Raw genomic sequence first — 72089 nt, forward strand, 5'->3', positions numbered from 1 at the left:
GATCAGATGTAACAAAACATGTTTGAGCTGACACTCTATTACTGTACACCTTACAATCTATCAGTCAGCTTCCTCAACTCATATATAGGCATTGGAGCTCATTACAACTCCACTGGTGAATGTAGTCTGGGGTGTAATGGCAGCCATGCATATCAAAATGTACACATGCAACACTTTTAAAGTTCCACTTAACATACCTGGATGTCAGTGGAATGATTGATTGATGAGCTCTGTCCTAGAGTCAGCTGCTCTTTCTTCCGCTGGCTCATAATCACTTGCCATATCAGCTTTACCAGCCACTGGTCCTGCTGCCTCACCCTCATCTTCTATCAATGGTATCTGATGTCTCAGGACTAGACTGTGGAGTATGCAGCAGGCAATGATTATTTGGCATACCCTGTGAGGCGAGTAGAGAAGGGTACCTCCAGATAGGTCCAGGCACCTGAATCTTGACTTCAGAAGCCCAAATGTTTGCTCAATTACACCACTTGTCTTCCCGTGGGCTTCACTGAAACAGAGTTCCCGTGGCATGGCTGGGTACCTCTCTGGTGTCAACAGCCAAGGAAGATTTGGACAGCCAGAGTCACCTGTGAACACAATGGTAGAAGAAAACATAAATGGATTCAGCGACTGCCTATGATGTGATGACAGGTGAAATAACACTGAAACAGTCAATACAATGCATACTTACCAAGCAGCCAGGCCCTCATGCCATCAGATGTGGGACACTGATGTTCCTCATTATGTAGGAATCATGCACTGATCCAGGAAACTTGGCTGTGACTTGTGAGATGTACTGGTCTGCCAGACACACCACCTGTACATTGATTGAGTGGTAGTCCTTCCTGTTCCCATACACAGGTTCATTGACACTGGGAGGGACTAGGGCTACATGGGTGCCATTGATGGCTCCTGCCACATGAGGAATGTGTCCCATCTCATAAAAGTCTGCTTTCACAATTGCAAAATCCGCTCTTTGGGGAAACCTGATGTAGCTGTCCAGGTGCTTCAACAAGGCACACAGTACATCCTTCAGCACCAGACTGAACATACCTGACGTTAAGGTGACAGTATTCTAAAAGAACCCTGTGGCAAGGAAGTGTAGCACAGACAATACTTGAACTATGGAATGTGTGCAATAGGGATTGTGAATCGCTGGCATCAGATCTGGTTCCAACTGTTTACACAGTTCCATGATGGTATGACGATTCAGACAATATGTCTGGATGACATGCCTGTCCTCCATGGTTGCCAGGTCAACAAGTGGACGGCACACTACTGGCTGTCTCACTCTCCTTGTGGCAGGATAACTATGTTGAGAGGAGAGAATGTACAATAAGTAATGCAGTATGCACACATCACCAACACATTTTATATTACCTGACTTAGGTAATTAACAACTTAGAGGTGGCGTAGGACTGCTGACATGTAATATACAGACCATAGATATGCACCTAATCCACCCTCATTGCTGCACATTGGCTTACATGTAGATTGTAATGTACATATGAAACATATGTCATTGTACGTGTGTGCGTGACTTTGCTGACCTGGACTCATTACACATATATTTTGGTATCTACCTTTACCTAGCCGTAGCCTATGTACCTCAGAGTCACTTTACATAGTTCTCAACATGTAGACAGCCTGAACATGTCATTGTGTAAAGATTGTCACAATATGTTGCACAACCATGATGGCCCAACATACAGTTACACTGGAATTAGGGGGAGTAAGTGACTGACTCAGAATATTTAGCATATCCATCAGTTGCATGTGCCCAAAATGGCAGGCGTCTGACCTACTGCAGTGAACAGTTGGAAGTGACTTAAGTCTGCCGGTGGAAGTTGTCATTGCGGTAGGCGGTCGCAACCTCCGTGCAACTTGTCATTGGTTAACATAGCTGCCTTTGGTGGACTGTGGCCAATGGCCATGACTGCCGGCGGTGACAGTCCTGTATGTGGCGGCCGTGACCACCATTTTCTGCAGTTTTGCTCACTTGACTCCTGACACTGTTGCCAGCAAGACCTCCACAATGTGCACTAGTGTGCATTGCCTCTGGGAGCCATCATGCCATGTCCTACAGGTGAGAAGGCCCCTGCCTTTACACAGGAAGAACATGAGATGCTGGTGGAGGAGGTCCTACCCCTGTATGAACAGCTATATGGGGCACCAGAGGAGCAAGTGAGTTCAATGGCCCAGCCATGTGTGATAGATGTTGTGTGTGACTTTTATTTGTTCATGTGAACTGGTGAGGGTGTACATGTACATGCCATATTGTGAAGGCATGTGAGCAGAGAGGATGGGTATGTGTGCCTACATGCACTGACAGATGTATGGTGACCACTCCTTTTGGTATGGTTCCAGTATACATGACTTTCTCCTTTTGTCTGTGTAATCCATGCAGGTAAACGCCCATCAGAAGAAGGGGATCTGGTGTGTCATCGCCAAGCAAGAGCGGACCCTGGGGCCATTGTTGCAACAGGTGGGAGGACCTGAGACACTGGGCGAAGACCGCTGAGGCCCAGCTGTGGATGTCCTCCCAACGAGGGAGGGGGACCTGTCAGACACTGACCCACCCTAATGACCCGCATTTTGGCAGTGGACTACCCTGAGGTGGATGGATGTTTGAGGGCAGCACAGCAGCCACAAGGGTGTAAGTACTGACTGTATCCTTGTACTTGGCACTGGATGAATGGTGTTTGCAGTCACACTGTAGCAGCTGTGACAATGTTGTAGGTGCTACATATATGTAAATTAGTGGGAATACGTACTACCCACATTGCCTGACTGTTAGTTGTAGATCAGGCATACATGGTTTGTGATGTGTAAATTTAGTTTACTGTTAGACCTGGCTTCCTTGGCGGGGTCTCCACTGTCTTTTTTGCCTCTGCTTCCCATGTTTTGACTGTGTGCTGGACTCTGTCTTTGCTGTTTTTGGTACTCTGGGCACTTTACCACTGCTGACCAGTGCTAAAGTGCAAGTGCTCCTGAGTAAAATGTATGTGTGATTGGATTATCCATGATTGCTGTATTTGATTTACTAGTAGGTCCCTAGTAATGTGCACTAAAGGTGCCCAGGGCCTGTAAATCAAATGCTACTAGTGGGCCTGCAGCACTGGTTGTGCCACCCACCTGAGTAGCCCTGTAAACATGGCTCATACCAGCCACTCTAGTGTCTCTGTGTGCAGTTTTAAACTGCCACTTCGAGCTGGCAGTGTACCCACTTGCCAGGCCCAAATCTCCCCCTTTCAGACATGTAAGGCACCCCTAAGATAGGACCTAGGTACCCCCATGGGCAGGGTGCAGTGTATGTTAAAGGTGGGACATGTACTGGTGTGTTTTACGTGTCTTAACAGTGAAATACTGCTAAACACAGATTTACTGTTGCAAGGCCTATCTCTCTCATAGGTTAACAAGTGGGCTGCTTTAAAATGACTTTTAAGTGCAGATTCCCTATGGGAGCAGATAGACATTTAGTGTTTGGTGTCTCTGAACTCATAATTTCAAAATACATCTTTTGGTGAAGTTGGTTTTTAAATTGTCAGTTTGAGAATGCCACTTTTAGAAAGTGGGCATTTTCTTGTTTAAACCATTCTGTGACTCGGCCTGTTTGTGGATTCACTGTCTGAGTCAGTCTGACAGATGGGCTATTTGTGAATCCCCTCTAGACAGGGAGACAAAGGGAGCTGGGGAGTAGCCTGCATATCCCGATGGGCCATCTGAGCTAGAGTAGAGGAATGAGTGGTCACTTACACCTGAATAGGCTGTGCCTGTCCTCTCACAATGCAGTCTCAAACTGTGTGAGTCTGGAGCCTGGCCTGGGCAAGGCAAGATCCTGTGAGCAATAAAGACTTTCCTTTGAAGTTTGCCAACTTCAAAGGCAGAAAGGGGTATGAGTATTGGACCTAAAACCCCACATTTTTAGATTTCTTCAAGGATTCAAGAGCAACCTCTGTCAAGGAGAAGAGCTGAAGAGGTGAGGAGAAGTGATGTCCCTGCATGTGGCTGTGCTTTGTTCTGCTATCCTGGAGTTGCTGCTTCTGCCTGTGAAAAGGTACAAATACTGGACTTTGTTGTGCATTCCTGCTTGAGAAGAATCTCCAAGGGCTTTAGTTGAGCCTGCCTCCGGGTGTTGAAGTCTCAGAGCCAACAAAGACTTCCTCTGCCAGCACCTGGACTCTCTGGTGAGACTCCTGCTCTCCCAAGTGGTGCCCCATCCAGTCCCTGGGTTGCAGTCTGACGAGCAACACCCGCATGCGGCTGCTGATAATGAAGCAAACCCCATGCAGTGCGGTTTTCTGACACCATGCAACCGGATTTTGAAGGCGACATCGCTGGCCATGAAAAATCGACACAAAGCCTGCCCGACCCGAGGTGCCTGTACAGAAATCGACGCATCGCTGTCTTGCGAGGGAGAAAAATGACAGATCGCTGACCCGACCGGAGACAAAACAATGCACGGTCTCATTTGCAAGTAAGGAATCAACGCATCGTTGACTTTTCCGATGCACGCTCGCCTGTGCAGCTTTATTGTTGACGAAAACCAGGTACTTTGCGTAACAACAGCATTTTCAATGTTTTCTATGGAAGACTCTTATTCTTTTGAAACTTCAAATCTTGACTTTTGTATGTTGAATTTTTGTCGTTTTGGTCTTGTTTGATTTAGATAAATAACACCTATTTTTCTAAATTGGTGTGGTGTCCATTTTGTAGTGTTTTCACTGTATTACTGTGTGTGTTGTTATAAATTCCTTATACATTGCTTTTGGGGTTAAGCCTTTCTGCTCATGCCAAGCTAGCAAGAGGGTGAGCAGGGGTTAACCAGGTGAGTTTCTCCTTTACTCTGACTAGAGTGAGGGTCCCTGCTTGCACGGACTGCAAACTGACTGCCAACCAGAGACCCCACTTCTAACATTCACCTCTATCAAGACATATCTATGACTGCATGTGGAGATGCTCAGATGACAATGCCACATGTGTGACTCCACCCAGCCATTTTTATGGATGTAAGCTGCGGTTTCATCCTACCCATAAAGTATGTCCTAGTCCATCCTTCAGCAGATGTGCTTTAGTAGCTCTAAGGTGTCTGAGCACTTACATCTGTCTTGATCACCTGTATTTGCAAGTGGGTACCTGACATATTTTATACAAACAGGTTTTGGTACAGGTTTTGACTCCATGTGAGGCAGGCATCTCAATCACTTCACCGATATGGCCAGTATAGGACAGTACATATGGGTCTGTAGATGTATCCCTCTTGTCCCATCACCTACATACTATGAGGTATGTGAAGGTAGTAAGAGAAGGCTATACTAATTTGGGTGAATGATTTTGGCTATTTGTCTTTATCATGAATTTCCATGGCATTGACATATGGGTAAATCACATTTATCCCAATGGCTTTGTTCTCGAGGTGGTAAGTGGCTAGGCAGAGCTGCCCTGTGACAATATGCAATGCCCATGCTATGTGTGCCAATGTCCTATCAATAACAGTGACACGAATGTCATTATCTGCCTACATCATCTTTCAGTGGTTACTTGGAGGCAGATATAAAAGAGTGGGTCAATCATTGCTACCCTTAGCCTACCTGATGTGGCCAGTTTGGCCAGGAATTGTTATTGAATGACTTCTTTTTTCATGATTTAGGCCCTCATTATGAGATTGTCACCGCCATGCTGACTGCCACCAACATACCGCGGCAGTTTGCCGCCACGCATATTATGACCTACACGTAGAAATCTGCCACTATACAGACACACACACAAGTCCGCCAGCCCAAAGGTCAGTGATAAAATGGCAGTACCAAAACCCACAGCTTTACACCAACAGAAATACGCCCACAGCATTATGACCCACGAATCACCGTGGGGGACATTCAACCGCGGAAAACCATTTGCAGTACATACCGCTGCGCTCAAAATACACACACACATCCAAAACAACACCACATTGGACAATTCAAACTACACACACCTGACACTCATACACACACCACACCCACACACCCACAACACTATAAAACACACACCCATACTACCCACAACCCTTTACGACAAAATAAAATTGACAACTGAGAAAGAGACAATCCAGGAGCACCCACTGAATCAGAGCCACAGAACACCATCACCCATACACCATCCGCGCACCTCACAGCACACACCCCAACACATCACTGACACACCCAAACAAACAACACTCACACTACACCCATGGCACCACAAAGCCACCCCAGATTCTCAGAGGAGGAGGAGGAGAAGGGTCATGGTGGAGGAAATCATCCGGTTAGAGCCACAGCTATTTGGATCACAGGTGCAGCAGACGTCCATTGCTAGGAAGATGGAGCTATAGCCGAGAGTCGTGGACAGGGTCAATGCCGTGGGACAGCACCCCAGAACAAAGGATGACATCAGGAAGAGGTGGAATGACCTACAGGGGAAGGTGCGTTCCGTGGTAGCAAGACACCAGATAGCTGCACAGAGGACTGGCGGTGGACGCTCACCTTCTCCACCACAACTAACAACATGGGAGGAAAAAGTCTTGGTGATCATGCATCCTAAGGGCCGCAGGAGTAGCAGGAGGACTGGACTCTGGTAAGTCAAATCTTTACTACTTTCACCCCCCAACCTGCCTGCCATCACAAACTGCAACCCCTACCCTCACCCTCATCGCTCCAACACCTCACATATACTGCACCATCACAACCCACCCATCCCAATACCAATCCCTGCATGCAACACCAATGCATGGGCACCCATCACAGACCTGATGCGCAGGCAGGATGGATCTGGTGCCTGGGGCTGGAGCAGCATATGGGCAAACAACATCAGCCATGGCACTTCAGCTGTCCGAGGCTGCAGGGGAAGGGCTGGAGCCTCCCCCCACCACTGAAAGCACCTCCACCTGCACCACCAGCAGCACCACTGCCAGCAGCAGTAGCCCCAGTCGGCATCCGTCCGAGGCTGCAGGGGAGACGTTGGAGCCTCCCCCCACCACTGTCAGCACCGCCACCTGCACCCCTGCCAGCACCGCCACCTGCACCACCGCCAACACCACTGCCAACATCAGCTGCCCCACTGGGAAGCCATCCGAGGCTGCAGGGGAAGGGCTGGATCCTCCTCCCACCACTGACAGCACCGCCACCTGCACCGCCGCCAGCAGTACCACTGCCAGCAGCAGCAGCCCCCTTGGGCAGCAGTCCGAGGCTGCAGGGAAAGGGCTGGAGCCTCCTCCCACCACTGACAACATCGCCACCAGCCCCGCTACTGCCATCCACTGAGCAGCCTTCACTGCCGGTGAGCAGTGTGTAGTCATGACTACATGGGCTGTAGTACGTCCTGGCCCCTGTAACACCTGTAGGTGTGACACCCAGGTGAAAGACTGTGACCTTGCACCATCCAGGATCAGCGTCAAAGGGCACAAGGCCCCCTCCAGAACCAGTGGAAGAAGGCATCTACTCACCCCCTCCTTGCCATGATGAAGCACACTGGGCACAAGGCCCCCTCCAGAACCAGTGGAAGGAGGCATCCACTCACCCCCTCCTCGCCAGGATGAAGCACACTGGGCACAAGGCCCCCTCCAGAAACAGTGGAAGAATGCATCCACTCACCCCTCCTTGCCAGGATAAAGCAAACTGGGCACAAGGCCCCCTCCAGAACCAGTGGAAGAAGGCATACACTCACTCCTTCCTTGCCAGGATGAAGCACAAAGGCCCCCTCCGGAACCAGTGGAGAAGCCACCCACTAAAGAGACTGTGGCTTTGCACTCCCCAGGACCAAGCAGTGGGCAAACCACCCACTTGAGAGACTGTGGCCTTGCACTCCCCAGGACCAAACAGTGGGCAAACCAATCACTAGAGAGACTGTGGCTTTGCACTCCCCAGGACATCACAGAGGGCATGTAGCCCCCTCTAGGAGCAGTGGGTTTGTACCATCTTCCAGTTGAGGTGTCCCCCCATTCCCCATCCCCCTGAGGTGCCTGTGTGTTTTCGACCTGATGCCCCTACACTGTTCTCTCCATATTGAGGAAGGAGCCAAGTGTGGCCTTTGCCTATGTGTTATGGCCCTGTGGGCTACGGACATTTTGGAGTGGGCATTGTCCCCCCATTTGTATATATGGTACATACTGTTTAGTGCTTTAAAAACATATTTATCTAAATGTGTTATATTACACTCACTTTAATCAATTCCTATTGTCCTTGCGTTATTCCTGAGAGTTATGGGGACTATATGTGATGTTGTTGCATATGTTTGTGTATGGTGTTGGGGGTAGGGGTGGTGGTGGGGGTGTTGCGTGTGTGTGTCACTCTCTTTTTCCCCCCTCCCTTGTGTGCTAGGTGCGGTACTCACCATGGTCGTCTTCGCCACTGTTCGTGTTCCTGGTGTAGGAGGAGGTAGACCAGCATTGGAAATATGTGTAGTTTGGGCTCCATGGCGTCATGGTTCTTCCTTGAGTGTTGAGAGGTGAGTTGTTTCCCTTCTGTGTACTGTTTCCGACGTGCTTTTGATGGCGTTGGTACCACACCAGCAAAGGTGGCAGATTGGCGTGTCATAATAGAGTGGGAGGTACATTGTCTTCCGGCTGGCTGTTGGCAGTTACCGCCGTGGTGTTTGTTGCTACCTCCGTGGCGGTCAGAGTGTTAAAGTGGCTGTATGTGTTGGCTGTTTCCGCCGTGGTCATAATTCCATTTTTCTTATCGCCGGCCTGTTGGCGGTATTACTGCCGCTTTATCACTGACCTCCAAGGTTGTAATGGGGGCCTTATTGGTTTAGCTGTACTAATATTTCTAAGACAGGTGTTGGCATATGTTGTCAGTGCAACGGCAGTTGTGTAGTTCCATGTGTGCATCATGTGTACATATTTCCTCACTGGAATATGTGTGTTGTCTGGACTTAGGTATAGGTAATCACTTGTCAGGAAAGGAGTGAGAGGTGTTGCTGTACTCATGTAGTCATGTGGAGGAACTTTAACAGCATGTCAGTTGGAATGTTAGATGTTGTATTATACATTTAAGGGCTGCTAATGTTTAGGTGTCCCTGCACTGTACTCAGTGATTGTTAGTGGATGTCTCAAATGTGTTATGTAGCTCACTGTAGCTGCACATGCATGTATGATGTGATGTGGTGTATCTGTGTTCAGTGTCTGCAGCTGTTCCTCTTGGATTTGGTACATGTAGTGACATGGCTGTTCTTCAGACATGTATAACACACATCACATGTCACCTGTATGGAAGTGCCTCATGTTGTGGCTACATCAGTGATTGTATCCATTATGGCATATATGTACAGAGGGTTCAGCCAGGCATGTGATTAGAATGGCAGGTTCTGTGTGGTCTGTAAATTGAGTTTTCTTAACTATCATGGGACATTACTTATGTACATGGACTTGTCAGGTGTAGATTCAGAACATGCATGTTATTTTGTGATCAGTCAACTGCTTTTCCTAAGGGTTATGGGAGGATGGAGAGTTATGATCCAGATTAGGAAAGATTTTCTGCTTCAGCAAGAGCATGATGAGCATGCTGACATGGCTTTACGGGTGATTTCTTGGAATGCTCTAGTTGTGCTACCTTAATTGGATTATGATGTGGGTGAGAGGGAAGACATAAAGGGTGGATAGGAGTAACAGGTTGTGACATGATGTTGGTTATGTGGGTTACTAAATGACATAGCCTAGCCAGGAGATGTATACCTACAGTTTTCCATGCTGTAATGTGTGTATGTGAAGAATGTGATGACCCCCTCTCTCCCTCTCTATCTCTCCCTCCCTCCCTCTCTATTTGTGTGCATTAGTATCGGCAGGCGAAGGAGATGGAGCACAGGCAAGTAGGAATGAAGCTGGCCACAAATCCCGGAATGCTCATACCACCGACAGCCAGGGACCCAGTGCCCCAGAGGGTGAGGGGAGAGCCATCGGGAGCCTGGATCCACATCATCATCTTTGGAATCCTCCTCCAGTGGACAATCCCTAGTGGTGGCAGACTCTTCTTTGGCCATCCCCAGCACCATCTTTGTCTGCCAACCCCCTTACAACCACCGCCCTCCTTGTAGCTTCACAACCAGTTGTCTGTGACCGCTCACCCAGGACGGTGGGCATCTGCTTCACCGCAGGCATCTCTGCCCCTGTCAGCCCTACTGCACTCAGTTAGAAGGCTATTGATGTCCTGAGGCCGATCTCTCTGGGTCAGTCAACCATCGTGAATGCCATCCAGGAACTGGCAACTCAAGTCCAGCAGAGCAATGCGTTCCTGGAGGGCATCCACAGTGCACTGCCTGGCCTACAGAGATCCTTTTGGCTCTGGCCTCCACAGTGATGGCAGCCAGTCACCCTTTGTCTTCTGTCCCCCCTCCACCTTCCTCTTCCCTAACCCATTCCCCTCTTCCCGGTCCCAGCCAAAGCACACCGACAGATAAGCATGCATTCACCTCAACATCTAAGGGTACCGCTGACAGACAGAAGCACCACAAGACCCACTGCCGGCATGCACATAAACAACACCCACCTGCAGATATACCAACACTCAGTACCTGGACTGACTCTCCCACCACCCACAATTTTACAGACACTACACCGGACACACCTGCAGACACCACACCACCATTCACTGATACAGCCACAACTCCTATCCTACCCACATTCAGCACAATAGCAGACCCGCAGACATCCACCCCAGTTACCACATCCGCTGACACCACAACCACAGACACACCTACATTCAGCACATCCACCATACCTGCAGTCACCACCCAAACAGACAGTCACCCATCCACCACGGCATCTCATAGCACCTCCACCCCACCTCCTCCCAAGACACATAAGTGCCAACATTCACTCACCCAACAGACGCCCAGCACAAACAAGCATACCTCGCACATATGCACCCAAGACATCCACCAACACACCTCTTATAACCACTCCCTTTCTCTCCACTCCCACACCCTTTTGCCATGACTGTCCCCGGGTGTCAAAGAAATTCTTCCTCTCTAAGTTGTCTCTTTTCCCTACTTCTCTACCAACCTGTGTGACCCCCCAAAAGATCTGTGTCCATCCTCAAGTCCAGCCCTTCCACCTCGAAGTCCTCCCCAGCCCCCTGTAAGTAGCCATGCCCCTCCCCGCCAAGAAGTCAACCCCTCCCAAGAGTTCCCAGCCCTCCCCAAGCCTCGACCTAAGCCTCCCCTCCCAAGCCCAAAGATCCACCTCCCAAACCGAAACGGAAACCCCCATCTTCATCCCCATTCCCTCAGGTGCCTGCCTGCCCCCTTGATGGCCCTACCTGTGGAGGTTGTATGGCAGTCAGGAGTCAAGTAGGGGCACTGGAATGTGCCATATGTGCCTGCAGCACATGTGTGTTTGGACTGGCCTATGGCCTCTTATAATGTACATACTTCTGCATATATTTTTAATTGCCGTACATCTGGGCTAACCAGTTGTTGGTTCCAAGGTTACATTTTTATTCTTCCTTTCATTCCCGATGGTTGTTTCGATCTTGGCTGCTTCTTTTTATGTTTGAGTACGTTTTGTGTGTGGTGTTTGTGCTACCTGTTGTGTCTTGCCAACATGTGGGGGTGTGTGCATTGCTTTTGTCCTGCTGTGATGACTGTGTATTGTGTGATGGGCTTGTATGAGTTTGGGACATGGATTAAAGTTGATATTGTGAGTAGTGATTTTGTGACGTGTTATTTGCAGTGTTGTGTGCCCTGGTGTGGTTGTACTGTGTGTGTGAGTGTGTTTGGTGATTGGTATGTCTGATCTATTCTGATGTGTGTTGACGGCGGATGATGTATTTATCTGGAACACAAGACAATATGGATAGGTGTAACTGTCGGAGCTGTACTCCACAAACCACTGGGTCCAATCCAAACTGGTATAACCTGGCATCACCACACTGGAAAATGGGGGCCATATGTACAAACATATTTTCCCATTGACACAGAATGGGAAAAACCCTTTGCTACATCTGGCCCTAGGACACTAGAAAGATTTACTTCACCAGAATAAGAGCAATGTTTAAACATTCATATGAACCAGAGCTCTGGTTGGCTCTGGTTTTCTCCTTGGCTACCAGAGGAAGATACAGGCTGGCCTAAGAGAAGTGTAATGCTTACCTTGTAAAACGGAACCCTTTAAATGTCACAATACTGTGCTTCTAAAACGACATTTAAGGGCACTGTGCAAAACTGCAGAGGTCAACTAGCGCCATCCTCATTTTAGCTCGCTCAGTATGACTGGATATTTCGATCGAAAAACCTGGCTATCAGTGGAGGACCCTGTCTAAGTATGTTAGGACCCACCGCAGCAATCTGAGTGACTGACCAAATAGTCCACAACCAATCCGGGGTAACTTGTATTCCCGTTCAGAAAGGACCAAACAATGTAGTTCTGTTTGGAAATTCCTATTGGAGCAGTACCAAGGCTGGTTTGCATATGGCTTGTTCCCTTCTGAGGTGTCATGGTGAGCTAAACAAATATGGACTAGACTTTTTTGTTTTCCTCAGAGATCTCAAGATCACACTTTCAATCTGATCATAAAGGATGAATACTACTGCCTGACAGGCGGAGAGATCAATGTTTTTAAAAAAAAAAAAATTATCTTGTTCCCTTTCATTTTATTTTCTTGTCAGTTTGGAGTGTGTTGAACAAGGTTTGCTAGGCCCACCCCCAGTTGTTTAGCGATTGGAAGAATGTGTTTTATTAGTGCATTTATCATAATCTAACTATCCTCCAAGATGAACAAATCTTGGATGGCACAGGAGCAAGACAGTTTCTCACTGGGAAGCACGGAGTGCCGCCTATGGTGGTTAACATCCTGATGTCAGGAGCATTGAGGTTGCATATGCTCCTGTTCAGAGCGACATCGTCACTTTGCATCCTCTCCTACTGTTTCCAACTTCTTTGTCCTATGTCTTTTCCAGTGTTTACTGGAGCATAAAAGTAAATTTGAAGTCGAATGAATCATGGGTGCCTACAATACAGTGAATCACTTTCCTTTCAGCTCTAAGTACAACATCCCTCATTCGAATAATGGCATAATACGAGTACAATTGAATGCTTACAAAAAAGATACAAGTATGATGTGAGACTTTCTTTCTAGTAGAGCACTTAGAATTAGTCCAGGAGGAAATTCTAGTTTTGTGGGCGAAATGCATGAATTTCGCATCATGTGAATTACACAAACGTTTGCGTTGTGGACTTTTATGTGATTTTAGCCCTGTACACTGGTATGCATTCTCAGAATAGTAATGTGAGACACTACCACAATACTTTTCCTCCAACATGACATAATTTCATGGAATTGTCAGGTAATTCTGTGAAATAAATATGCAATTTCTCATATCCATACTTCATAGATGTAACTTTAATACACTATGCACTCCTTTAGATATCTTTTTGCTTAAAATCTTCATATCTGTAACTGCATACACATCTGCATTTTAGGCCTACCTTTTATTGGAATGGGTGACCAGGCCAGGAAGGGGCACTCATACCCCTTCATTGTAGGAGAAGGATTTGAGAGGAGGAGGGCCCAAAGTACACATGAGAGTCGCATATATGTCTTTCTTTTAATTGCTATGTTATTTTCACACACCAACACAGAAGATAACGCTTTCCAAATCCCGAAAATAAATGGATTTTACCAGACTTTCAATACAGCCAGCAAAAAATAATCACATGCAGGTACTAGACAACTGTATGTTAAGTCTACTGTATTTTTCTAGTGACATTGTCATTTAAACTACACGGACTCTTGCATTCTTTGAGAGAATGTTTAGTGTGGATGCTGCGAGAACGTGATGATACATGGAATGCTGGTGTCTATGTGCTGGGCGACGCCTGGGAGTTTTTAACTGTTGTAGGAGGTAAGTTCTTTATTTCAAGTCAGGCACTTAAGTTTCAGCCGCAGCTTGATAGATCCCATTAGGTTATGTACTCCCTCCAACTATGTACGAATCCCAGGCTTCAATGACAACACAGACACCAGCATCCATGCAACATCACATTCTCACAGCACCCATACTCAACGTTCTACAGCATGCCCACTCATCCCATGCATACAGATACATTACATCCCTTGCACAAAGGACACACCGGAAATGCCACATCACTACAAACCATTTGTTATCACCATTGTTCGGGAATGCGTGTCTGTTGTTTCCATGATACATGTTGGGATCTTTACATTTAGTATCCCAGTGCCATATTGGAACTGGGCAGGGTGGGGGTGTTGAAGGGCACCAGCGTAGTAGATGATAAAAAGCTAGAACAATGTGTGCATCCACCGGGTTTAATGCTTGTTACCATTTTAAATGAAGCATGGCCCAGGTATTTTTAGGATTCCTTTATAATGTTGTAGGTAGGGAGCAATTACTATGGAATGAAGTTTACCCCCGAGGGCAGAAAATGCCTCATGAAGGCCCCTTGCAAATTGCGTGGAAAGTCAATTGCTTTTTACCAAACTTCTTTCAAATATGATATGGCCTAGAATTTACCATTGCACAGTTCATCTACTTGTGCTTCTTTAGTATCATCGGGGGCTTTGGGGAACTCTGTTTTCAGGTTGCAAAGCACCAAGTACGTCGTCCATATCCAGGTTTGGATATAGAGAGGCATTTATTTAGGTGGTTCATGTCCAGATTAGATCGACAAAAAAAGTTGTGCTTCATCTGTATTATGGTGTATCATTATTCTCTAGCCAGCCCTCGGAGTATGCCCAAGGGTCCAATGAGGAGACGGAAGATAAGAGGTACCTTGAGGGTAAGCCAAAGATCATCAGGTGTATTCTGATCTTTAGGAATTCATGTGCATGGATGTTGGTTGACGAAATAGAATGAAAACAATCACTTAAAGACAGTTCCATCATAGCCCATACAAGAAGCAATAGTGTTTAATAGGATAAGGTATTGACTACATTAAGTGGGTTGACCCTCTATGTGTATTGCAGAAGCTGTAGTAACAAATGCATCTGAGTTTGATTATTGTTTGGGCAATGAGGTGGACAATGGCGGGTTGATTTACGCTTATGAAATAATTGTTAAGTCTCTTAATGCTCTATTAACTTAATCATCTAGATCAAAGACATCTAATAGACATGGTTGGTTTGATCACTCTTGTTTTCAGCCATCTAAGTTGTTGCGTATTGCCTTGCATAGTTCACCTAGGGATCCCCGTCTTATTAAACAACTAAGAAAGGACTATATCTTGGCCCTACTCTCCAGGACAAGGGTGCTTAGGGAAGAGGCTTTGTCTAACTTGGCTAAGGCAGCTGAGACAGATGATGTTACTCTGTTCTGGAATACGGTTAACGTCCATATTGTAAAAAGATGATTCTACACACAAATTCACCTCATTTGTTCCCCTTCAAGCGTCGGTTGATCCTTTCTCGAAAATCCTTGACTCCCTTAATGGTGATGTATGTAAGAGTGTCAAACAAACTTGTGGCGGGCTCCTAGAAGTTAGTCTAGATGAGGTTCTTCTTGCCATAGAATGTAACAAGTGGGTAAAGCTCCTGGCCTCAATGGTGCCCTGGTTGATGCTTTTAGAGCGATGAGTGAACTTTTGGTCACCATTCTGACTCGAGTGTTTAATGTGGCTGCTGAGGCCATAATCCTTTTTAGCTTGGCCTATTCCATCATAGTGCCTATTTTTAAGAAGGGAGGTAGATCTGACCAAAAGTGTTACTAACCCATCTCACTTCTGGATTCCTCTCCAAAGTAGATGGGTAAGTACTCCTACAGAGATTAGAACAGTGTGCCACCAATAATTCTAATATTTTAGAGGCCCCGTACAAATTCAGAAGGGGGCAGGGGTCAGTGGATCAGTGTATGAACCTAGACATGCTCCTTGGGAAATATACAAAGGCAAAGACACTCTCTCTCCACTTGTGGTTTGCCGATCCCAGCAGCGCCTTCAATCTGGTCGACTACTTGATTCTCTGGCATACATTGCTCTCACTTAGGGCCCCTGAGAATATTTTTTCTTTTTTTGTCTCACTTGTAGGAGAACCGGCTTGCTAAGGTCTGTTATGGCCCCTACGAGGAATTCTCTCTATTAGTTAAAATCAACAGGGGAATTAGACAGGGCTGTGTCCTGACCTGGCCCCATTTTTACATAAATGCGGTTGACATTGCCCTTCGGACTCTGAAGGCAACTGCTCATATAGTTGCTGGCTATTTGGTTCCCAAGCAACTGCACTCCAAGGACTCGGTCCTGATGTCAAGGACCCCCATCCATCTGCAGAGACTGATGAACACATTTTCTGCCTTAATGGGGGCTATAAAATTGAAGTTTAAGAATAACAAAACATTGACAATGTCATGTGGGAAAAAGACCCAGAAGTTCAGAAACTTCTATATTAAGGGTTCCCCAATCGTGGGGGTGAATTAATTTTGCTACTTGGGTATTCCTTTTACTAACAATGGCTCATGGTCCCAACACATGCAAAATGCTAGATTTAAAATGAGCAGAGTTTGCGAGGAAGTATTTAGGTTCACCCGCAAACTTGGTAGAGGCACCGTTAAGAAAATGGTCAACATCTATAAGGCCAAAGCATTGTCAGCTGCTATGTATGGATTGGGCCTGTGGGGCCATATGCCTTGCAGTCCTCTGCAGGTTGAGAAGAATGCCTTTCTTAGGTACCTGTTGTGTACTCCTGCCTCTGTACCATCTTTTATTGTTCATAAGAAGATTGGGCTAACTCACCTAGAGGACCCACTTTTGCTCAAGCCAGTTCTACTCTTGCATTCAATTTGGGCAAATGCTGAAACAGCCTTTATGAAACCCATTATTTTGGATTGTTTAGCACTTGATCATGCTTTTAATGTCCGCAGGCTTTCTTATATGAATGACATTTTAAACTAGAAGAGCGAGGTTAAGGCATACTTTTTAGGTGCTAGGTCTGAAAATAGGCCCCTTACCGAGTCTATGAAACCTACTGTTTTTTTCTTTACGTCTAATGCTTCCCATGAAGATTTTGTCCCTAGTGTCTAATACCATACACTGCTTTGTTCTACCCAGGCTGCAGCTTGGTATATTACATCTCCTTGTTGCTTTCTGCGCAATGAAGCAGCAGCCAAAGGATGTGGTACCATGCCCATGCAGAAGTATTTCGAAACAGAGCACTCAGAAATTTATCCTATTTTGTAGATTTCATGATGGCCCAAGAAAACATTACTTGAAAGTGATTTTTCTTACATATAATGTTAAGGATTATTATGCTGCTTTAAGATTTCTGTGTGGACTGGTGGACCCCTTTTTATGTTCTAATTTTGCTTCATATATCTGGGAGCGATCCGAATTAGAAAAAGCATTTCATTCTAATTGTTTCGAGGTCGGGCTTTTGATTGTATAGTTTATATGTTTTGTTTTATCTGCTTTTTAAATTATTTGCTGCTGCATTTTATCCCTTGTTTTCTCTTGGCTTATTTTGATTGTGCCAAATATCGACTGTATAAAGTGAAGCTGAGAATTCTTTGAGGTAAAGAGACAGGATTGTCACTGTCAGTGATGAGGAGTGTGCTGCTCACCACTTGGATGGTGGTTGTCAGTGTACTGCACTGTAATCTGAATTCTGAGTGGTGGCCCAGGAAAGGAGAGATTATGTTAACTTGCTTGTGTAGCTGGTTTGCATCTATCTTCTTCATGACCTTGCCAAAGAAGAGGATGTGGATAATTGGGTAGCAGGTGGAGAGGCCATCTTAGTAATATTGCCTTTCTGCAATAGAGAAAAGATCTGGCTAGTTTTGAGTGTGTAACTAAAGAGAGATCATATGAGTGAGGTATCGACAATGTTTACTAGTGATTTAAGTATTTCGTTGGTGATGGTTTTAACTATTGAGGTCTGCATGATGTTATATTTATAGGATGTGGCCTTGAGTGACTTGAGGGGGTAGTCAGGTCAATGATGAGTCGTTGGACTGTGTACATGTTAATGTGTCCTGACAGCTTAAAACAAGGTGACATTTGAGACCTGAATGTTCGCATTTATGTTGATTTTCTCCATGAGGAGGAGGCTGATCATATTTTATTTGAATGTACAATCTTATAGTACAGAATCTATGGTGATGCAATGTTTGATGGTCTTGAAGACAGGTCTACTTTTAGTTGCTGGGTTGATGGTGTTAATATGTTACCCTGCTTTGGCTTATATAATAAGTTATCTCCTCTTAGAGTGGTATATTTTCAGTGCCAAGAGCACCTTACCAAGTTGTGCCCTTCATCACTTCTTCTGACCATTGCTGCAATTTGTAGTCAAATCAGGAGGCTTATCCTTCTCGTATCCTACTCGAAAGCCCGAAACAAATTGCCTGGATCACTGCATAGTCAGTAGGTTCGGGTGAAATTTCATTTATACTAGCATAATATTGCTTGATTTAAGTAAAAGAAAGTTTGTTTCGACAAAGACCCTATCATGGGAGCATGAGAAGAACACAAATGAACCAAACGTGTACCGTTGTTATGTGATCACATGCATTTTGTCATCACGCCAAAAATGAACACATGGACAGATTTGATGATACAGTGGTGCATATTTACAAGAAAGTAGCGCAGCGTGGTGCTGTGACAAAATTGGCAGTGCTGTGCTGCGTCACTTCAGAAACGCAGGGATGCACTGTATTTACAAAAATACGGTGCACCACTGTGTTTCCCCTAGCTGTGGCACTAAAGTTAGCTGCCTAGCGCCTGTGCAGGCACCCTTGCACCATAGTGCAAGGCTGTTTGCTTTGCAGGAAATTATTTTTATGCGTAGGAAGGTGTCTCTTCCTTGACACAAACAATCTATAATGGGGATTTGTTACCTATATATGTGTGCTGCGGAACGCAGCACACATAGAAGTAGAAAATCATAAATATTTAATAATTGTTTATGTGCAGGAAGGCAAACCTTCCTGCTCATAGACAATCATTAATGGCCTTTTGCTCTTTCTAAGTGTGCTGCAGAATGCACCACACATAGAAAAAGCAAAAAAGAGGAGAAATTGTGCCATGCTAGGGGTGGCGTTAGTGTTTGCCTCTGCATCAGATTCACGTTTCCTTGTAAATATGGGGCAGTGTCAAAACGCAATGGGTGTTGCATGGGTTCGCCCATGACAAAGACAGCAATATCATTGATGCTAGTTGTCAACACATCGCCTGTTGTATCACAAATTACTTCACCACCACTTTTGTATTTACCTTTATTTTACCTACATTCTCTGCTTTTTTCTCTACTCCATTGTTGTTGCCACTCTTCTGATCACTTTTCTCTTCCTCTCATTTCTTCCTTTTTATTTTTTCTCCCTTCATTTGCTCAGCCTAATCGCTCTACCCCCTCTTTCATTCTCAAATATCTCTCCTTCTTTTCTTTCTCTCACCACAGACATCTCCTTTGTCTAAATCCACCCCTCCTTGTTTTTTCTTTGTGTGTGTCTCTTTCCTTCCCTTTCTTTTTCTCTGAACCAACTCTATCACTTGCTCTAATCCTCGGGTTGTTTCTTCCTCTCCCCTCCCTTCCTTTCTCTCCTAATCTTTCTCTCTCTCTCTCTTTTCACTCCCTCGCCCCTCGTTTTAACAGTTTTTTAACCACTTGCCGCCACCTCCTTTACATCTTTGTTTATTAGGAATGGATGCGAGCTTGGAGGGAAGGTCAAGGCAAGGATACTGCCACAGACTTGTATCCCTTCATGATCCAAAAAGATAAAAAGGATGCCCTGGGAATGATTCCAGACTCCACATGAGCGTGGGCTCATCCCTCAGATTCCGCCCAGATCTAGTTTTTAGATGTCCAAATCTGTCAGGATATAATAACAAATATTTTTTTTACAAGTTTCTCACTTCACAGCGCACTTCTAACATTTTCAAGCACTGCAATTAAAAAGATGCACTATTATGCAAGTTAATGATAGTCACTTTTCCTAAACTGGAAAGATGGAAAACTCTGTAAAAAGGAGGATGCCCTTTCTCTTCCTTTAATTCAACGCAGTGGAATTTCTCAGAACCATATTTATACTTTTTTAGCGCCGCATTTGCGTCATTTTTTGTTGCAAAAACTGCGCAAATGCGGCACTAAAAAGTATAAATATGAGCCTCGGGGGCATATTTATACTCCGTTTGCGCCGGATTTGCGTTGTTTTCTTTTACGCAAATTCGACGCAAAACTAACTCCATATTTATACTCTGGCGTTAGACGCGTCTAGCGCCAAAGTCCATGGAGTTTGCGTCACTTTTTAGCGTGGACACCTACTTTGCGTTAATGACTTCAAGGTAGGCGTTCCCATCTAAACAATTGACTCCGAGGCATGTGCGCCGTATTTACACTCCCGGGCAAAAATCACACCCGGGAGTGGGCGGGTCAAAAAAAATGACGTCCAGCCGCTTTTGCGTCGTTTTTTAGCACCTGGTCAGGGCAGGCGTTAAGGGACCAGAGGTGCCCTCCCATGCCCCCAGGGACCCCCCCTGTCACCCTTGCCCACCCCAGGAGGACACCTAAGGATGGAGGGACCCATCCCAGGGAACATAAGGTAAGTTCAGGTAAGTAATTTTTTTATTTTTTTTTTGTGGCATAGGGGGGCCTGATTTGTGCCCCCCTACATGCCACTATGCCCAATGACCATGCCCAGGGGACAGAAGTCCCTGGGCATGGCCATTGGGCAAGGGGGCATGATTCCTGTCTTTGCTAAGACAGGAGTCATTTCAATGGGGGTTGGGAGTAAAAAAAAATGGCGCAAATCGGGTTGAGGCGATAATTTTGCCTGAGCCTGACTTGCCCCATTTTTTGGCGCCCAAGCTCCATATTCCCCTACGCTGGCGCTGCCTGGTGTACGTCATTTTTTTTCACGCACACCAGGCAGCGTCGCCGGCTAACGTCATTGTATAAATACGGCGCCCGCATGGCGCTTCAGAATGGCGTTAACGTTTTCGACACACAACTGCGTTGGCGCAGTTGTGCGTCGAAAAGTATAAATATGGCCCTCAGTCTTTCAACTCTGGTGCAAATTCCAGTTGACCAATTGCTAACGATTTCCACTGGTTCCATTTTTAAGTTCTGTTGGCCTGAGGCAATTTAAGGCAAATGTACTATTTTTTCATGCAATGCTGTGCACTGCTTGGATTGAAATGGAGAGAGCAGGACATCACCAATTTTACATATATATTATGCTAGTCATCTATTCCCTAGAAGAGATGCATAATTTGGGGCCTTGCGTAATGCATAATCCTATGCACCATAGTGGAAAGGCGTGTGTGTGAGATGAACACTATGTTCAAAACAAACTTTAAAACGTTTTCCAGATTATATGTGTGCTGTACAGTGTAGCACACATGCAAACTGGGCAAAGTTTGAATAAAATGCAACTTTTATTCTACTTTGTGACTGCCTCAGGGAGGCATATATTTTGTGTCCAAAGCCCTGTCCACAAAGTTAGTAGATAAGGCTTTGTGTTAAAACCATGGATGGTAGCAGGGAGGGGAGAGGGGGGAGAGAGATTCCCATGCACAATAGAGGAGACGACGCACCATTAAGGGAAAGTAGCGGATAGCAGTACTTTGCACTGATTTTAGACAATCTTATTTTGCACTGGAAAGTAAATCGCAAGTCAACATTTTGCACCAGTTTGAGTCACTTTTGGTGAATTTGCACTAGTGCAAAGTGTCGCTAAATGTTGCTCTATATTTTCAGCTGAACAAAACAGGGGATTCAACGAAATACACCTCAATTGAAGACAATGGTCATCATTAGCCAGTAATGTTTATTTCCTAGTGAAGTGAATCAGACTGTAATGTTTTCTATAACAGTTTAACTGGCACCAAAAAATCGCTATGCTGCCAACTGGATCCAATAGAAATTAATAGTTACTGGTGAAATGGAATTTCCACATTGACTGGTCATAAAATGTATCAATAAGGCAATGAGGAAGGCTGTCACTGAGTGGATTGCATAGTTATTGTGTTGTTGTCTACTTTAGTTGCCAGCGATACGGTTTAGGAAAATAATGCCAAGCATACAACATCTCTAATGGGATCATTGAGACCAATGCAATAGTGTTAAAATGGGTACTAATTCTACTTTACTTGTTTTTTTTCTCAACACACATTTTCAGCTTAGCAAACATCACTTAATTTGCTCATGTTTTATACTCGATGTTTTAATGGTGATAGCAGTACGTTGAAAACATGTAACGAGGGAATTATTTACTGGCAAAGTAGGCACCAAAACAGTGTTGTCTGGGTATAAATTGCCCAGTGTGGAACTCTTCTGAAGTAAAATGCAGATATTCCTCTTTGTAGAGTCGCATATCCGTGTCAATTGTTGGTGCCTTAGACTCTGAAATGGCGGGATAAGATGTGGGGCTATGGTCAGAGTTGCTGCCTTTTAAACTAAGGAGCCAGGTTCAAATCCCTGCATCGGCTCACATTCTGTGATCCTGCGCAAATCATTCAGTCTTCCTCTCCCGAAAACTAAAATTGAATTTGACCCAGTGTATGTAGGCGAAGCTCATGTAAAAACACTCCAATGCAGTTAAGCTGAGTTTGTGCTGTATAAAACTGCCTAAAAACTCTTAAAGAAGGCACTAAAACAGAATTTCTGGAAAGTGTTGGCATTTCTTTACTGGAAAGCGTGTGTTGTTATTGACAAAAATAGACAAATATTATTATTGCACTCCTTACACACAAAAGCACACATTCCAAATGTAACTTGTTCATACACACATCAGGTGCGCTAGCCTTTACCTTGTTTAATGAGGGACATTACTTTCACTCCAAACTTTAGTGATTTGTGAACAGTGCACCATATAGCTTTCAGCACGCACAACAACACTAGTCTCTAGAGCTTATGCTATTTCCATGCCAGACACCCGCATGTGTACACTCAATAACTTTATGCTGTATATGAGTGTGGCATTAATAGTGATACCATCAATTATGTTATTTGAGATGTCATCAATGATGCTATTTAGCATGTCATAGGTGATGCAATGTGAGGTCCTAAGCAGTGCATGGCAGTAAACTATAGCTGGTGAATTTGAATTTCAGTGGCTTTTCATTTTTTTAACTTTAGTTTTTATCTCATTTGAAAATCTCACAATAACGTCACTTTAACCATTGCTTTTTTCAGTGAATTTATGTTTTTTTGTAAAGTAAGCTAAGACCTATTATCATACCTAACTATAACATAAATGTAACCTATAATGTTTTCAGTGAATCCATTTGTTTTTTGAAAATGTTTGAATATGATCATACACCAAACGCCTTGGGCAATCAACAGCCAACACCCTTGCTGTGCGCAGGCTTGGGATGAACACAGCGGGGTGGATGGCAGCCTGGCATGGCAGAAGTCAGGCTCTGTGCCAGTTGCGGCTGGCTGGGGTTACAGGGGATGGGGCGGCGTGCACAGGGGTGGGAAGTTTAATAAACTTTAAAAAAATAATAATAATTACCTCCGCTTCGTTGCTCCTCAGTCTTGCAGTGCAGGCACAGGCTCCCAGCCTGCCCTGCAGCCAATCCTGACGCTGCTCAGGATTGGCTGGGAGCGCCCTTGATGGGTGCTCCCGGGCAGACTGGGAAGCTGTGCAGGCTCTCTCTAGCCCGGCAACACAGTGCCGTGCTGGAGAGGGCATACTGTGCATGTGTTCCTGGTTGGCCTGAGACAGTCAGCCAAAAACACATGAGCTCCGAGGGTAGTGCACAGTGCACTCCCCTCGGTGCTCGTCACCCCTTGGCCCCACCCCTAGACATAGGAGCAGATTTATGATAAAGTGGCACTGCACCGAGTGCAGCCCCACTTTTCCTGCGCCCCTTATCACCCCCCCTACTGCCACCATGTGTGTGCCGTATTTCAAATACAGAGCACCATGGAGCAGAGTAGGGGGCAATAGCATCATCCTTCATGATGCTATTGATGTACTCTGCAGGAGCAGTGTCAAAATATTGGTGCCACTCCTGCAGAGTACATAGGGCCCCATTCTACAGAATGGAAGGCTCCTTTTAATGCCTGCTCTTGAGCAGGCGTTAAAAGTGCTGGAAAAAATGGCATTAGGAAATCTCATTGATTTCCTTACGCCCTTTTTCCGGCTCCCCTAACAGGGGAACGCCCCCTTTGCATACATTATGCCTGGCGCAGGCATAATGTAGCGCAAAGGGTTACAGAGTGGGGCAGTGCATGCATTACGCCACTCTGTAAATATGGCGCAGGGATGTTGGCCTCGTTGTGCCACATTGACGTCAAAATAAATGACGTTAATGTGGCGCAAAGTGGCGGCAGGGGCCTATAAACCTGCCCTTAAAACAAAACTACCCTGAACTTCCGCCCCTAAAAAGAAAACTACCTCGATACCCTCCAACCACCCAGAGGCCTAAAACCTTTACCAACTCCCCCCTCCCGCCCTAAAAACAACCTTATGCCTTGTTCCATACTGGTTGTTTCGCACATTTCCCGCCCAACAGATCTATCTATACCATAGGACTGGGACTGGGTCTAAGGTACCAAAATGGCTGATCAGACAAAAAGCTCCCTTGGCTAATCAGAACCCCCTATGTTTTTCATTTTTGTTACCACAGGACTCCTGCTGGACCGCTCATCTAGATTGTCTTAACTTTTTAAACCCTTCATGCTCAGGCTAAGCCCAGCATTAAAGCTGATTTCTCAGAAGTGTCTGAACAGATTTACACTAAATCACAAAAGGCATACATTCCGAGAAAAGTTCTAACTTTTTGTCAAAGTTGGTGTAATGCCGTTCAGCTGTTGCTCTATCAGAAAACGCAGAGCTTCCCCGTGGAATATAAAGGGGAAATCACATTTGTGTGGGACCCTCACCCTTTTTCCTTGGCCCCCTCTTGATGGATCAGAGTGCACATTTTCATAAAGTTGTGAAAGTGCGTGAACTTTTTTTTTAAAGGTTTGTTGCATATATGTGAAACAACACCAAAATTATTAAAGAAACAAAAAAAAAATGCCTTTCTTATGGAACGTCTGAACCAACTATAGGTACTCTGGTGTAAAGGTGCTTGTGCACGGGGCCTGGTTGAAGGCTGGGCATGGGGCAGAAAGGAAACAGCAGGTTGTGCACAGTGGACAATGGGTGGTCATAGTGGGTTGGGTACAGGGCGGGCCCTGCACCGGCCCCCACTGAACAACCACATTGGGTTGGGAGCAGGGTCATGCACGGCAGGGGTTGAAAATTAAAAAATCATGAAAAAATTTAAACTCACTGAAAAAACATAATTAAGAACTGAATTATGTTGCAAACATAAAACCACTATTATTTACCACGCATATTTAAGAACGCACACAACACATGACATAAATCACAGTCACCTGAATGCATACACTAGAGACTGACCTACGGTTTGCAGAAACAGAAAGTTCACTCTTCGCTGTGAACCTGTTCCTGTCCACTTTTCTCTAGTTAGTAGTTTAGCATTGCGTTGCCTGTGTTCCCTGGCCATATTTGTGTACCATATTAAGTAATTAGCGTAATGAAGTGCTTTGTCGTTTTCAAATAAGGTCAAATCACTGACTGGGCATTATTTTATTGAGTAGTATTATGTTGATGTTGAGTTCTGAGTTTCTAGTCCCACAATATCTCCCGGACTAAGCTTTGGACTACTTGCCTCGCTACTCTCAGTCAAGCGCTAATGGTGGGTACAGTTATTAGTGTCCGTAGCAGGCCAGGCCCCGGTATAGAAGTGATAAGTTGACTCAACTCATCTGGTACTGAAGCCCTCTGTGCCCTGGAGCCCCTTTAACAGCACGGAGACAAACACCCTAAATCACTACTCATGGTGGCCTCATTACAGAAACACAATGAAGAAATCCTATCAAGTAGAATGCTATTCAATTGCAAATGCACGTTGATGCTTTTTAAGGGGTATAATATAGTGTATACATGCAACTATAATAAAATATGCAAGCAGGCACCACACTGTTATACAGGGCCTAAACTATCCTCTCTCTCTCACTTTCTCAATCTGCCTCTCTTTGTCTCTCTCTGACACTATTGCCTTCTCTCTTTTTCATAATAAAATTCAGATACATTGTGCTTCATACCATCCATGATTAAGTTTCTGCCTTTCTATGGAGAGCTTTGCAGAGGCACTGCTTTGTTTGAGCTGGTGGCTGCAGGGTTTGTCTGCACTCTATTGTGTGAACCAGAACTTACTTGAAATCATAGTACTTTGACCTGGAACAAAAGAGAAAAAGGCAACAAAAGGGGAAGGGGGAAAAGGAAGAGAAACATGGAAAACCAATGACAAAGGTACAACACAGGGATGAGCAAGCACTTGCAAAATTGAGACAAAAGGGTAGGGAGAGTATGTTGGTGAAATAAAGAATCATGAGGCGAAATCAAGATGAGTAAGCCTTAGTATTCAGAAACCCTGACATCAACATTCACTAGTAAAAGCAGCAAGCTTCAGAAAAACATTGGGCCCCCTACACTTATTGTTTTACATTTCAAGTGCTGTTCTGTGCTGTATTCCTATTTGAGCTACTCACTCTTCTGAATAGAACTCTTTGAATGCCCTACAAATAATAAGCATTGGCAATGCCAATAGATATCGCCTGTGCAAGAGCTATTGACTTTGCCAATGTGTTTTATCCATGTTGTACACCAGCGTGGCTGCTGATCACCGTGGCTAAAAGTTAGTGGTCTGGATTGGTGTTTCATAGAGTGGGTGTTGAAGGATGGAGTAGAGTAGTGAAGAGTGGAGTAGATTGGCCAAGAGTGGAATCAAGTGTCGTAGAGTGCTTTGGAGTGTTGTGGAGTGTCATGGACTGGAGTGCTGTGGAGTTTTGTGGAGCGTAACAGAGTGGAGGGGTGAGAGAGGACTGGCATTGAGTGGAATAAAGTGTTGTAGTGTGGAGTGTTATGGAGTGGTGGACAGTGGAGTAGAGTCATAAAGTGGAGTGGCGTAGTGTGCAGTAAAGTTGTGAAGTGGCATAGAGTGGAGTGGCATAAAGTGGAGTCAAGTGTCCTAAAGTGAAGTGGTGTAGAGTGAAGTGGTGCATAGTGGCATAGAGTACATCAGTGGTAGTAGAGTAGAATGGAGTGCTATAGAGTGAGGTAGAGTGTTATAGAGTGGCATGTTGTAAAGTGTTGTAGAGTGGAGCACAGCAGAGTGGAGTAAAGTGGAGTGGCATACACTGGAGGGGTGTAGAATAGTGGAATGCAGAATTGAGGGGTTTAGAGTGGAGTAAAGTGTTGTGGAGTGGTGTAGAGTGGAGTGGCGTAGAGTGCGATGTTCCGACTGCCACCGCAAGGCTGGCGGTCCTAGGATTGCCAGCCTGGTAATGAGGTTGTTAGATTTTGTTGTGGTCCAGAAAAAAACTTTTCTTTCCTAGCACCTGGCAAGATTGGCACATAAATCCTATCACTGAAGTCAGAAAAAAGAAAAGTAAACACAAAGTTCTCTTGGAAGACAGAGTCTGACATTTGACCTCTGTCTTTGAATATACCACAAAAGTGACAAGACAAGAACAAAACTAAAAGCCTGTTTACAGAAAGTGAGGACTCATGAAAGAATACAAGGAATGCTGGTGGACAAGCTTTTCTCCATGGGGGGATGAAGGCATGCTGGGTAGCCTGAAACAAATAAAAAGCCAGCAAATAGACAAAAAATGTGAGTTTCAAACCACAAAGCCAGTTGTAGACAATGGATGTAATGTATTCCCAGGGAATCTTAGAATGCCAAAAAGAGGTCTTGCTGCAACCAGACAGCAGTGTTGTCTGGTATGCTTCGACCTAAATAGAAGGTGCAGAAGCAGCAGGGGTAGCAGGGCCTTCCATTTTCTATACACAACAAAGTGGACCAGTGTGCAACTTCTGTGGAGCACTTGATAGAGCGGTCCGTAGTAATAATTTACCTATATTTGGACGCTCTTTAGGCCGATGAATCTTTTAACTAAGTGGGACTCTCCGTACTCTTAATCAATCAATTTCATTAAATCGATAATCAATAACGAACATAAGCAATACCCTGATCAACATAACACTTAACAATTAGTCCAGAATACATTTCGACGAACCCTGACCTTTCAGTCAGGAATAACCACACCAGTTTATTGCAAAGTTAGTGAATTTTATTTCCCTATATTAACAAAGCTAGCACAATATAGATGTGTCTCAACACCAAATGATAAACATAAATGAACATTAATAGCTGTCCATAGCGGCGAAACAAGTGCAATCTATGCAGCATTTGAATAACAAGGCATTCGATAATAGCAATGCAAATCACTAATACGATAATCTGTAATGAACTAATTGCATACATTTAGTCAGCATAACAAGGTCTCAAATTGCATCGTGCAACAAAAGGAATCCTCATCTAACCACATATTTGCATCGGCATGTGGGACTTCATGCAAAAAAACAATTTAGCAACATTAATTTCGAAAACTCCTAGCTAGGGATCTTATCAAAAATCAGCAGTTGGTTACCTAAAAGAAACACAATGCAATTGTACAATTTCCTTTCATATTTACCAATTACGATCAGCATACAAGGAAGTCTTCGTCTCACAGGTACCGTTTCTCGGTCAGCATGGGTACCGTTTCGATCGACATGGGACGGGGCAAAGGGGCAAGGTGGACGGGGCAATTGCCTCACGGCGGCAAAGTAAAACTACTACTTCATGCAAGGGATCAAAGTTAAAGTCTCTAGGGCAAGAATTATTTAAAGTCTCTTTCTCTCGATTAGAGAAAGCATCAAAGTCTCTTTCAAAATGGCGTTGCAGCAAAGTGGGCCATAATAGCTGCAATGACCTACAAAAATGGCGGGATGTCCAATAATGGCTGCAATGGCTGGTAATGGCTGATAAATGGCTACTTTCTTCTTGTGCACCTGGTTTAAATAGACAACAGTTCAAATCCAGTAGGGTCTTCCATTGGAGGGTTCATAGGTTAGCTTCAAATTGTCCAATCAAAAACGACAGTTCTCAAGCTTTTACTTAAGCATACATTATCCTTGGAGACGAGTACGCAAGTTGCAACATTTTATACCAATTAACTCACTTTCTGAGCTTCCATTGTCCGCACCTGCAGATTGACCTTGGAGTAAAGAGAAATATGCCAGGCTGGGCCGAAACCTTAAGATAAGCATGTGAACGATCTCAGTGGAAAAGTACAGCTTCGAGCAGAAATACACGTTTAATAGCACATTGGAAAAATACAAGCATCTAAACCGTGAGACCAGGCAACTAGGCCGAAGCCTGCACTAAAGTAATGCTAAGCTAAAACATTTCAAGCAAGCAAATCGTAGCACACGTTTATAATTATGTCGGATTAGTGCAATTCTAATACATCACGTTATATAAAGCACGCTTATAAATGTTGGCGAACTACTCTAAGGGCACATTTTGTCCCCGTACAATCTTTATTAGTTCGGTTAAAGTCACACATGATTATTGCAGCACTACGTTTAAGCGTCAATAAATGAAAACCTTCATTTTCTGCTTCATCAATCCCTCCTCTGATGACTACTTGTCATCACACCAAATCATGCCCACAAATTTTATTCCATTAAAATTCTGTCAGTTCTCTTTTCCTTTTAATTCCCCTAGTTTTCGCTTTGTATTCTTCTGCCATTCTTTTCATTATTTTCTCTTCCTTCCTTCTTTTAATTCTTTCCATAATCATTATTATTCCCCTTTTTATTCCCCAAATTCCAAATACGCAAATTATAACTATCATAATTCCCTCTATTATTTTTAGCAATATCCCATTCCAAATTCCACCAATCCAATTTCCCACTGAAGCAAGTCCCTTTCCAACCTTCTCCCACACTCCTGGTTCTTTCAATTCCTTCAAATCTGCACTCTCTTTTGTTAGATTAGCAAGCATAGTTTTAATCTTCACACTGTTATCTGGAATATACGTACAACAGTGTCGTGCACCAAGCATTTTGCAAACGCCGCCATCCTTTGCTAAAAGAATGTCTAAAGCAAGCCTATTTTGAAGAGTCATAGCTCTTTCCGCTGCAAGTTCAGCATCTATCAGGATTATAGCACCTGAAAACTTTGTCAACATGTTATCCACTATAGTAGACAACTTTCTTATTTTGATGGAATTCAACACAACTCCTAATGAAGGAATCATGGCTCCAAATATATCTTCCACCACAGCAGCTGCGGTCTCTCTTTTCTGGATACGATGGGATCCAGATGTCTTTTGAATCATCGATAGGTCATCCAGTTGATAAACCTTTGGGAACACTATACCCAAATAACATCTCCCCCACCATCCCTTTGGAAGACGATAATAGGCATTATACCCACAAATGTAATATACACCTGGAATGACAGGGTCAAGTCCGTTCATCATGAATGTCCATTTGGCCTTAAAGATAAACGTATGTTTACACTCACTCGCTCCTACAAAAATGTTATCATAATAAGATTCACCTCGATATATACAACATTTCCCTACATGCCAAGCATCTAAAGCTATTCTCCCTTGTGTCTTTATTGAGGCAAAATCATAATTGTCTACTGAAGTTCTCTTATGTAGCTCTTTTTCTAATTTCGCATTCATTTGTGCCCTTCTATCATCTGTGCGATCTAAAAAGCTTATTTCTACTGCAGAGAGCGAGCAGGTAAGGTTTTCCCTATGAGCGTGAGCCGTTTCAAAAGGTTGCATTGGCTCGAAAAATTCCCTCATTATTTTAGCATCCCAATCTTTAGCAATCTGGCTTAGCTGCGCTATTATAGGAACATATGCAAAGGTAACATCATAATTTGAGTAAAAATACTGTATGTTAGTTTGACCATAAAATCTAGACATTACTATACTACATGTAATCCCGTATGTAAGAGGCATGTGGTGATATGTCACCCCTTCCTTTACTGATGTCGGTATCTGTGTACACATATAACAATCTTTCGCATCCATAGTCTCAACATATTCTGTTAGCAAGCGATAGAAAACATTATACGAAAGTTCTTTCTTATCATGCAAGAGCCTCTCATCTAATTCTAGTCTTTTCAATGCGGTTAGTTCAGTGACAGTAACAGGAGCAAAAGTAGAAGCATCAATTCTCTCATCCTCACCCTTTCCATGCATTGCAAGCACTATTGCCATTATTATTAGTACACATGCAATTATCAAGCCTATACACGCATATTTACAATATTTCTTTCTACTGCTTTGCGTCATGATCTGTATAGAATCAGAGAGCTAGAAGCACCTATAAAATTATTTAGCAATTCAGTTACAAAGCTGAACGAGCGCAATGTTCACACAGTCTTCTTCAGGAGGCCAGTCACTTATCGGTTAGCAGCATTTGTCTCAATTCGGCAATTTCTCAGTCTTTTATCAGTTCAGCAAAAGTCTCATCCGGTTTAGCAATGTCTCAGCTGGTTGTTTGTATCACGCTGGATTGTAGCAAGCAATATCATTTATCACCCCTTCAATCAACACTGTCCATGAAACTTTTATTTTCTATTGGTATCTCTTCTTCTTCGTTCTCGAGGCTAAGAGATACAAATTCGTCAGTCCAATCGTCATGAACTACATATGCCCATTCAGGACCGGAATATCTTCTGTTCGGTATCCTTTTCCTTTTCAATTTTGCTTCTCTTTTCGATTCTGCTTCGCTGGTACTTTCCACTTTTGTCAAGTCTTTTTCTTCACTCGGGGATGGTACCACGACAGTTACTTCTTTTCTTTTCTCTTTCACTTTTGGCCTTTCTCCGTCGTTCAAACTTTCTTCAGTCCTTTGTTTTACTGGTGATATACTTAGTCTCCTCTTTGCACCATGTCCATTTGATGGACCTGCGATCTTTTCTGTGGAAGCTTGAACCTTTTCGTTCTGTTCTGCCTTGTCCCCTCCTTCTGGGGAATCAATCACGTTCTCTTTTTGTTTTTCTGTATCGTCTGCTTCTGGGAAAGCCCTCCTCTGATCAGGCTCTCCTGCTTTTTCACCTTTTTCGAGCCCTTCGTCACCGTTACTTTCGTCAGACTCTTTATCACTTTCAGCTGCTTCAGGCTCTTTGTCACCTTCAGCTGCTTCAGGCTCTTTGCTACCCTCAGCTGCTTCAGGCTCTTTGTCACCTTCAGCTGCTTCGTCGCTATCTGAACTTTCTCCTTGGGCTTCCCCAAGTGAGTTGGTCTCTTCGTCCTCAGAGAATATCTCTCTCTCTTCCGTTCCTGCCTGTTCGCTTTCAGTTCGGTTTTGCTCTGTCTCAGCACTGTTTTATCAGGCACTGGCAGTTTTAGCGCTTCAACTTCCTCGTCTGTGGGAAACAACACTTTCTTTGTGTGACTGGCGTGAATCCAGTTGGGAACCCCCGCACACTTCACAGCGGTAGTTGTCGTCAGGATCACTTGGAAAGGGCCTTTCCAACGGGGTTCCAGACACGACTTTCTCACGTGCTTCTTTACCACGACCCAGTCACCTGCTTTCAGTGCGTGTCCTGGACCTTGGATCGGTGGCAAGGTGGTCGCTTCCACCTGGTGAGAGAAAGAGCGAACCACGTCAGCCAGACCCTTGCAGTAGTCTAACACCATATCATCTGTAATATTCAAAAGCGCGTTTGCGGGAACTGCAGAAAGTCTCGTAGCCCTGCCCATGAGAATTTCGTGCGGAGACAATCCAGTCTTTCTATCAGGGGTGTTTCTCATTGACAATAGCACCAAGGGCAATGCGTCAGGCCATTTCAAATTTGTCGATGCACATATTTTCGCCATTCTTGATTTCAGTGTACCATTCATCTGCTCCACCAATCCTGAGGCTTCAGGGCGATAGCTACAATGCAGCTTTTGCTCAATGTTCAGCGCTTCGCAAAGTAACTTTATCACCTTGTTATTGAAGTGACTTCCCCTATCTGATTCTAAAGAGATCGGGAATCCGAAACGTGGTATTAATTCCCTCAACAATAGTTTTGCAACTGTAAGGCTGTCATTTCTACGTGTGGGGTATGCCTCAATCCAGTGACTAAAAATGCACACAATCACCAACACATACTTCAAACCTCCATGCACAGGCATCTCAATGAAGTCCATCTGCATTCGACTAAACGGGCCACTGGCTCTGCCAATGTGGCTCGCGTTCACAACCGTCGCCTTCCCTGGGTTCATCTGCTGGCAAGTGACACATCGATGGCAAACTGCTTCTGCAGCTTGGCGAAATCTGGGGTTAAACCAATCAGTTTTGAACAATCTTATCATGGCATCTCTCCCTAGGTGAGCCTGCCCATGATAGAACCACGCAAGCTGTGATAAAAGACTATTCGGCAAAACAAATTTTCCCTCATTTGAAACCCATAACTCGTCTGGTCTCTTTATACATTGTGATTTAATCCAGGACTCTCTTTCATCCTCTCTGACGCTATTCTGTAATGCTTTTAATTCGTCTATTGTATCTACAACTTTCAAGGCAAATGCTTCAGCTGGTTCGAGTTCTGGTTCACTTATCGAATTCCATTCATCTCTGAGTAATATACAGTTCAAGGCACAAAATCTTGCAACTTGATCCGCATATGCATTTCTCAGAGAAACATAGTCCTGTCCTTTTGTATGAGCACTACACTTCACCACTGCAACTTCGGCTGGCATTTGAATGGCGTGTAACAATTCCCTTATTCTTTCCCCATTTTTCACTGGGGATCCTGAAGAAGTCAGGAAACCTCTCTGTGACCATAGTTGTCCAAAGTCATGCACAATCCCAAACCCGTACTGACTATCAGTGTAAATGGTGACTTTCATCAATGCAGACAGTTGACATGCTCTTGTAAGGGCTACAAGTTCTGCTACTTGTGCAGAATAGACTCCTTGAAGCCAGCCCGCTTCCAAGACACCTGTTACAGTACATACAGCATATCCTGCTTTCAAAATTCCCATCCCATCTCTTAGACATGAACCATCAACAAAAACAATTTGGTCATTTTCATCAAGCTTAGTATCCTTAATATCAGGTCGAGGTTTTGTGCAAACTTCAGTCACCTGAAGGCAGTCATGCTCGACGTCTTCAGCGTTCTCAATTTCAGCATTTTCTCCAGGAAGCAAGGTTGCTGGATTCAACGTGGTGCACCTTTTCAGCTGCACATTCGGTGAGCCCAGAATTATCGTTTCATACCTTGTGAGTCTTGCTCCAGTCATGTGTTGCGTTCGGGAGCGAGTCAAAAGTATCTCAACTGAGTGAGGGACCATGACTGTTACTGGGTGTCCCATCACTATTCCTTCACTCTGAGTGAGGCTGATACCAACTGCTGCTACGGCGCGCAAACACCCTGGGAGTGCTGCTGCAACCGGATCCAAAGTAGCTGAAAAATACGCTACTGGTCTGTTTATGCCACCATGGGCTTGAGTCAAGACAGACAAAGAACATGCATCACGTTCATGACAAAACAATGTGAAAGGCTTTGTGTAATCAGGCATACCTAAAGCTGGAGCCCTACACATGCATTCTTTCAATTCAATAAAAGCATCCATCTCATCTCCTTTCAGCTCAATTTGATCCAAGGCATCCTTCTGGGTCAGTTTCAGTAAAGGCTTTGCTAGAGTCGAGAAGTTGGGAATCCACTGGCGACAATAGCCCACCATTCCCAAAAACTTCCTCACCTCCCTCCTTGTCTTTGGTGGACTCATTTGAAGTACACTCGTTATTCTTTCCTTCATTATTTTCCTTGACCCTTTCTCTATCTGGTGACCCAAGTATTTCACTTTCTTCTGACAGAACTGTAATTTGGAAGGAGACACCTTGTGTCCATTCCTTCCCAAATGGTTCAACAGAGCAATGGTATCGGCTGTGCAGCCACTTTCTGTCTTAGCTGCAATCAGTAAGTCATCAATGTACTGCACTAGGACTGACTCGAATGGCAATTCTAACGCTTCCAAGTCTTTCTTTAGAATCTGATTGAAAATTGACGGTGACTCAGAAAACCCTTGAGGAATTCGACACCAACTGTACACTCTGTCTAAAAATTTGAAACAAAAGAGGAATTGGCTGTCCTCATGAAGAGGCACCGAAAAGAATGCTTGTGACAAGTCGATGACCGAGAACCACTCGGCATCGCAAGGGACTTGAAACATTATCACAGCTGGATTTGGTACGACGGGGCAACACTTGACTATGATGTCATTTATTTTCCTCAAGTCCTGCACAATTCGAACCTTTCCACTTGGCTTTATTAGTCCCATGATTGGTGAATTACATGGACTGCTCAACACTTCTTTCAGTACTCCCTGCTTTACAAATTCGTCAATGAGTTGGGCAACTTTCATGAGGGTGTCTTGTGCCATGTGGTATTGTGGGGTCTGGGGAAAGGTTGCATTGGGCTTTACAGTCACTTTCACCGGTTCCACTCCTTTCATCAATCCCACCTCTTTCCCTGTCATATCCCACACTTCCTTTCCTACTGTTTCCCGTAATTCAGCTGGAATATCTTCTTCAGTTATCATCGGGAAAAGACAAATCAGGGGATACTCTTCATCGACAGTTTCCATCTCATCCCCCTCTACACTGTCCTCTTCCTCCCCATCACTGCTCGTCTGTATTTTTATTCCGTCGTTCGAACACATAATCGAACAACCCAATTTGCACAATAGGTCTCTCCCTAACAGTGCTATCGGGCTTGAGTCACATACCACAAACTGATGTACCCCTTGATAGTTACCGATGCTGACTGGTACCGGATCTGTTATTGGGTTCGTCAGGTGTCTGTTTGCTACTCCCACCACTTGAACTGTCCTCCCTGAGAGGGGCAAATTTGGTACTTCAATGCTCTTAACGGTTGAACGTGTTGCTCCTGTGTCAACCAGGAATGAGACACGATGACCCATTACTCTTCCCTCCACGTACGGACCCTTTTGATCAACTTCCAAGGATGCTGCAAGCACACAATCTCCTTCCTCTCCTGAACTTTCACTCTCCCATACATTGTTTATTCCACTCTCACTGTGTAATGGGAACTGTTGTACGGTGCCATTTGTACTCATTACCTGACCCGAGACCTGTGGAGGAACCATCACTTGCTGCTGACTCATTGGTGCCAAGGGTATTTGCATTTGCTGATTAGGTACCATGGGTAACTGCTGTTGCATTGGCTGCATTTGCGTCATCTGCATACGAGGCATCTGCATCTGCTGCGGCTGCATAGGTTGTAATCCCTGCAAATGATTTACGGTCTGAAAATTTGGGCTTGGACATCTCATTTTCGGTCCCCTCATTGTCTGAAATGCATTGACATCATTGTTTTGCTGACCAACACCTGCACCTTCCTGCACCACCATCGGGCACTCGCGTTTCCAATGACCGACAATTCCGCACACGTGACACGGCATCACCTTCTTCATTGCCTGCACACCATTCACAACAGTGTTCAAATCCGGACCATTATTCACAAAACCTCCTCTGCCTCTGCCTCTGGCCTGTGGCTGAAACGCCATATTTCCCTGCAACTGCGGTTGCGGTTGCGGTACCTGCTGTTGGAACCCTTGCAACCCTTGCAAACCTTGCAGACCTGTCTGAGCTGCTTTAAGCTGCATCATCATCACCTTCTCTTTCAACCTTTTCTGTTTCACTTCAATTTCGTCGCTACAGTATTTCCCATAATTCAACACCTCATCAATCGGTTTCGACTGCCAGCAAATCAAATGCGACTTTATCATCTGACTTATCTCTGGTCTCAGCCCTTCCACAAATCTGAACACAAAATGAAGCATGTCCTTCGCCTCTATTGTTTCCGTGCCGCTGTAGTTCTTAAACGCCTTCAACAACCTCTCATAGTAACTATGAATCGACTCTTTAGCCTCTTGGGCCGTTCGATCGATCTTCTGACAATCCACATTTTTCGCGGCCACCTTCGTCTTCAAATGCTCAATCACCTTATAGTACAGGCTCATCACCATAGGTGATGGTGCACCCGTCTCCCTGTCTCTCTCTGGTTCACTTGTCGGCCAACCTACAGCTCTTTTGCAATACTCCCACAAATCTGCCGGAACCACAATCTCAAAGAGGGTGTTCAGGTCTTCCCAGAGACATTTTGCAAGCTTCACAAACCTGTCAGTCTGTTGATACCATTCAATCGGTTTCTCTCTCAGTTTCGGAAAATCATCTGTAAAAGACTGAATATCGCTTCTGTGCCATGGTACATGTATTAATTTTCACCCTGCTGTCTCCCTCATTGGTAACATGGTTACTGCCTCGCTACTCTGTGGTCTTTTCTCATTGTGCTCTGTAGCACTGTCCCTCCTCTTTTCCTTTCTCTTTACCCACCTGCTTTTCCACTTGTCTATACATCTCCACACTTGTGCACTCTGCAGCAATTCTCTAAGGTGCGCCTTCATACCTGCTGACCTCATGTGTTCAAAATCTGTGGTCGCAAAATCCAATCTATAGCTCCTGCTCAAGTGTTTTGTTTTGTCTATATCCACCCCGTTTTTGTCAGCTATTTCCTGCAAGCTTTTATGTACCTTATTCACTTCTTTCGTAATCCTTGGACATAGGTATCTCAGCTCTTCTTCCGAGTAGGACTCTAACCTATTCACACCCATAGTCCCTTCCACCAATTCTTGTGCTTCCATGTTCAACCTCATCCTATTCATATAATCTTCTCCCTTCCCACTGTCTGAGCTTTGTGTGGAATTCAAACTGTTGAACCACTGTGTCAGCTGTTGCGCATTCAACCCCATCAGTGTAGCGTTCACATCGACTGCCATTGATGGTTGCGGCAACTTTTCAGTGTTCGATGACAGAGGTATTATCAGTGGGGGACTTGACCTCACCAGTGTTGACTGAGCGCATATGGGACTAAACTCCATCAAGGACCCAGATCCATTTGGCTGAGCCGCTATCGGAGTTATCCCTGGAGTGTTTTCTATGCACCTCCTTTCTGTCCCACTCTGCAGCATTGATCCCTGACCGCTCATACCTAAGTTAGGCTGACTGTACAGAGGTACCGATGGACCTACAGTAATGGGTAGTGATATCGCATCTGGGTTTTGTCCATTTCCCATGTTCTGAGGCACGTTCATTCCCACACTATGGGTCATCATTGCCGGCATGCCCATCTGGCTCCCCGTCATCTGAGCATGTGCTGTCCCCCCCTGCATCTGCTTTTGAGGCATCAAAAACTGGGTTGATTCGGCTTGTGCCAATGTCGGGTTGTGACCATTCTGTATTCCCATTACGGTCGGGTCTAGAACCATTCCCGTGCTGTTGTCACTGCTGTAATATCTTGGGACCTGCGGCTGATAATTTTCTGCTGGTTTCAACATGGGCACATCTGGATATATTCTCCTAACCTGCGGTATCTGCGGGGTGAACAGTAAACTCGAGTCCTTAGACCCCGATGATGCTCCTGAACTCTGAGTTTCGCTGTTCTGTACCGGTGCCGGAGGGGCAGAACTGGTACTTGGACCTTGTCCACTCTCCGCATAAGGTGGTGGACGGTCGTTCAGCAATTGCATTATTAGCTCCTCATCCTCTAACTCCTCCTCTCTTCTCAACTTTTCCTCGTCCTCTCTATCCTTGGAACACCTCCTGTTTGTCTTACAGGTAGCTTTCTTACCTGTCTCTTCTTCTTCCTTAGTAATTGCGGGAAACAATTTTATCCCCTGCAATACATCTGATCTCCACACCTTCTGTGCATTATCCCACCTAGCGTCCGCTAGTGTCTTTTCTTCCTTCCTTATCCTTGTTTCGAACTTATTTTTCTGTTGCTGTCTAGCCATTAATTCCCAGATCGCTAGAGCCTCAAACTGGGCTGGCCTTGGAGGCACCTTCATGTCGTACATCGTAAACCTCAAATTCTCCAGAATCCTTATATTGAATGTCCTGTGGATCGGGAATGCTACGCTCCCATGTTTCTCTGTCAACTTGTGCCATTGCTTTAGCCAAAGGCACGGAGCTACCCCCTTTTCCTCCATTACAATGTAAGCTGGTGTGCCTTCGGGCGGCGTCTCCTCTCCTACGCTCGCTTTAATGTAAGACTCCCCCTTCATCGCACTCCTTAATGCTTTAAAAAATTTCATTTTCTCGTCTTTTATTTCACAAAGTTTGTAATCAATAGGTGACTTTAATTCCCGGAATAATCTTCGCCTGCCTTTCCCCTTCCAATCGAGCCCCACGGACTGCGTCCAATCCGTGCGCGACCCTTCCCTGCAACCAACCTATCCCAGCGCGGCTCCTAGTGACGTCACACTCACACACACTGCGACTGACAAAGCCTCGCGGCTAGTCCTCCTTCACTCAGCTCCTTTCGTAACAACTTCTTGCATATATCGCGAGCTACAAAAACTAAAACAGATCTGTCGGTTTACTACAGGAAGGGTAACACAGTCGCTTCAGGACCTTAGGGATTTTTCACTAGCCTCGGCAGTTATTCCATCTTTCTCGGTCCCCACGTTCGCAAGCAAATCTGACCCGCAGACCTACTCTCAACTTGTCAATGATCTATTCTAGTGCACTTAGAACCTTGTCAAAGCCCGAAGTCGAAGTTTCTTTCACTCCCTTAACACACTTACCGACTCGTTGACCACGCCCGATCAACCTACTAAACCGCCCAGACCACAACATAAAACAACATACTCCGGAGTCTCTTGAGCTCGCAGGGCCCGTCTCAACAACAACAACCACGTGGACCTTTTTATGCACAAAGCGCCACACGCACATGAAGTTCGACGACTTCCCTACTCTCACACTCGGAGTCGCACCTCCGCTATTTCTATGAAGTTCGACGACTTCTCTACTTCTACACTCGGAGTCGCACCTCCGCTATCCTCTAAAAAAGAAAAAACAAATTCCTCGCAACCTTCTCACACAATCTGCGGCAATAAGCTGTGCAAGCGCAAAACCCTAACTTCACTCATACCGTCACTAGTACCGCCAACGCGGATTCCACATCTCCGTTCCCTCATTCGCAAGCTCCGAGATCCCGGGAAAGTCGCGGTGGACCTAGCCCATCATCATTCTGTCAATCTATTTTACCCAAGAAAAATCTAATTCAACTTCTCGAATGGGGTCTCAAAGGGCGTAAGCGTTAATTCAACACCATGTACTTTAAGAGTACCGGTCCCAAAAGGTGTAACCATCCTCTGCTACCATCTACTGATAGAGCGGTCCGTAGTAATAATTTACCTATATTTGGACGCTCTTTAGGCCGATGAATCTTTTAACTAAGTGGGACTCTCCGTACTCTTAATCAATCAATTTCATTAAATCGATAATCAATAACGAACATAAGCAATACCCTGATCAACATAACACTTAACAATTAGTCCAGAATACATTTCGACGAACCCTGACCTTTCAGTCAGGAATAACCACACCAGTTTATTGCAAAGTTAGTGAATTTTATTTCCCTATATTAACAAAGCTAGCACAATATAGATGTGTCTCAACACCAAATGATAAACATAAATGAACATTAATAGCTGTCCATAGCGGCGAAACAAGTGCAATCTATGCAGCATTTGAATAACAAGGCATTCGATAATAGCAATGCAAATCACTAATACGATAATCTGTAATGAACTAATTGCATACATTTAGTCAGCATAACAAGGTCTCAAATTGCATCGTGCAACAAAAGGAATCCTCATCTAACCACAAATTTGCATCGGCATGTCGGACTTCATGCAAAAAAACAATTTAGCAACATTAATTTAGAAAACTCCTAGCTAGGGATCTTATCAAAAATCAGCAGTTGGTTACCTAAAAGAAACACAATGCAATTGTACAATTTCCTTTCATATTTACCAATTACGATCAGCATACAAGGAAGTCTTCGTCTCACAGGTACCGTTTCTCAGTCAGCATGGGTACCGTTTCGATCGACATGGGACGGGGCAAAGGGGCAAGGTGGACGGGGCAATTGCCTCAGGGCGGCAAAGTAAAACTACTACTTCATGCAAGGGATCAAAGTTAAAGTCTCTAGGGCAAGAATTATTTAAAGTCTCTTTCTCTCGATTAGAGAAAGCATCAAAGTCTCTTTCAAAATGGCGTCGCAGCAAAGTGGGCCATAATAGCTGCAATGACCTACAAAAATGGCGGGATGTCCAATAATGGCTGCAATGGCTGGTAATGGCTGATAAATGGCTACTTTCTTCTCGTGCACCTGGTTTAAATAGACAACAGTTCAAATCCAGTAGGGTCTTCCATTGGAGGGTTCATAGGTTAGCTTCAAATTGTCCAATCAAAAACGACAGTTCTCAAGCTTTTACTTAAGCATACATTATCCTTGGAGACGAGTACGCAAGTTGCAACATTTTATACCAATTAACTCACTTTCTGAGCTTCCATTGTCCGCACCTGCAGATTTACCTTGGAGTAAAGAGAAATATGCCAGGCTGGCACGAAACCTTAAGATAAGCATGTGAACGATCTCAGTGGAAAAGTACAGCTTCGAGCAGAAATACACGTTTAATAGCACATTGGAAAAATACAAGCATCTAAACCGTGAGACCAGGCAACTAGGCCGAAGCCTGCACTAAAGTAATGCAAAGCTAAAACATTTCAAGCAAGCAAATCGTAGCACACGTTTATAATTATGTCGGATTAGTGCAATTCTAATACATCACGTTATGTAAAGCACGCTTATAAATGTTGGCGAACTACTCTAAGGGCACATTTTGTCCCCGTACAATCTTTATTAGTTCGGTTAAAGTCACACATGATTATTGCAGCACTACGTTTAAGCGTCAATAAATGAAAACCTTCATTTTCTGCTTCATCACACTCCAAACCACTCAAGTTTTAGGAAGCTACTTAAAGCCGTGGGTGGCTACTCTTTGAGGGCGTTGGGGCGTCACCCTCCTATATTTGTGGCTCCCTACCCCTCTTCGTGGCCCCCCCATCCATGGTATTCATGTAATAAAGCACAATGGGCCTGATTAGAACTTTGGAGGAGGTGTTAATCCGTCCCAAATGTGACGGATATACCACCAGCCGTATTACGAGTTCCATAGGATATAATGGACTCGTAATACGGCTGGTGGTATATCCATCACTTTACCGTCACTTTTGGGACGGATTACCACCTCCTCCAAAGTTGTAATCAGGCCCAATGTTTTTTTTGTCTGTCAGCTTTTTCAGCCACAGACCAGTTGCTTAAAGTTCCTGAATCCTGATTGAGGGAGGTATGTGGGCTGGGCCTTCAAAATATACACCCAGTATACATTATTGACTGACTCACTCAAGTGCACATGTCGGGCTGGCCAGTCAAAGACAGCCGTCCAACTCCACATGTGCACTTAAGGCTTTTCTCACTAGCTCTAGGGCTATTAGTAAGCCCATGGGCTCCAGCACTTGGGCTCGAAGCTGCAGTCTATCTGTCTCCCAATGAGTGCTAACTTCTCATGCTCAAGCCAATCCTTGCACTGCTGTCATGCTGTGATGGTAATATTACAGCAAGAGAACAGTGTTGGGATTGGCTGAAGAGACGCAGTCAGTAAGCCTCTCTGGTGCACAGGAAGCAGCACAGGGGTGGGAGGTTGTTTTCAAGCCCATGGAGCTCATGACCAATCACTTGCATGACTTTATTATGAAGCCATGCAGAGATTGCCCCCTGCTCTCTCAGTCTCTTCCCTCTTCATGCACATTTGCCCACGAGGAAGTGAAGCCGTGGAGAAGAGAAGAGAGGAGAGAGGTATGCTCAGAGGCCTATCACATGTTCAGGCCGGGCCTGGGTGTAAAGGTAGCAACACTTGAAGTTGGTGAGTCGGAGTCGAGATGCGTGTAAAAAAAAAAAAAAGAGGTAAACTAAATAGATTACAAAATTGTCAGTTGAGTGCTTTCGTTTTAACAATGGTTGTAGATACAGTTGAAGAGCTTTGTGTGTTACCTAACTTGCCTCGTTTCACAGTTGCAGCCTCACTTGGTATTGGCAGTCTCAATTAGAATCATTTTGCAGAATGAGTGACCGAGCATTTTGTTGTTCCGGCTTGTGTAGTTCAAGCACTTTTAAACTGTATCATAATGTCTGTGGCATCCTGATCCTGCATGAAGTATGCTCCACGGTGTGACACCCTGACATCTGAGCGCTAATCCTGCATCATTCATCCTTTACTTTCACTGGTGGTGAGAGCGAAGACAGTCATAGCAAATCCGCCAGGCACTCTTCCTTGAAAAGTAACTGCTCTCAAATCAAACGTGAATCATTTCTCTTATAATGGAAAGTGAGCTTCAGGCGCGTACATTACCTTCATTGATACAATACCAGACTTCCTGGGCTGGTTTTCAGAAAAGGTACACCATCTTGACTTGCCCTATTTGGGACTGGGAAGTAAAGTAAAAAAAAAATGCACCGATTCATTTGATAAAAAAATAAAAATTTAAGTGGAGCGGTTGCTGCCACCTCGAAGAGAGTGCTCTCTGAAAATAACTGGTACGGTCCTGAGTTCTGGGGTGACCCTCTTTTTTGTTTGCGTTACTCCGCATCCGAATTCTAATGTGACTGACTGGGCAGGCCAGACAGAGATAAGGGAACCAAAAACAACCACTACTACGCCACCCTCATTAATAAACCATTGATATTATAAGTAATACATTTATTATTGATAACTGTCGAAGTGAAAAATGCCCGCAAACGTGTCCCTTTTACAAATGTGCCCACTTTAAAATTCAACTTTTTCAACTTGAAAGATCTGTTAATTTTTTCATACATGCACATACGTTGTGTTACTTATACCCTGGTTTGAATTTTGTGATTTGCTGCTTGCACATATGAATACATTAAAAATATACATTTTACAATGGAGTCATTGCATCAAAGGTTAAGGCATCTAGGAATTCCTTCCACTAAGCAGTTTACAGCCAATCCCGAGCCCCTTATTTGTGGCCTGACAAATGGCTTGCTGGTTTGCAAAGCAGGCTTTTCCGCCCTTTCTGAATGCAAGCAATACATGTAAGTAATTTGTCAGGGCATAAACACAGGACTTGGCTGGTTACAAAGCAGATTGGCAATGGAAAGTATGTATGGCCTCGGACTGTAGTCTGCTGTACTGTAAACTTTGGGTATGGAAATAGGAAATCCCAGGAGGATCCAGCCTTGCCTTTGAGCACACTAGTCTGCTCTTGTGACGAGGCCAGGGAGTTGATGTGCAGCTTCATCTGCAGAACAGAGCAACAGAATACATTGTCATCTGTTTTCTATAATTTATATGTTATCAATATATGATGCAGAAGTGGATTCTTAGTTGCAACAAAGAATAGAACATCTTAAAAAAATAAATTTGAACATCATTTTTGTAGCAAAAGGACAAATAGCACACTGCACTAACTGTTGAGCAATTTTAGTTTAGTAAATGATGGAGCATTTTTTTGATATGTTTCAATATTAAACTCTTTCACGGTTGCTTTATTAACCTTTTTGCTTTCTCAAAATTGCTTGAAAACGCACCATTAGCCAACTCTTTTTTTTCAATTTTCCCAGGGAAGAACGACCACCTGGCCCCCTCTTCCGAATTCCCCTTATGACAACCAGGCTCGCTCTCACCCATCCAGAACTTTTACGCCCCCCCACTTTCAAATGTCTCCAGCCGCTACTGCTTAAGGCATGTTTTCCCTGCCCTTTATTGGTCACTTCTCTATCTTTTCTGTCATTAGTGGGTAGAAAGAATCCCTTCTGACTACCCCAAAACAAAATGCGGCTCTTCGCTCTTTTTATGTCTTTCCCTCTCACTACTTTACACCTTCTAACATACAGAATTATAGTTTATTGACTAAAATTAATATATATCTGAAATGATGAGGCCACGGGATCGTTCAGTTAAGAAATGTATAATGTTTAGTCCAGAAAGTGTCACCATTCAAGCACTGCTATGCGGGATCAGCAGAACACCCCCGAAGTTCTGCCTCATGAGATCTATATTTTAATGTGACGTAACGAGGTTCCAAGTGACATCACATAGCGACTGAAAGTTAGTAATCACAACACAAATCCTTCCCATGCTTAATTTTAGCATCTAATCGAATCCAAATAGTGCAGAGCTGCCGGATTAGGTAATGATTTAAATAGAAAACTAACTGAGACGGGTGCATACCTTTAGAAGAACATTTTAAGAATGGGAAATGAGTCATGAAATATTAGCATCAACTAAAACCGCCGAAGTATCGAATCCCTTCTATCTAATTTTGTGTTCTTTAAGGACGAGTAAGTGACGCTGTGGTATTTCTAATCTCTAGCTCCTATAACAGCTATCATTTGACCCTACATATATCACTGTCTATCTTGTTTCCAAGGCAAATATTTCCAATTTCACGGAGGTTCTAGACCATTCTGTTTACCTAGAGATGGTTTGAACGTGTTATGGGTAGGAACAGGTTAAATTTAGTATTTTACGCCTCATTCATAAAACATTCTTGTAACGCACATTTTATAGCCTCCGCTTGGTTACATGCAAATATTTCACTTTCAATGACGTTCCAGCTCATTTCGTGTACTCTTAGCAGTATAGTAGGATTCTGCGTAGAGTTATGTTAATGTTAGTCTAATATGTATAATATCTGGACCCGTGTACTCTTTTGTGGACCTTTGTAAAGCGCTCCGTAGCCCACCGTAATAGTTTATAGGAAACAAACAAAACAAACATTTACAATGCAATGGGTCTCGCCTTTGCTCGAGTTAGAGTTATTAGAGTTGTAAACTATTAAGGCCCCTCTCCCTGTAGAACTTTAGGGCCTTATTTATACTTTTTGGTGCAAAATTGCACTGAGGCAGTTTTGCCCCAAAAAGTTTTGCACCGGCTTGCACCATTTTTTAGCACCAGCTGGGCACCATATTTATGGAATGGTGCAAGCCGGTGCAAAGGGTAGGCTAGCTTAAAAAAAAATGACGTTAGGCAGTTTTGAGTCAAAATAAATGATTCTGACCAGATTAACATCATTTTTTGACGCTAAGGGGCATATTTATACTCTGTTTGCACTGAATTAGCGTCATTTTTTTTAACTCTAATTCAGTGCAAAACTAACTACATATTTATACTTTGGTGCTAGACCCGTCTAGCACCAAATTTATGGAGTTAAAGTCATTTTTTGGAAGTGGAAACCTACCTTGCCTTAATGAGATGCAAGGTAGGCGTTCCCGTGCAAAAAAATGACTCTATGGCCTTAACACCATATTTATACTCCCATGTAAAAATGGTGCAAGGGAGGGAGGAGGGGTCAAAAAATGGGGCAAAGCTTGCTTTGCCCATTTTTTAAGACCTGGGTCAGGGCAGGTGTTAGGGGACCTGTGGCCCTATTTCCATGGTGGAACACCATGGAATAAGCCCAGAGGTGCCCTCCCTAGGCCCTAGGGGCACCCCCACCCACACTAGAGGGACTGCGAGGATGGGGGACCCCATCCCAGGTAAGTACAGGTAAGTGCATTTTATTTTTGAAAGTGCCATAGGGGGCCCTGAAATGGGCCCCCATACATGGCACCGGGTGCAATGGCAATGCCCAGGGGACCCCTGCCCTCTGTGCTGGCCATTAGGGTGGTGGGCATGACTCCTGCCTTTTCTAAGGCAGGAGTCATGTGGCATGGTAGGTTTAGCACCATAAAATGACGCTAATCTGGTTAGAGTCATTTTATTTTACTCTAACTTGCCTAAAGCCATTGTTTGGTGCTAAACCCTCTTCTTCCATACTGCCAGCCCCACCCGACTAAAGTCATTTTTTAAAACTCTAGCCTACCCTTTGCACCGGCTTGCACCATTCCATAAATATGGTGCCCGGCTGGTGCACAGAAATGGTGCAAGCCGGTGCTAAACTTTTTGGTGCAAAACTGAGTTAGTGCAGTTTTGCAGCAAAAAGTATAAATAAGGGCCAATATTTTGTAAGTTTGCGCCACTTTTGTGTCATAAAATGACGTTAATGCGGTGCAAAAAAAAGTTTAAATTCAGGGCCTTGGGGGGGCGTGGCCAAGATGGCGACCGGAGCAGTTGTGTAATTCACAGCTCCGTCGCACAGCCCGCACAATTATCCTGCCATCGCGGTCCTTGCCCCCCTCTGGGGCAGGGTGAAGAGACCGTTCGGGGGACCCCGCAGGGTGGCATCAACAATCGGGACCGGGAGCGCCGCGCTCCTGAAGAAGAATAAAAAACGCCGCCGCGGTCCGCGCTCACCTAGCAGACCTCGGCGACCGCCTGGCCCAGCTGTACGGGGCGGCGCTCCGGACGCGCCGGTGCTGTTACCCGGACCCCGTCGTCAGAAACGAGGTGAGGGCTTGATGCTGCGACCCCGCTGCGTCGGTTGGAGCCTTCCGCTAGTCTGCGGAGGGCTGCCTGGCGCGCACGGGGCCGGCTGAGCCCTCTCGCGCATAGCCCTGCCTCACTGCGCGGTGCGCCGGAGCGCGCCTGATTAGATTGATTTCCTTCTACCTGCTGGCAACTACTGTGCTCCCGCTCTCCGTCCTGCGGCACTGCCCCTACAACTGGGATCTGCAAAACACAATATAGGCGCTGTTGATGGCCCGGGAGGCAGTCCGGGCAAAAGATGTAACCGAACACTTGCAAAAACGGAAGCCGCCATTTTGAGAGCTTCAGACCTAGTTGGGAGTGTGTTCTTGTAGCCCAGGGATACCGCTTCTACCCAATGACATTACCCTAAACTCCACTGCACCTCCATAGAGCATTAGGAAAGCCAATCTGAATGAAACCAATGTAGCTGGTGCAACGGCGCTACGCCAGTGGCAGTGTAAATCGCGCACGTATTACTGGGCCGCAAGCAGTGTAGTTAAAAACATTAGCAGTGTCTCCTGGCGATACTTCCCGTGCTGGTGCTTTATAATACGCACAAACACAGCCCCTGCATGACCTGAAAGCGCCAAATATACGCCTCCTCAGCACCACTATACCCGGCTGACACCGCTAACTGCAACTTCTTTAAACAGCTGGCCAACACTTCTAGCTGCTCCTCCCCCAGCTAATCGCCAGACGCAAGATCCGCTCGACCGGCTTGTCACACCATCAGATTTGGTAGCTTTCATCGCAGTGTCCTCCAATGTAATACTAACTTACAGACATTGCCGCATCTCTCAAATGGTGAAACCAAAGACCACCCGTGCACCTCTTACCAAAATGGACCACACTACAACACCTCCTCCGGAAAATCATCCCAATCCACAATCAACAGTACAGAAGTTGGAACTAACCTTGCAATCACATACTTCACAATTTGAGAAAATCCTACAAGCTATTCTAGACACTAAGACCACCTTGGAAGCCAAAATAGGCTCGGTAACAGAAGAACTCAATATTCTTCGCACTGACCAACACGCTCTAGCTGATAGAGTATCCGAACTTGAAAAAGACACGGCGTCCTTACCCAGCTCTATGAAAGACATGCAACTACAGCTAACGCAGCTGTCAACAGAAGTTGATTTCTTAAAACGTAGAACAGAAGATGCAGAAGGGAGGTCTCGCCGCAACAATATACGCCTAGTGGGATTCCCTGAACGCGCAGAGGGCTTAAGTGCGGAACTGTTTATTGAACAATGGCTTATAGATACAATCCTTAAAAACAAAATCCCTAAGTTCTTCTCGGTTGAACGAGCACACAGATTCCCAGGCAGACCTCCAACACCTGGTTCGCAACCACGCCCCCTGATAATAAGACTCCTTAACTACCGCGACAGAGATCTTATCCTTCAATTATTCCGCAAATCAGGCCCAGTGTGCTACGAAAATGCTACGATAACAGCTTATCCAGACTTTACAGCAGAATTGCAAAAAAAACGCAACTCCTTTTACCGAGTCAAAGTATGCCTTCGCAAACATGATATCAAATATGCACTGATGTTCCCAGCCAGACTTCGGATACAAGATGACTCCCGCTCTCTCTTCTTCACCACCCCGGAAGATGCCTGGACCTGGCTACACGCCAAGGGCCTGGCGGACCCGTTAGACGCAAGCACTCAAAGCGACAATAGATCCCTCTCTACGCCGCACCGCAAACAACGCAAGAGACAGGGAGCCAGACCCTCACCTGAGCAGGCAAAATCCGAGCGCTCTCGGCTCCTTCGAACGACATCCAATTTTGTCAATGCTCCCTCCGCCGCTCTACCTCTGCAAACGGAAACTGAACAGGAACAAGATCTAAACTCTGACTCAACTGAGTCCACATGTGGTCCGCTTCTTACACCACGCACAGCGGACGACATCTGATGTATGCACAAACTGGCTCACTCACTCCCTAAAAACCTCATTACAGCTTCTTCGTGGCTTCTATACGCTGTCCTGCAATCAACAGTTGCCCCTCGCCCACCGCGCTTCGCCTTTTAAACCATGTGTAACCCGGGCAGGGTAAGACCGGACCTTGGCATCAACGCTATCTGGCACCCCCCAGCTCCATATGGACAATTACCTCACACTGGAACTTTCCGGTATTGTTTTTCTATATGTTAATAGTTTATTTGTTTTGTGCCGCTTTAGTGTGCATCTTCCCATTAGGAGTAGAGATCTATGGTAGGCGCGACAAGCATAAAAGCAGTAGCAGACACACAAGCGACGCCAATTGCAGTAACAATAACACAGCTCGCAGCTTATCTCTTGATAGCTGGCCAATCGCAGCAACTGAGTCCCATAATAATGTTAACATAGGGTCACCAGATAATTATGATTCCAATTATGTAATGCACATAAACAACAACTATGGCTACTCACAAGCACCCAGGTACCCTAAAATATAAAACACTCACATGGAACGTTAAGGGTATGGCAAATTCTCGGAAGCGCCAAAGGGTTCACGCCTTTCTCACAAGACATCAAATAAACATAGCTCTGCTACAAGAGACACATTTCACCAAATCTATCCTGGACACCACACGTTCAAAATGGAAGGGGCAACTATACGGCACCACTTTTTCGTCCTTTGCTCGTGGAGTAGCCATCTGGATAGCACCCAATGTCCCGTTTGTACCTTCCCGCACGCAATGTGACCCGAGCGGTAGATATGTAATATTGGTAGGTGCTTTAGACGGGACCTCATTAGCCCTGGTCGCATTATACTCCCCAAACACGAATCAGCGTGACTTCTTGTCCACGTTAACTACTGGTAATCTTAGCGACCCTACATTGGAATGCATATGGGGAGGTGACTTTAATAGCGTTCCGGACACTCAAATGAATCATTCATACCCCCCAATCGCGCGTCAGAATCTTTGGTGCAATGGGCATCAAACAATGGCCTGAGTGATATATGGAGGGTGCATCACCCCACTCACTGCGAATACTCTTATTTCTCCCCAGTTCATAAACTGCATACCAGGATAGATATATTCTTTGTATCCGCCACTGTTAATCACAAAATATGCTTATCTGAATATTTAGCACGTGCGATTTCAGACCACAATCCATTATGTTTAACATTGGTATGTGGGACCCATACATACTCGTATAACAACATTGCGGCTGCAACCAGAAGTCCTCCTAGATCCTCCTTTACAAAAAGATATCTCCAAAAGTATAACCGATTATTTTCTATCAAATAAAAATACAACATCATCCCGTGCCATAGAATGGGATGCTCATAAAGTGGTGATAAGGGGTCACTGCCTCCGGCCACAGTTGGGGTCAGAAAGGTACTCATTAAGGAACTACAAGACTTAGAAACAAAGCTTCGTAATGCAGAAAATGCAAATGATAATAGTGAACCTGCATTAGCAACACTGCACTTGCTTAGAGCCTCTCATAAGGAGTTAGATAATAGATTGAGCAAACACGATTACAGACACTATATGACCAGACAACACGCTGAAGGCGACAGATCTGGCAGACTATTAGCTTGGCTGACTCGACAAGCACCACAATCAACACCCACTGGTGCAATACGCTTAAACCCGGATACGATCGTTAATACCCAGGCAGGCATAAATGACGCCTTCTCCACATATTATCGGACCCTCTATACGTCCCCTCCTCAACCTCCAGAACAACATATTATCAACACTCTAAGCCTGGTCCCCAAGTGTCAACTTATCCTTGATAATATTGCTGCACTAGACGGTCCCATCATTATTGAAGAATTGCGTCTTGCACTATCACAAATGGCACGTAATAAAACACCCGGCTCTGACGGCCTGCTGATAGAATATTACAACTCTCACGCTGCCCAATTATTACACCCACTCACGGAAGTATTCAACGAAGCACACAATAAAATACAATTGCCGGACTCAATGCGCGAAGCACTGATAGTCGTCCTTCCAAAAACGGGCCGCGACCCTTTAGATGTCAAATCATATAGACCGCTCTCCTTGCTGAATACAGACTGTAAATTATTAGGGAAAATACTCGCAAACCGCCTTCTCCCCTACTTTAATACACCATGATCAATCAGGCTTCATTCCTGGCAGAAGTACTTTCCTGAATATTAGGAGACTCTTACACATAATACACAGTAACACAAACTCGGAAGCAGTGGCCCTATCTCTAGACATAGAAAAGGCATTCGACACACTCAGCTGGAAATATGTTCTACACACACTCAAAGCATTCGGCTTTGGTGCCGGCTTCACTAACTGGATTAAAACGCTTTATTCTAGACCCACTACTCGGGTTAAAAATGGACGTATTATCTCTGAAGCATTTCCTATAGGCAGAGGCACCAGACAAGGCTGCCCACTATCTCCATTGCTGTTCGCTATTGCTATGGAGCCACTAGCGATTAAACTTAGGAGTTACGCACACATATAGGGTATCCCGGAAGTTAACACCCACCACATTATACCTATGTATGCGGATGACGCCTTAATATATCTGCGCGACCACTCGGCTGATATGGCTGAGGTCTTGCAGCTACTGGACTCCTTCGCTGTTGCCTCTGGTCTACACGTCAATTGGTCCAAATCAAGTGTATTCCCGATTTCTCCGTCCCCGGTAGCACACCATATGTTACTGCCGCAATACAAACTACCCTGGTCACACATAACTTTTAAATACCTGGGGGTGCAGATTTATCACTCCATCACGGATCTAAAAAAGGAAACATAGACAGGGTCCTTGGGTCCGTCCGTGGCTCAATACCCTTCTGGAGTTCACTTCCCCTATCTCCAATGGGCCGAGTGGCAATAGCCAACATGCTCATCCTTCCAAGGTTTCTGTATTACTTTACAGCACTCCCGCTGTGCTTACCACGTTCCTTTTTTCATAAGCTGCAATCAGTACTAACGGATTTGCTCCGGGGTAAAGATAGACGCAGAGTAGCGCTGTCAATAACACAACATCCGTTGGAGATGGGCGGATTAGGTATACCTACCTTCGAAAGATATTATGCAGCAGCCCAATTATCATGGCTGTCTAAATGGTTATGCGATACTCCGTCTGCTGAAAGCAAGATGCTACAGTCACATATAGCACCACAGAAGTTGTTACTTTCGATACTAACCAGCACCCCCCACACATCTCCTAGACTAATATTGCTAGTTGTAGCCCGATTTTGCTGGCGTAGATATGTCCAAACAAAGTCCACATCCTCCCTCTACTCGCCTCTGTTTCCACTACTCCAATTGCCGGGCATTCAAGCCCTGTCAATGCACCATGATACACGTGAAATTAACACGCTCCAACTGGGCGACTTATATTCTAGCTCTGAGTTGCGCACTTTTACCGAACTGGTGTCAGAGGGCATTATGCAGAAAGGGGCTTTCCTAACATTTAATGCCATAAAGCTGCTGCTCAATAATATTTGGGGCGCAGGAGATTCGGAACCTCCCGAGTCCTCGCTGCTCACCACTATATTGACTATTGGCAGCTCAAAGAGCATTATTACCATATTATATAAAGCATTGCTCGGAGCAATATGCACAACACTGCCACACGCAAAGGCTCGATGGGATGCTGTCCTTCCTACCCCACTACCACAGAAGACTTGGATTACTGCCCTTGCAACAATCAAATCAATATCTCGCAATCCTCGTTTGCGGTACACTCAATTTAATTACCTCCACCAATCATATCTATCGCCAGCCCGCATTCAAAAAATCTACCCCAATACAACACCAACCTGCCCTAGATGCGCTACACCAGCATCTGACTTCTACCATATGGTCTGGAGTTGCCATTCAATACACTCGGCCTGGCAACGAGTGACGGAGGTCACAGCAGAGATCTCCTCTCACACCCTAGTGCCCACTCCTGACTCCTGCTTACTCGGTATAAGACGTCGCACTAAAGCAGACAAACATACGCAAAGATTCATTGACCTGGCATTCGTAGTGTATAAACGCTTGATAGCAATATATTGGAAAGCTCCACACGTTCCCTCTCACGTGACATGGCTACGTGACTTACACAGCCGATCTCAAGCTGAAGCCCAGACACTTCACCTGCTACAACAAAGAGGCCTCATCCTAGATGGCCCGGAGGTCTGGGATACATTTGTGGTGGCAATAGAGGCCAGAGACGACATGTATCCCCCATGAACGGGTCTCAACTCACGAACATTACAGTCTGTGCTGATGCTGCTAATACCTTAGCCGCACGGCACTCACTCTGACTGTCCTCACATACACTCATTGCTAATATCCCTCTTCCTCCTCAAAAGACATCTCTCAGCTGCGCCTAACTACTCCCCATACGTTCATACAAGCATGAAACATGCAACCATAACAGGTAAAATGCTCTTGCCCTGAACCTGTCAACTCCACAGACACCCTCTACAACCTGGTAGTGTTTTCTATAATAATCACGGATATCGTCAATGATTGGCCAATCTTATTAAGCTGTAATTGTTTATCATAATAGCTTGCATGCTAAATGTTGTTGCGCTCTCCTTTTATTATGCCCTTAACTCCTACATATTATTAGGTTTAGTTGTAAAAATCTTTCCTCCCAGCTACCCTTGTTTTTCCCCTCCAATCTCCCTTCTCCTCCCCTCATCTTACACCTTTTGGTGTGGTATGCTGTGTAAATTTATACAAGTATGCAAATATACCGCAAAAGAATGTACAGCTGGTATTGTTGTGTGAAATTTGTGTCCAATAAACAGATTAAAAAAAATAATGACACTAATTCGGTGCAAACAGAGTATAAATATGCCGCAGAGTATAAATATGCCCCTAAATATGGCGTTAAGGCCATAGAGTCATTTTTTGCACGGGAACGCCTACCTTGCATCTCATTAAGGCAAAGTAGGTCTCCACTTTCAAAAAATGACTTTAACTCCATAAACTTTGTGCTAGATGGGTCTAGCACCAAAGTATAAATATGGAGTTAGTTTTGCACCGAATTAGAGTAAAAAAAAATGACACTAATTCGGTGCAAACAGAGTATAAATATGCCCCTTAGTACCTTTAAACAAGGTGAGGGGCGGGCGGGGGTGGGATAGGGACGGGGTAAAATTACAAGAAAATAAAATAAAATAATTGTAAAAACCCTTTTATTCGCGGAGCGCTAGGGTAAACAATAGAATTAAACTGGTAGTCACGAAAAGCGCTTGATTACTGCCAGCAAGATCGCTCTGCGTTTGAAATAAAAACAAAAAGTAGTCCAGAAACCATATGGAAAACATGAAGCCTTGTATGTTTTCAGTAGTTGGCCGGTGTGCCCTAGGAGGGCTAAACACCGGAAAAGGCATGACGCATGCATTCATTTCACTAATGAAATCAAGTGAATTTTAAAAGACAAGCCCACAAACCAACAAAACTGATGGGCGTGGTTAGAGAGATTACAACAGGGGCCAGAGTGCTTGCGAACTTGACCCTAAAAACAACAAAACACACACAGACACACAATACACACACAGACACACAACCCCCCTCAACACACCTCAAATTCAAACTGCACCACCCATGTGGACTCATACAAATAGGTACTCTACCAGTACTGGAAAGTGGGGGGATCCCAACGAAACTCAGTTCCAGCAGCTATTTCCGACTGACTCAGGGAAACATGCTGAATTTGTCCTAGTGTAATTTTCTGACACCAAGGCATAACTCAGCAGCACACACACAGTGGTTGATTCCATTCAGAGCAACAACCTGCAGGCAACAAGGGGCCTTTCTTATTTTCACTTCCAGCAGGTCCCAAAACAAAGGGCTGATTTGACTGCCATCAGCCCTTCTTTTGTTCAAGTATGGTATTGGCTGAGAGCCCTCTGGAGCCTAACACCCAGATGCCAATTCAATGTAAGGAAACAGGAACACACAGCTTATCACTTCACAACTATTTTAGAGAAACTATGACTTGAAGGCAGGTTTTTGACTTTGTGAAGCCCCCTATGTAAAAGATGCGAATGGAGTGTAAGTAGGCAAGATTTATCTGTGCATATTAGTGACTACACAAATATTGGATATATGGCATCAACTAATTTGATTTATTTAATTTTTTAGAGAGCTACTCATCCCAGCATAAGGTGTCAGAGCCCTTAACCTCATACACAAAGGCAAAAATAAATAATACAAGTGTGTAAATCAACGTACAGGAAATGTTACTTAAGACAATGAGATTTATAAGGTGTTATAAAGTGTAAGATTTAAATATCGTACATGTAGACATTATGGGGGTCATTACAACCTCGGCGGTCTTTTAACAAGACCGCCGAGGGACCGCCGTGCGGAAGACCGCCAGTAGTGGCGGTTTGCCACTCAGCATATTATGACTGTTGGCTGCTCTCCGTCCTTTTTACGATGGAGAGCCGCCAACAGCCATACTGGTGGGCGGCGGGGAAGTGGAGGTTGCTCCACCTCCAAGCCAACAGAACACCACCCAGCGAATCACGTCCTGTGATTCGGCGTGGCGGTGGTCTGTTGGCAGTGTGGAGCAGCCCCCATGGCTCCCGTCCCCTCCCGGAGGATCGACGGACAAGGTAAGTCGATCGTCCATTAGAGGAGGGGGGCGGGGGTTGTTGTGTGTTGTGTGGGTGCATGGGGGTGTGCGTCTGTGTATGTAGAGGGGGTGTGTGAGTGCGTGTATGCTTGCGGGTGTGTTGCGTGTGTTGGGAATGAGTGCGTGTATGTATGTATGTCTGTATGGATGTGTGCGTGTATGTCTGTATATGGGTGTGCGTGTCTGACTGAGTGTGTGGATGTAGACATGTATGTTGGTGTGTGTCAGCGTGCGTGTCGTGTGTGTGTGAGTTATGTGATGTTGGGGGTCGGGGTGGGGAGGGGGGTCATGCCACCTTTGGCGGGTGGCAGGGGTGGTGGGGGGTGTAGGGGAGGGAGTCGGGTGGGGGTGGGGGGTGGGGAAGACCCCTATCAGTGCCAGGGAAGGAATTCCCTGGCATTGATAGGGCTTACCGCCATGGATTTCATGGAAATCCACAGCGGTAAGCTGGGTCGAAATACCGGCGGTGGTATTGTGACGGCCGCCGGGCTGGAGACCCAGGTCTCCAGCCCAGCGGTCGTCTCCGCCCCGGCGGGCGGAACGGTGAAGCGGCGGATGACCATGGTGGTAACCGCCATGGTCATGATACTTAAAAAAAGACCGCCAGCCTGTTGGCAGTCTTACCGCCGCTTTAACACCGTCCGCCAGGGTTGTAATGACCCCCCTATATGTTAAGAGTGCGTGGCTGGGAGAAAGAAAGAGTCAGGATATAAAACGTAATGCAGTGATTGTGCTGGCAGTACTAACAATACTTTATTAATTCTAATGTATCAAGTCAAGCTAGAACAGCTAAAAGCTCTTCAACACTGTCAAAGAATTCTCCGACCCCTCAGCTACAACAAACAACATTACCCCCTCATAGGAACTCTGCGACAACCTTGCAAATGTCTTCCAGAACAAGATCGCCAAAATTTCCAGAAACGTCAAGCCCCAGTGCAAGGCTGACTTCTTCAAGCAACACAACAATCCCGCTACCACAACAGACATCCGACTTACTAAATTGAGCCAGCACGCCCCATAGGACACCGCCTCCATCATGAATTTGATTCACTCAGGGGCTCCAACCGACCCATGCCATCACCACATCTTCAACCTAGGTGAACCCAGAATCAGCCATATATTCACCACCTTGTTCAACACCTCAATTGTCAATGCTACATTCCTAGAGGACTGCAAACACACAGACGTCAATGCCCTACTAAAGAAACCATCGGGAGACCCCAGAAAACTCAACAACTACTGACCAATCTCCTTGCTCCTGTTTCTGGCCAAAGTCTTATAAAAAGCCAAAAACCAACAACTCTCCTCACATCTGAAGCAGAATCTTCAACTTGACTCCTCCCAAACTGGATCTGCAGTAACTACAGCACCGAGACAGCGCTAATCACAGCTACAGATGACATCCAAGCCCTACTCGACCAAGGAGAGAATGTGCCTCTGATCCTCCTAGACTTCTTGGCAGCCTTCGATACGATCTCCCACCACAAACTCATAACAGGGCTGCACAACATCCCAGGAGCCACCCTCAGATGGATCACCTCTTTCCTCACCGTAAGAATGCAAAAAGACTGCCTTGCCCCCTTTACCTCCGAACCCCAGGAAATCATCTGTGAAGTATGCCAAGGATGCTTGCTCAGCCCCACCCTCTTCAACACTTATATGACACCTCTGGCCAGCATCACCAAAACCCATGGACTCAACATCATATCCATGACACACAGCTCATCTTCTCCCTCTCAGAAAACACCACTAACACCAGCTTCCACAACTGTATAACAGACGTCACCAAATGGATGAAGAACAACTGCCTAAAGCTCAACACGGACAAGACAGAGGTACTGATCTTCAGAAATAAAAGCTCCCCATGGGATGCATTCTGGTGGTCCTCAGAACTCGGACCTACTCCTATCCCAACTGACCACTTTAGGAACCGACATTCTGAACAACAAGCTTATCATGATGGCTAGGGTCAACTCTGTCTCTTTCTCCTGCTTCCTCACCCTCTATATGTTTTGTAAGATTTCAAATGTCTACCCAACTCTCCACACACACCATCACCCAGGCTCTCCTCTCCAACCACCCACACTACAGCAACTCTCTTTACATAGGGATCTCAGCTAACTTCCTTCTCCGACTACTACAGACCATACAGAATGCTGCTGCCAGACTCATCCTGGATCTCCCAAAGACAAACCCGCTTCACCCTCTACTTCAGACAACTCCTTCATATACAGAAAAGAAGCCCTTCCAAACTCCTGGCTCATGTGATACAAAGCCCTACAGAACTGCAGACCAGCCTATTTGAACCACTGCCTGAACTTCCATCATCCCAGCAGACACCTCCACTCCGCGTCCCTTCCTCTAACCTTTACCCCCCACAACCAAGTAGCAGATGCAGAGGTCACTCTTTCTCCTCTCTAGTAGCAAAGGCATGGACTGAGCTAACCTTTCATATACGAGCTTCCCCATCTCTTAAAGAGTTCTCAAAGTCCCTGAAGATCTGGCAATTTGGCTAATCAACTGGACCCTGTCAGTGCCTTGAAATCCTCATGGGTGACAAGTATGGCTCTACATGTCTAATGATTGCTTGACTGACTCCCAAAAGAACCCTTCTTGGGATAACAACAGTTTGAGAAAAAAAACAATAAGGATCTTAAACTGTGACTTGCAGTTTGCATGCAGGTGTTTGATGCCAGTAAATAGATTACTGTGCTATATTAGAAGGCATGTTGCTCATGAACTGGAAGTAATAAAATTATCTCAGAGTCGAAAGCAGCAGCCCACTTACCTATCTAAATAAGATACAAATCTGTGATCTGGCTGTTACATGATGTGCTTTGCAGCTGGCACACTATCCCTTTATGCTACTTTATGAGTCAAAACTGTGACTGGACAAACCAGATCTCTCCCAGAACCCCGTTAACCACTACAATGATCTTACAGCTAATATTCCCTCAAAAGTGCTGGGGACACAATGATCTCTGCAGCAGGTGGTTTAACCCTGTGTGAAATTTTAAAATACAGCTTCTTTGTGACCTATTAAGTAAGCTAGAAGAGATTTACTAACACATATGTCATTGTTGCTAATTTTTTGCAGCAGTTTAAAAAAAAAAAGTATAAGTTGACCATCACACTCTGCTTTTCAATCTCTGATCCTTGTGACTCCACATTTTTCCTCTGCTACAACTTGACGACCAATTTATGGGTTCCAGAGTATTTTTTTTTCCAATTCCAGCACTGCCATCTACAGAAAAATGTTCACACTAAAGCCACAAACATATATTGAATGCACAGCAACTGAGAGGAGGTACATCATACACATGCAAAAAGATGCACTCAAACGTCGCTCTATGAACCCATGAAACAGTGGATACACACATTATTTTTACTAAAAAAGTCCCCACAGGGCCCGCTTTAGGGCAGTGCGAGCAGTGCCACCGCACCGGGTGCTGACCTAGATTAGGGGGCGCTGACATCAGAAGGGCGCTATGTACAGCAATGACTTACGGAACTTGTGATTTAAAAGCACCTGCTGAAAAGCTCCTTGTGCTTCCAGCCTTCAGGAAACAATTAACATGTCAAGGTACCTCTTGTGAATAATGTTCCTGAGGAGTTTTGTCTAGCGGCAGCTTTGACTCGCCATAAAGTAGCATAGAGGGTTAATTTGCCTGCTGCAAAGAACAGAACTATATTGTATGTGGCTAGCTGAGTGGATTAGTAAAGCCAGCCTTTACAAGTGCTTTAGAACAAATGAATGTATGTGAGAGGGGGCTATAGAAAGATGAGAGGCACATTTACTGGGTGGTAGTGAGTGAATTTGTGAAGGTGGTCTTGGGAGGGGGTGCCAAAAAAGACTGTCGCACACAGCGCCACCAGCGCTAAAGCCGGCCCTAAGTCCCCACATATATTGTTGTTGATAATTAGCATTTGTATGGTGTACAATCATACTATAAAATATTTACAGATACACACACTGAATACAAGTGGACTATTGCCAGACATGTAATGAAGCATGCCTATAGGTGCTCCCTGGCACCAAGACCAGCAATAAACCTCCTGAATTCAGTTGAACTATCACTCAAATGGCCATTTATACATAGTTCAGAAATAGAACAATTTAGTCCCCAAACATCAGCATGCCATGTATTGGATAATAAAGCTCAATTTTGGTGCCAACCTCATTACCCCGGTGTTGATGCAAAGCCAAGTATCCACAAGTGTCTTGTTGATATTGTACTATACAAAAACATGTTTTCTTTGTAGGTTTTCTTACCTCAGCATTGTTTCATGCACGGCCACCAGTGGCAGGTCCTATTCCTGCTGACCTCCCTCTGGGGTCTTGTGAGCAGGCTGTCCTTCATCCCATTTCTCCACACCCTCTTTCACAGATACCTGCTCTTACCACTCTTATACGGTCTGTGTTATATCCCCCTTCTAGGGCAATAAACATCATTATTCACATTAACACGTAAAGGGCAGAGAGTTTCTTCTAGAATCATCTTTCTTTTTGCACCGATTAGGGCCTATTTCCAGTTTCCCTGCCTGTCCACATCTCTGTCCTCCTCTTGCTGATTACCTACCTTCTCTGGTAGGGACGGAGGACCTTCAACAGGTACAATACTTCATCATCCTATTCCTAACTTCCCTAATGAAATGTGCAACATTAGTAACCTTCCAGTGGGTTTCACCCTCCTCATCCCTTGGAAGAACCAAAGAGAACCTTATGGAGTACTGGGCTCTATTGTGCCACTCCTTCAACAGACTCCTACGTTTAGGAAAAGCTGTGCCTTCCAGTGAATTATAGCTGTGCCATACTTTGACCGAACACACAGACTCTTAATTTAGCTAGTGGTTTGGAGGAGCCCCATTTCCTGACTTTTATATATTCCCACCTGCATGTGGACCCCTGTTAGAACTGGCATCCTTAGGGTGGTCTTACCCCAAACTTATTTCCTTTAACCTCCTGTTTTCTTTGTATCTTTGTGTTAGCTTTAGGACTCTGAGCACTTTGCCACTGCTAACTAGTGCTAAAGTGCATGTGCTTCTCCCCTGAAACATTGTACCATTGGTGTGTCCACAATTGGCATATTTAATTTACTTATAAGTCCCTTGTGAAGTGGTATACCATGTGCCCAGGGCCTGTAAATTAAATGCTACCAGTGGGCCTGCAACACTGATTGTGCCACCAATTGAAGTAGCCCTGTAAACATATCTCAGACATGCCACTGCAGAGCCTAAGTGTGCAGTTTCACTGCCACTTCGATTGGCATTTAAAACTTCTCACCAAGCCTTATACGCCGCCTTTATTATATAGAAGTCACTCCTTAGGTAGGTCCTAGGTAGACCATAGGGCAGGGTGCTATGTAAGTAAAAGACAGGACATGTCCTTTTAAATTTTGCATCTCCTGCCAATAAAAAACTTCCAAAGTTGTTTTTTCATTACTGTGAGGCCTGCTCCTCTCGTAGGCCAGCATTAGCAACTCCTTGTTGTGAGTACACTTGCACATCCAAGAGCTTCATTACAGTAAGGGTATAGTCATTACATCCTTGAATGTCAAGTTTGCAATAACCAATTCTTGTTAAAGGTCTTATTTATTTATTATAGCCAATGTATTTTGATTATGCACATTGGCCCCAATTAAGAGTACTCCAGAATGGACTTATGTGTTAATTCAATTATTTACATGCCATGTGTCAGGAGTAAGGTATTCAACAGGGCTAGTAAATACGTAAGATTCTGAGTTTCTCCAACAAAAATGTCAAATCAGTTCTTTTTGCGACTAATACCTCAAGTATCAGAATTTACAGGGCATTTTCACTTAGCAACCAGCCAACATTTACATGGGGAAAATGTGTGTGGTGGTGGGGGTAAGGAATGTCTCTTTTTGCATGATCACCCCTAAAGTTTTAGACTGAGGCTGCAGGTTCCTTTGAGTCTGAGAGTGCACTGCAGCCTGCTATCCAGACCTCAATACAAGTGTTCTAAACTGTTATGAAATATGTGTGAAACTGGTTACACCCAATTGGCATAAGTCAAATTATAACTCCCTATATATATGGTACCAAGGGTATCCTGGGCCTGTAATTTGGAGTTTCCACACAGGGCTGCAGTGCTTATTGTGCCACCTTTCTTGTGACAAAATACAAAATGGCTCCCAATCTGCCACAGTAAACTAATGGCAAAACCCCTGTTTCCCCTAAAAATACATAAGTCTCCCTTAAGGGAGGCCTATTGGGCCCTAAGGCAGGGAATTGTGTATTATTAAGTGGAATATGTATATTAATATATCCCAACAGAACTTCCAAATTGTCATTTTTAATTTCGAAAAGCTAGTAGCCCCATTGGTTAATACAATGTTACCAGCTGACACCACAGTTCTGCTAAATTCTGAATGGGACTATTAAAATGTTTACTTGAAGGTATCAATTGTGGCATTTAACTCAATTTGGTGCACAGGTGTAATTTAATGTCATTTTTAAGGAAAGGCCACACTGTTGTTCAGTTTTTCTGGTGGCCTTTTGCAGTTGCTGTCCACCAAACAACCTTCTGCCCTCCTGGGGAGTAGTGTGAACAACTCCCAGGCTCAGGAAAAAAAGAGGCCTATTTGGACAAACAAATTTAGCTGGAAACACCATGGAGGATTTATCTTCATGTGGACATGTTACAGAAACAGGATATCAGTTATCTGGCATGAACACCAACCCATCTTCTTTGCTGCTAACATGCCAAATGGAAAAGCTACCCAAATATCAAATAACTAGACTACCTACAATGGAATAAGCTCATCCTCATTGTTCCTGACTTATACCTCACTTGTAGCTCAAAACCCAACAAATGAGGATCAACTCTGTAATTGGATTTCCAAAGCTTTGACAAACTAACTCCTCCACTCAAGCTATCCAAACACCTGAACTATTGAACAAACACTCTGCTCTATGAAACAAAATATTAGAGAACTGAAGACAGAAATCAATGCACTAAAATGCCAATGCAAGAAAGTAAACAACCAAAATGACAAAATATGTCTCCAATGTCGCATCACAATCTACTACTTGTTAACAAAGAAGCCAAATGTAATCTCCTATTGCCTGGGATCATCAAAACCAAATGCTCTTTCAATGAGCCATAAATATTCCTTACAGAAATCTGCAAGTGTACCCTGTCACTATAATCCCTCATTCTTAACCTTTCTGGGATATTACCACAGATCACCTTGCATAAAAATATAGATCCTAGATCAGTTCCTTAGGAGAAAGATGACAGTGTATTTGTCAATTTTTTACATATTGGATTTTGTACAGACAATTCTACGTAGTATTGTAGTAATGCCTAAAAATTACCACGTTACTTAAAAAAAATTACATTTGTTAAAAAATGATAAATGTACTGTTCCACACTAAGGAGGTCATTACGACCCCGGTGGTCGGCGTTAATATGGTGGTAAGTACTGCCAACAGACTGGCGATACTTACCGTCAAATTATGACATTGGCGGGTTGGCTTACCACTCCGACTGCCATGGTGGACGGCCATCACTGTTCTGCCTGCGGGATTATGATCCCGCCTACTGCCATGGTTTTAGTGGCTTTCTTAACACCACAAAAACCATGGCAGTAGGCACTATCAGTGACAGGGAATTCCTTCCCTGTCACTGATAGGGGTTTCCCCCCACCCCCTCTCCAGTGAGCCCCCTCACCCCCTTACCACTCCAAAGCTCCCCACCTCCCCCTACATTCACACCCCCTTCACCCACACATGCATACACACACCCATTCCGACATGCACCCATGCCAGCATACATCCATTCACACACACACATCTGCACACACTTTCATACATACACGCAGACACGCATTCACTTATCACAACATACACACACTCACACCTCCATACATGCACACACGCACTCAACATGCAACACACACCCACATCCACGCACACACAAACATTCACACACCCCCACACACACACACAACATCCCCTACCCCCTTTCCTGTCAGAGACCCGACTTACATGTGTTCTGGGGGTCCTCTGGCAGGAGGTGGGACCGGGCGCTGCTGCCACCAGCAGCGCCTGCCAGCAGAACACCGCCAGGACATATTATTGGTCATATTATGGCTGGCAGCGGCTACTGGCGTGGCGCTGCTGCCACCACCATCCGCCGGAATGGCCACAGACGGATTTCTGCCATTCTTGTGGCGGAAATCCTCCTGTGGACATAATATGGTGGACGGCTGATAGCCGCGGCGATGGTCTTTTGGTGGCTGTCGCCGCGGCAGGAGGCGTTTTTTACCGCCAATCTCCAAATGAGGGCCTATATGTCACTATTATAGTGTACTACATTGTATATTTAATATTTTATATAACTACTTAGTAGGCACTAGTGTGGCTCTCCATAAACTGTTTTAAAAAATATAGAAAAATATAAATAGTTTTCACAACTATTATCGCTTTCATAAAATGGGAATAGGCAGAAAACAACAATAAAACCTACTACTTAGCTATATATAAGTCACTAACACACAACACAGCTATGTTAAACACTACATGGCTGCCTTCCACATTTTGCAAAGACAGCCATTAGCCAAGCACATACTGATTTATCATCGGCATGTACCACTATATACCACAAAGTTACCGTATGATGTAGCACAATACATAGCTATGTATTTACAGAAGTTTAACTTTAACATGACAAACTATTTACACCTACTATCAAAAATTGTAATTTAAACTCCATAATTTATATTCCTGCCACATTACATGTACATCCTTTCAACCACTTTCATGCTACTTCTGTTTAAAGTACTCCACTTCACTCTACACTACTTCACTCTATAGCACTCCAGAATATGCCACTCCACTGTAAGCTATTCCATTCTACACAATTCCATTCTATGCCACCCCACTCTGTCACTTCACTGTAACCCACTCCACTCTATACTAATCCACTGTACGGCACATCACTCTACAAAACTCCACTTTACACCACTCCACTGTACACTATTACCTATTACCGCTATTACACTCTGTGTCACTTCATTCTATGACACTCTTGTCTACACCACTCTACCGTACAGTCCTCCTCTCTATGCCACTCCACTCAACGCCATTCCACTGAATGCAACATTTTACATCACTATACTCTATGCTATTCCACTCTATGCCACTCCACTATATGCCACTGTAGTGTGCACTAAGCAACTGTGCACCACTCTACAGTATGCCACTTCACTCTAGACTACTCCACTATAAACCACTCCGCTGTACACCACTCCAATGTATGCCACTCCACTCTACTCTTCTCCACTATCTGCTATTCCACTGTATGACACTCCACTCTATGCTATTCCACTATATGCCACTCCACTCTACTTCAATCCATTGTACGCCACTAAAGTCAGTGCTATTCCACTCTACACTACTCCACTCTATGTTACTCCATTGTATACCACTCTACTCTACGGTACTCCAGTCTGCACCACTCCACACTATTCCACTACTGCACTCTATGTCACTCCACTCTAAGCCACACCAGTCTACGCTACTACATGGTATGCCACTCCACTCTACCCCACACCATTCTACAGCACTCCACTCCATGCCATTCTACACCACTCCAGTCTTTGCCACACCAGTCTATGCCACTTCTCTGCACACCACTCTATTCTACATCACTCAGCACTATTCCACTGTATGCAGCTATAGTCTGCACCACTCCACTCTACGATATTCCATTCTATGCCACTCAACTCTACATGACTCCACTGTACTCTGTTCCACTGTATGCCACTCCACTTTTTGCCACTCCACTCTATCCAACTCTATTCTACAACATTTTACGCTATGCTATTCCACTCTACCCCACTCCATTATATCCCACTCTGTTCTACACCTAACCCTGTCCAACACTACACTCTATACTAATTCACTCTACACCGTTCCACTATACACAACTCCACTCTACAACACTCCACTCTATGCTATTCCACTCTATGTTACTCAACCTATGCCACTCCAGTCTACGCCACTCCACTCTACCCCACTCCACTCTGTCACTCTACTGTATGCTTTTCCACTCTACACTACTCAACTCTATGCAACTCCACTGTACCCCACTCCACTGTACATTACCCTAGTGTATGCAACTCAACTCTGCCGCACTTCATTCTTTGCCATTCCACTCTACACCAGTCTGCTGAACACTATTCCACTTTACGTCACTCCACTCAGTGTCACACCAGTGCATGCCACTTCAGTGTACACTACTCCAATGAATGCCACTCAACCCCACTCCACCCTATACCTCTCCAATGTATGCTATTTCAACTCTATGTCACTCCACTGTACTTCACCCCGGTCTACACCACTCTACTGTATGACATTATACTCTGCGCCATTTCATTCTAAACTATTCAACTGTATACAAGTACACTCTACGCCACACCACTCTGTTATTCCACTCTATGCCACTCAACTCTAACCACTCCACAGTACATCACTCCACTGTAAGCTATTCCGTTGTGCGCTACTCCACTCTATGCTACTGCACTCTATGTCACTCCACTCTACCCCTTTTTCACTCTGCAGCAATCCACTATAAGCTATTCCAATGTCCGTCATCCAAGTCTACACCACTCCACTGTACGCTATTCCACTGTACGCAGTTACCCTTTATGCCACTCCACTCTATGCTATTCAACTCTACACCACTCCATTCCAACCTTCTCCACTCTACACCATTCCACTGCCGCCATTCCACTGTATTCCACTCTACTGTATGCTATTCCATTCTATACCACTCCACAGTACGCCACTTCACTGTACTTCAATCCACTGTACACAATTCCACTTTTCACCACTCCTCTCTAGGACACTCCAGTCAATGCGGCTCCACTATATGTCACCTACTCTGTTTTTTTAACATATGGCAGGTCCTGTGACCAACCCCCCAACATGTACCCAACGCAATACTCTGCTTAACCACACTTTACTTCAGTTCACTCAACCACAGTCTGCACCTCTCCACTCTGCCACACTATACTCCACTCCATAGCACTTCACTGTACAACAATGTTATCCTGTCAATAAGTCTACAGCACTCTACTTTACTCTATTCATTGTAGGACACTCTACTAGCCTATGACACTCTACGCAACTCACTGTACAGCACTCAACCCCACTTAAAACTTTTTTTTTCCAAATCTGTTTATTGATTTTTTATCAAGCTGTTAACTAAGCAGTTGAGCAGCATAGTCAATTACAATTACAAACATGGTGTAAAGTATTAGTGGCTGAGCTGCTTTATGAGATCCAGCTCCTATTTGACATCAGGAAATGTTACAAAGAACAAGCAGTCATATCTCAGTTCATAAGTGTCTGAATTAAACATCATATCATGGGGAGGAGACATAAGAAGATCATGGTGACCCCGCCAAGGGACCAGCTGCATACATTGTAGGAAGTGGGCAAAAGATTCCATTGTAATGAAATAAAACAACAATGAAAAAACACAAAATAAAAAGGAACCGCAATTGTAAACTTCCCCCGCATCCCACACCCGGATGTTTAATTAGAAGTGTACGTGATTACACTGAAGTGCAAACAAATTTAAAGACCTGAAAGAAGGCAACCGGCGTGGATGCTAGACCTCTGTGAATGACAGTCGATAACTGAGGGATGTGATCAACTATCATTTCATCTCCACAGTCCTGTAAATTTGCCTGATTCTCAACCTCTTGTTGTGTGGTAGCTTAGAAGTCTATCAGTCGTCAGCCGTGCCTGGTGGGGGTTAGGCCTCAGGGGTATAGCCAGGCCCATAGTCAAACCCACCCCACATGCATCCAATCCCCTTCTGCACCCCGCTGAAAGTCATGTGCGGTCGGGATTGGCCGCAGGGCCTGGCCTCCCCCCACCTGCACTCAGCCCCACATTTTTGGCCATGCATTACCTGCAGCCAACCCCCCACATTCACCCTACCCCACGCTGCTCACAGCCATGCATGGTTGGCTTTTGGCGAGCATTTTTTAAAATTCGGCTTTGGATCCACAGGTCCATCACAAAGCTACACTGGAGGGTGCGCTGACCGCTGTGGTGGATCTGCAGATCCTTGTGTGCACCCAAAAAAGAATTGGGGCAATTTCATGCCCATGAAGGGTCCCTCAAAAAACCCTTTCTTTTGTCCTATGGGATCAAGATACCTGTATGCTGAAACATTATGTCACTTTTCATTTTGTTCCCTCCTCCCCTAGCCAAGCCAATAAACAAAATGGAGGCTGCAGCTTTTCTCTCAGGTTGTGGCCACCCAATTAAGGCCTTGCTTTTGGCTTGCGATCTGTGGATCACCCGTCCTTAGACATACATAAATCTTTTTTCTTAAATAACTCTAAAGCTACTGAACAGATTTAATCCAGATCACAAAAGGAGATCTTTCTGGACCAGGATCTAGATTTCTGCCAAATTTGGTGTAATTCGTCCAGCGGTTCGGGCTATAGTTGTGTCTAAAATCTAAATGGGAATTTGCATGGGGAAAACATGTTTTGGGACCCCTTTTTTCTTGGCCCCCGTTTGGCGAATCACCCCAAAACTTTGCAGACAGGAGCTGAAGTGAGTGCCAAACTAGTTTTAAAAATGTTGTGAAGATCCGTCGAATGGTGCCAAAGTTGTAGGCAAAACAAAAAATGTTTTTCCTATGGAAAGTAAGTCCTAACTATAACTACTGACTGGCTATCACCAGTAGGTATTAGTGGCAGCACAATGGACAATGGAGGGCAGGGGCAACAACCCAACCATGCAGGACAGGTAAGAGAGGCTGTGTCAATAGAACAGACCTTTGAGAGCAGAAGGAAGAGGTAGTGGCAGTACAACCATACATGCCAACTGACCCGAATCAGGAAGGAGACTCCTGATGTTTTTAAGATCAAAAGGGCTTTGATTTATCTACCTTCTGCCTAAAATCTCTTCTTTCCAAAGTAAATCAATGGGGAAAATCAATTCCCCAGTTTTTTTTTCAAAATTTCCCTCTTACCAAGTTCAAAATGTAGGCAAGTATGGTAGATTGGATCACAGAGGACAGGATGAATGCGAAAGGGACATGGACTCGGACAACAGAGGACAGGACGGAGATGGGCAGGGGCACCAAACTGACCTTACAGGGCAATCATCAGGGGTTGCAGCAGCACAGTACACCATGCAGGGCAAGTAAGACGGCAGTGCAGCACAATGGACCAAGGAAAGTTATAGGGTGGGGACAGGGCGATGTACAATGAAAACAAAGAGCTGAGGGGTAGGTGGCAAGGGAAGCAAGCTGACCATACCAGACAGACAGGAGGGACAGTAGCAGCATAATGGACCATGAAAGGCAAGAGGGAGGGAGCTGGTGCATGGACTCGGACAACAGAGAGTAGGAAGTAGGTGGACGGGGCCGCAAGCTAACTGTCAGGGCAAGCCGGAAGGGAAGCGGCAGAACAACGGCACACATGGATGTAATGAGGGAGCCGGGGCCTGGGCTTGGACAATGAATGGCAAGGAGGGGGCGGGCAGGAGCAGCAAGCTTTTGTGAGAGCAGCACTATGCCAGGCCAGGCCATTCATCCAACGCCCAACCACCCCATACGTGTTTGGTGATGTATGAAAGGCATTTGCAGGCCAAAAACAAGGAATCGCAAACATTTCATTTTTTTGCGAAGCAACATGGTTTTGCGTGTTGTCGTAATCTGCGTATCGCAATTTGCGACATGAAATACCGAATCGCTATTTCCATATCACAAATTGCGAGCCCGAAAAGCGACTCGCAAATACAGATTTGGTATTTTGTGTCACAATGTGCGATACACAGAATGCGACACGCAAAACCATGTCGCAATGCGATGCATCATAAAATCGCAATTTGCAAATTTTCACAGAATGGCCTTTTGCACATGCAATTTACCACGGATTGAAACCAGGTGGTAACCAGGTGCAACCTATACAAAGAGGCCCAGAATGCCTCAGCCTCTTTTCCACAATGGCTGCACTCTACGTCATGGCGAGGAGAATGAGGATCTTGGCAGGTTTGAGGAGAGGGATGAGGAGACAGGAGCGCATTTTCAGAGGGCGCACTACCCTTTTTAACCAGACTGAGGAGGACATTTTTGATAAGTACAGGTTGAGCTCAGCCATGATACTTGACCTGATAGCTGAGCTACAACCCATACTGCAGCTCACAACACACAGGACCAATAATATACCCACCCATGTGCAGGTATTATGCTCCCTGCACCTACTTGCCTTAGGGAGCTATCAAGGGGTCATAGCAGCAGCTGGAGGGGTATCACAGAGTGCCCTCTCTAGATTTTTCAATGAATTTCTAAATGCTATGCTGAGCAGGATACACTAGTACATCAGATTCCCCCACACCCCACAGGAAATACAGCAGACAAAAATAGATTTCTACCAGATAGCACAGTTCCCCCATGTCCTAGGTGCCAAATATGGGACACATGTTGCAATCTGTCCACCATCGACCACAGAGTATGTGTACCGCAACCGTAAATACCAACATTAAATGAACATACAGGTGATATGCAATGCCTCCTACATCATAACTGATCTCTTGGCCAGGTACCCAGGGAGCACACATGATTTGTACATCTTTCGCCACAGCTGGATTCACACAAGACTACTAGCTGGGGAATTTGGTGAAGGATATCTACTAGGTAATTTCCAACATTACAATGTTGCATTGATGGCAGTGTGACGTCAGATGCCACAGCTACTCATTATACCCTATGTTCCTTCCAGGAGACAGTGCCTACGCAGTGCGCACCTACATGATGACGCCATAAGTAAATCCTCCAACACCAGCAGCGCAGAGATAGAATTCAGCATACAGGGCAACCCGCAATGTAGTGGAGCGCACCTTTGGCCTGTTGAAGAGTCGCTTCCAGTGCATCCACAAAAGTGGAGGGGCACTACAGTACAGCCCGGATACGACCTGTAGAATAGTGGCCACATGTGCGATCTTGCACAATATAGCTACCACCAGGGGCATACCTGTGGAAATATCGGAGCCAGACTCAGATGAGGATGATGATCCCATACCACCCCTACAGCCAGCGGACAGGACCAGTACAGCAGGGGGCAGGCAAAGGCATGCTGACATAATGCACAACCATTTCAGATGTAAGTAATGACAGCACCACCTCACTGACATGTATACAGGTAGTTAGCACCTTGACTTCAGGTAACATACGTGTCACTAGGACAAAGCAATACACATGAGTCAGACATGAGCCATTAACACTGTCACACTATTATCATCATAGTTTACTGTATTGCTACATGTGAAGGTAGTCCCCTGTAGTCCTCAATGTCACTTCTTACGACCACGCATTCCACTTAAGTGCGCAGTGGCCTCGCCGGCACCTCTTGTATCAGGCTCACAGGCAGTACTGTGCCTGGCACTGCAACGCCTAGGATCCATCACGGGGACTGCAAGACTGCTGAGGTTAGATGACTCCTCAGTATCCCCAACTCCCAGTTCGCTGGGTGTAGCACTGTGTGCTGTCAGCATAGCATCCAGAACGTTGGTTATTTGCACCAATCCCTGGGAAACGTCCCGACTGCTATGTGCTGCCTCCACCTGTGCGGCCACAGCACGCCGTGGTATCAGGGCAGTTGATGTAGCAAGACGATTTACAGATCTGCAAAAGCCATTGAACATTCCCATGAATTGCCGTTCGTGCCTGCAGTGGCTAACACGCTCATGCCTGATCTCAGTACAGAGTTCCTTAATGGCATTTGTCAGTTCCTTGGTGTTATCCGCAGCTGTTTGCTGTCCCTCATGCAGCTTGCAGATGTTTGCATTCAGACACTCCAACTGCTTGTGCAGTCCCCCCATATGGCATTGTGTGACTGCAACTGCCTATGCATTGCCCTCATGTTTTTGCATTGCAGGTGCTGCACTTTGAGCATGGGTGCTTCAAGGCCACCAAAGAATGATGGGCCCTCTCCTTCATCTGTGTGCTGTGTGCCTGCATCGTGAGGCCTCCTGAGGGGAGTTGAGTGACGCTGGGGCAGGGTCTGCTGCCTTCCTGTGGATCTAGCTTCTGGGGGTGGTGTGTGGCCTTCATCCGGCATTTCATCAGGATCCTGGTTCCAATCATGGAGAGGTAACTCCCTTACCCTGCGTCTGATTGGTGCTATACACAATGACTCGCTGGTGTTTGAGTCAGACAGAGGCTGTGTTTCTGCATCCCCCACATTGGCACATTCTGCTGCTGCTGGGCCTGAGCCATCTGCAACGAAAACGTGCAGCATGTCATTTATGTATGTATCACCAACTGTGGTGCAATGGTAATAAATGTACACTTACATTGTATCACTGTGAACTGTGTGT

Source organism: Pleurodeles waltl, chromosome 11 (assembly GCF_031143425.1).
Source record: "Pleurodeles waltl isolate 20211129_DDA chromosome 11, aPleWal1.hap1.20221129, whole genome shotgun sequence".
Classification (NCBI taxonomy): Eukaryota; Metazoa; Chordata; class Amphibia; order Caudata; family Salamandridae; genus Pleurodeles; species Pleurodeles waltl.